Below are 72089 nucleotides of genomic sequence, written 5' to 3' on the forward strand. Positions count from 1 at the left end.
ATCACCGACACGAAAAAAGAAGATTACCAGTGTTTATGGTGAAAAGTGGAAACAACAATATTGAAAGATTAAATGAATTCAACCACATAAACCCTAGCCTACCAACAATAAAGATCCACCATAACATATGAAGATTACCTAAGACAATGCAAATCAAATGAAATCACAAAGATTATACCATCACATGTCCAATAGGGTTTGGATCTCCATTCTTCCTATCTCCATTGATCTTGCTTGATATATTTGCTCTCAGATTTTATGTGTGCACAAGAGCTCAACAAAGAACGGAAATATGGTTGCAAGTAGGATCGCATATGAAAGTTCAAAAACATAGTGTAGTCAAGTAATCATCGAGGTGCATAGATTGATTAGGGTTGATAATGAAGGAAGTATCCTCTTATATAGAAAACACTATATGAAATGGAGGGATAAGATTGAGAGGTGTAAAAGATAAATGGTCGCCTATGATTAGAGGGTAGGTAGAGGAAATAAGAAAATAATAAGAGGGTAGGTAGTTTATGAATTAAGAGATGAATGACATGTGTCATGGGTAGAAAAGGCTAACGAACTAATTAAATTAATAAAGATTTATTTAATTAATAAAAGAAGTGGGATCAATTAAATAAATAAAAGTATTTATTTAATTTAGAAAAGGATAATTTAAATAAATAAAGGTATTTATTTAAATGAGAAATAAGGCTAGAAGAGGATAAATGAATTAATTAAATAAATAGGAATTTATTTAATTCTTAGAAGAATTAAGCTAAGATAATTAAATAAATAAAGATATTTATTTAATTAGACATGACAATTTTAGGTGTCTACATTTTGCCCCTCTTTGAGACAATGCAACTTGTCGCGTTGTTTCAAAGAAGATAAGATGAACTGATACAAAGTTGCCCCAAGATGGGAATGATATGCCCCCTCAAGAGATTGGATGAAAATGTCTGGAAAGATCACAGACAATCTCTCGATAAGAAAGAAAGGCTAAAATGGACTGACCGGATAGAGTGATAGAGTCACGGGATAAAGAAGACTGACTCGGGAGATGAGGGTTAGGGCTAGGGCTAGGGTAGTCTATAAAATAGATCACGAGGGGAACACATCCTCATTGTCATCCACACATCCAAGAGATCAGAGTGTAGAGAGAGAATAGAGTAGCAACAGTCATCAACGATGGCATTGGTGCATAGATTTGATCGTGTTCGCCGATTTCAGAGGCCAGCAGATGCAGGAGAGCCGACAAGTACCACAAAACCTCCTTGTACTTTGTCACGATAAATGTTGTCATTAATGCATGTTAGGTAGTGAAATAAATGCATTAGGTATGTCAAGCGGGGATAAAAATGCTAAGGCACGTCTGTGTTGGTGCCAAGTGCGTCTGGGTTAGCTAGGTGCGTCTGTGTCAAATGCGAGCGCGTTTATGTCATAAAGGCACGTTTGTGTCTTCTAGGTCAAATCGACAGTTATGTGATGAACATACGCTGTCGATTGGATAAGCTGCTGAGAGGATACACTCAAGCAGGTCCTCTAGGGAAGACTATGATAGCTCATAGGGTCAGGATTGACAATTCTGTGATAGAACATACGTTGCCAATTAGGAAACTACTCAAGAGGATACACTCAAGTAGAGGCCCTCGGATAGGATAGATCGAGGCACTTTGTGATGAAAAGTGAGCACCAAGACATAGTACTTTGTGATGAATAAGGAATACTAGTATGAGCAGCACTTTGTGATGAACAAGGAGTGCAAAACACGTAGTACTTTGTGATGAACAAGGAGTACAACTATGATAGAAGAAACACTTTGTGATGAACAGTGAGTGTCACTAGGATAGAGTATCATAAGATAGATATAAGCACTAAGATAAAAAAAAGACACATTTTGTGATTAACAGTGAATGCCACTTTAACTGACATAGTTGATTTGCTTGACTGCAGGAGGCCCTACCTATGCTAGAGTCACGAGAGAGATTCCCTTCAACTCAGTGTTTGCGAGCAGAGATGACAGTTGAGGAGAGAGCAGTGGTTCAGGCTATGGGCCTGCGACATATTTTGTATGTGCCTGAGTTTCAGACAAACATGGGGTTACTAACTGCGTTGGCTGAGAGATGGCACTCAGAGACTTGTAGTTTTCATTTGCTGATGGGTGAGATGACAGTCACCTTAGAGGATGCATATAGGATACTGAGGATACCGATCATTGGGGAGTTAGTTCCTTATGATTGGGACAGAGGCAGGGATGCACTGAGATGAGTGTTTCGGGATTCAGGATTGGAGATGAGGGCTGGACACATGGCATGGGACATGATGACATGGACTGGATTGGCACTACCAGCAGTATTGGCAAGAGTGATTAGTGGGTTCCTATGTCTGGATAGGGCAACACGAGGATTGGAAATGTAGCCATATATATTTTGACATTATTGTATCATGACACTTATGATTTTTGATATATATACAAGATGATTCATCCTTGTGACAGCTATATGCATGTGTACCTATGTTGTACTTCTATATGTTTTATGATGCTTATGATATGGATGCAAATATATACATAATGAAATGCAATATTTTTGTTCTTTTATGTTTTTAAATGTGTTATGCAAAACGCAAATGTGAATGTATGAAATGCAGATGAATATGATAATGCATATGTAACATGTGCTAATATGTGTTGTGTGCAGGATGTGATGCAATTGTGATATCTATATGTATGTATGCTAATATGTGGTAATGCAGGTGCAACTACATGAAATGCAAATATTTTTTGTGTCATTATACTCAGTCATGTCATAGCGGGCTACGGGGACTCAAGAAGGATGATGAAAGTCAATCAAGAAAGGGGGATGGAAGATAGAAGATATGAAAGTGAAAGAGCTTCTTGTGTGTTATCATCATTGAGCTTTATTAAGGCAAGTAGGTTATGACAATTGAGGCATATGTTCGACCTAGAAAGTCATTGTACCTGTTTGCATGGAGATAAGACAGTCACAAACAAAAAATGCCCCAGTTCATACTAGACTCACAGTGTCCTCATATCCTTGGACAAGTCATAGCATTACTAAGAGACAATCCACATACAGCAAAGAAAATAGATGACGATACCCCATCCTTGCCTTTCTAGTCAAAGACATCCTGGAGATAGAATCTCTAGTCAAAAACATCCCGGAAAAGCTAAAAGACATGTCACCAAAAGATAAATCAAAAGAAAACCAAGACTCGACACCAACATCCACTGTAGTCCTCAAGTTTAGTGTCTTTTGTCACTTGTATAAGTCTTATTTGATTGTGGTCACAATGTTTACTTTCACAAAAAGGATAGATAACACTGAACCATATGTTGTTTGAGTCTGTTGAAAGATTTGATTTGTTGAAGCCCATTGTTGCTGTTGTGTCTCATTTGAAATTGACTGAATCCATGAAACTGATACTTTATTATGGAGAAGATGGAACTTTATTGCGGATTGGCGATGCAAATGCTTCTTTATTGTGGATTGTGTGCAGATAGATTGAAGAAAACTGGAATAACCTGTACTTCTCAGAACGTGTAATGTTCTTAGTTCCACACCCATTACTAGACGTAGGATTTGCCTTAGCCACAGATTGGAGCTGATTTATTATGGATGGAAAGGGGTGAAAAGGAATGTTTATTATGAATGGCGAACCAATCTTGGGTAGATCAATAACAAGTCATGATGGGAATGGGTAAGTTTATTATAAATGGATAGGTTGTGAGTGTGTGCAAAGTGAAAGGATGCGATGGAATCCTTAAGGAGGGAGGAGCAATGTCCCTACACATGGCGCTGGTGACCCAGTTTTCACCATGGTACTTGCCCAGAGCGCCACCGAAGTGGTTTTCACCGTTGGACGAAATGTTTTTCTATTTTTCAATTAATTTTTAAAAATTTTTTTTGGTGTCACAGGGCGCCTGTTTGCCAAGTTTTCACCAAGTAATGATTTTTTTTTTTTGTTATTTTTTTGTCTTTTTGATTTTTTTGATTTTTTTTTTTTTTATATTTTCTTTTTTGAATTTTTTTTGTATTTTTAAAATTAAGATACTCTTAAGAGCTATGTGTGAAACTTGCGAAGGTGCATGTTGTTGATAGGATCCTCCAAAGGTTCACCCTCTATGGTTGAGAGATGATATGCACCAGATCCATATGCTGCTATGATGATGTAAGGACCAAGCCAGTTTGGTTCGAATTTGCCCTTCTTCTCTCTATCATGCTGATTTTTAGGATTTTCTCTGAGAACCAAGTCACCTACCTCAAATGTGTGAGGCTTAACCTTATGACTGTAACTGCAATGTTCCTTGACTGAATGATGTGTAGCTTGAGTGACTATCTTCCTTGATAAAGGAACTGAGGTAGAATTACTAATGTGTGGACTACATAGGCCCATATGCGTGTCACCTAAAGAAGTTTGGGCATCCCTGATAACAAAGTCCTTCGAGGAAGCTCCATTAAAGTTCAATGATGTATCGCTAGAAGGAAAAGGATGTGCGGAACAAGTGGATGAGCTATGAAGGCTTATGATTGCGAAAAGAAGTGAAAGTATCATGACATGATGGAGACTTAGGATCAACAAGTATGCTTTTTGACTTGAAATTTTAGAACTTTTGCCCCCAGTTATTTTGATATTAGGGGAGATCATCTCTTTCTCTTTTTCCTTCATAGGATTTTTATCCTTGACTTTGATTTTTTCAGAGTCCAATAGCTTTTGATTTGGATTTGGACTAAAGGACTTTTCTTTATTATTGACTTTTAGATTTTTCTTTTCAAAGCTTGATTTTTCATCCTCAATGAGTAAGGGCTTTTGTAATTTTTGTTGATCCAAGTCTGGAAGCGGAGTGGAAATGGAATGAGTGGATGAAATGGTAAGGCTATGTGAGTTCTCAAGAGGGTTGGTGATATGCTCAATAGATTCTTCACTGGAACCACTCTTAGGACTATTGATATCAAGAGATGCTTGTACCACTAGAGGAGATTTGCATTCAGACTTAGTAGCCACAACACTAGGTGGTTCACACCCAATTCCTTTCAAATTGTATATAGACTGTTCATGTCGATGGAATACCTTAGGAGATAGTGGGAGTTGATCAACATGAAATATATACTCACCACATCCTAGGTCTTTGATCTTGATCTTTTCTTTGATCTCTGCTTGTTTTGATGTAGAAGCTTTCAATGATTCTGGATCCACATATGTTGATGAAGGAATAGATTTTTGATTGACTGGGATTGTTATTTATGATCTAGGTCGCAGATTGTTGCAATATATGAATGGATTTGGGTCAGCTTTGACGGTCACTTCAACTCCATTGTGTGGAAACTTGATGCATCGATGATATGTAGATGAGATTGCACTCATATCACGAATCCATGGACGTCCTAGCAATATGTTGTATGTGAGATCTAGGTCTAGGACTTGACAAACCACATCCTTTGTAACTGGCCCAACTCTTAGAGGCAAGGTGACTGTGCCTTTGGATGAACGCTCTTCATCATCATATGCTTTGATGGTAATTTTGTTTGTAGAATTCACAACTTTATCTGAATATCCCAATTGTTTAATAGTGCTCAAAGTACAAATGTTTAGACCCGCTCCTCTATCTATCAGGACTCGTTTTATTCAATGTTTGTGTATGAAGGCTTCAATGTGTAATGGTGCATTATGTGGCTGACTTATGGGGGCGTCATCGGCTTCTGTGAATGTAAGAGAGTGTGGAACGGAAAGGTATCCCAGCATGGCTTGAAACTGGTCCACGTTCAAATCAGTGGGGATGGAAGTGTCTCTCAAGGTTTTGTCAAGAATGGCTTTATGTGCAGGGGATTTGCGTAAGAGTTCAAGGAGGGAGATAAGCACGGGTGTCTTCCCCAACTGTTCTACAAGGTCATACTTAGGCTTAGTTGGTGAGGAAGTGATGTTTTTAGCGGGAGCACCTTGCAAAGTGAATTTACCTTGATGAGTTGTAACATTACATTCAGGGGTAGGTTTAGAAGAAGATCCAATGCCTTTTGGGACAATTTTAGGTCTTTGGGTAGAATTTTCAGGTGTTCTGTCCTTGATGACAATGGTAGAGACATAATTGTCCATCGAAATGTGATTGATAGTTGAATCATAGTTATAAGATGCTTTGATATAGTTGGTTTGGTCATCTATGGCGTTAGCTTTTACCTTATCATGATTTGGGAATGGTTCCTTAAACATTTCACGTTCTTGGTTGGATGAATTCCCTTCAATCTCAATGTCACCTCTATCAATAAGATCTTGTATGATGTTCTTCAGTCGATGGCAATTTCCTGTTTTATGTCCTTTACTCTTATGAAATTCACAATATTCATCATCATTCCACCAATTTGGTTTGACCTTTGGCTCATATGGAGGAAAATATGGAATTGTGATTATCTTATTTGCCACTAGCTTCTTGAAAACTGACTCAAGTGGTTGTCCCAATGGAGTGTACTTCTTTCGTGACTTTGAAGTTGTTTGAGTATTCACTTGATTGTTTGTAGAGCTTGATCCAGAAAAAACAATTTTGGGTCGTACTGTATTGGCATCCACAACACCATCATTGACTGTGTTCTTTTTTTTATTCCAAAATCTTGGCTTATCTTTTCCTTGAAAGTCCTCTTTGTTTTCCTTGAATATCTTAATGACTCCTTGTTCAATTAGGACCTTCTCTGTTGCTAAGCCTTTTTCAATGACGTCTTTGAAGGTGGACAAACAAGCTTTTCTTGGGTCATAACCAATGTCTTTGTTAACATTTTGGGTGAACATCTCTACCATTTGTTTTTGTGGAATTTCACAAGAGCATCTACTGGCTAAATTCCTCCATCTTTGTAAAAATGATGAAAAAGACTCTCCATCCCTTTGTTTGGTGTTGCACAAAATAGCGACTGATATGTCTGTCTCTATGTTGTATGAGAAATGTTGGATAAATGCCTCTACTAAGTCACCCCATGACTTAATTCCAGGTGGGAGTTGGGAGAACCATTCCATAGCTTGATCACCTAAGCTCTGTGGGAATAATCTCATTAAATATGTCTCTTCTATTGCTACCTCAATGCAAGCTATGAAAAACTGTCTTATGTGTGCCTTAGGATCCCCTTTTCCTCTATACTTATCAAACTTAGGTGTCACGAAATATGTAGGAAAAGGAGGCATTGGAATGCTCTTGTCAAATGGATAAGGACATATGTCTCTCATTGTGTAAGTTGGCTTCGGTGTATTTATGTCCTCCATTTTCTTTTGTAAGTCCTTGATTTGTTGTTCCAAATTGTTCTTAGGTGGAGATCAACTTCCTAGACCATATCCCATGCTTGAGGCACTGTTTGGAGGAGGAGCATGTTGCATATATGGATGATATTGATCATACACATGTTCATGTGGAGGAGGTCTATAATGATGTTGCATATATGGACCACTTGGTATGGATTCATGATGAGGAGTGGAATATCTGCTTTGTCCTTGTATACCATACTCTATAGGCATGTCATGAGTTTGTTCTATTGTGTTGCCCCCAAATTTGACGCGGGGTTTCCTTATGTCCAAATTTTGAACATGCCTTTGGATATCCAATTGCTTTGGTGGTTGGTCCTTAGCATTGGTATGTGATTGAGTATATTTTTCTGCATAAGACTTCCATAATGGTCTGCGAAGGTGAGTATCATATGATTGACCATGTGTGTATGGGACCTTTGGTTTTTGAAACAAAGATGATGGTGATTTAGGCACAAGATGTGGTCCTCTATTGCCTCCACTATTAGGCCTCCTTTGATCCATGTTGAGGTGAGGTTGTTGCAAAGGTCGATTTTCCATTATTTGAGACATGTCAAAATCATGAGGGATCTTGGCTCCACTTTGTGCCATCACTTGCAAGAAATATTGTCTATCTCTCCTCATTATTTCCTCAACCAATCAATTAAAATGGGGATCCATAATGGTGTCTTCCACTTCTGCTGAATGTATGAAAAAGTTGTCCATATTGTCATTGTGTGTGTCATTGTTGTTTGTGTTGTCCATGTTCTCAACATTTGGAATGTTTCTATAAGCATCCATGTCAGGTAATGTGTTATGATCAGAATTAAAAAAGACATCATTGTCATACTCATAGACACTCATGTTTGCGGACTCTTGAGCCTCTTTAGTTTCTCTCCTAGATTTTTGGGAACGGGTTTCAACCATGAACTAGGTCTTGACCAAGATGTGTGAGACTAAATGAAAGATGGAAAGAGTATGGAAGATCAAGAGTTGGATGGAATGTAAATGAATCTGAAGTGTACTTGCAATGTCCAAAGTGTAAGACCAAGTATGTATGTAGTAGAGTAGGTGTGGCTTCCAAAGAGATGATAGTTTCTCTTGATGAGGTAAGTTGACCTTGACTCTAAGTAAGACCAAATGAGACCCAAAGGTGATAGACCTTGATGAGGGACCACTTAGCAAAATGTTGTTATATGTAATGTGTTGACAAAGTATGATGAGGACAAGCAAGTGACCTTTTGACTCAAGTTTAAACAAATGTGAATGTAATGTAAGGTGTAAAGCAATGATGGAATTTGTGAGACCCAAAAATAGGCTGAATGCGAGATGAAAACTCGGAGGAATAACTTAGGAAGCTCAAGAATTTTGAAACTGATTGCTCTTGTTTGCTGGACTGTAAAAGTTTCCAATTTGTGAAGTTGTTTTGTTGTGACCCAATATGAAATTTTGACTGTATTTCCGTGACAAGAGGACACAATGTTGATGAAGACTCAATGTTTGCAAGTGTTTATACTCAAAATGACTTAAAGAAAAATGTGTTGTTTGATGTAAAATTGTTTTGCATACACTTGAAGACACAAAAGACACAATGTTTTGTTGTTTGGTCTTGAATGTTTGATTGTTCAAAATAAGACAAGCACAATTCTTATGGTTGGCCAGGACAATAGTTGTTGAACCCACATGGAGTTTCCCCCAAGGATACGCTATTCAGAGCGGATACTTAGATGCTTGACCCCATTGGCTCCACCCTCGACACTCACTTCTCGGGGTAGCCAAGCATCAGTCCCCACGAAAACTCCTCGTGGCGAACTTTGTATCTCTACTAAGAACCGTATGTGTGTGGGCCGCTACCAGAGGTTCGACCTCCTGCCCCAACAACTAGAAGGATTTTGGCTTCTAAAACAAAAAGGTGCTAGTAAGGGCATCTGCTCGTGTGGCCATACATGTGATACTTTCAACTCTGTAAATACAGAAGGCTCCCAGACAGTAGGGGTTACACCCTACAACTGATCAAATAAATTTGATCAAATGGGTTTATGGGGAGACATAGTGTTGGTAAGAACTAATCAACACACGTTATCCATAGTTTTCACCATGGATACAGTAGTGGTTTGGAAGAGGTGGATTTTCCTCACTACCACTTGGGTCACTCTCTCCTCACTAGTAGTCCTAATGACCACACAGGGAGACAAACCCTCTAAAGATTAAACAAAAAGAGCCTATTGCTCAAGACACAAAAGACACTAGTTCAATTTTAGTGCACCAATTAAAGTGTTTGCTAATATATGAAAACAAGGCACACAATAAAGATCAAAAACCCTTGCCAAAATTCTGCAACAAATGTTTATTAGTAGTTTTGCAATAATACCCCTCCTGCAAGCACACAAGTTAGGTAAATTTTAGATCCAAAAGACTTTGTGAAATAGGGGCCTTCAACAATGCAGTTTTTTTGACCAATTCAAAGATCTGATTCATCATAAAAAATGACCACCTGTTAAATTTCAAGAAATTTCTAAAAATGTAAGAAAATCTGAAAAATTTGCTAATTTGCTCCAAAAATTAATTTTTTATGAAAAATCATAAAAAATTCATATAAAATGTAAAATTGATCCAAAAAATCTAAAATTTTTATTGGACACTCTTGATGGTCTTCCAAACTTGTATAAAAAAATTCTTGCAACAAATCCAAGCAGTTTGTGAGATATGAGCAAAATAATGCAAAACCCTAATTTTCAAAGATCCAATTTTGTAGGAATGATTTTGCATCAAATTTAAAATAACAAAAAATAGAATCTATGTATAAATCAGAGAGATTTCCAAAAATATAAGAAAATCCAAAAAATTTGCTAATTTGCTCTCAAAATTAATTTTTCATGAAAATACATAAAAAATTCATAGAAATTTCAAATATGCTCCAAAAACTCTGAATTTTTTACTTCCAATTTTTGAGAATGTTCTTGACCTGAAAAAACAATTTGATGCCAAAATTCAAAGCCGTTTGTAAGATCTAATCAAAACAATGAAAAACCCTAATTTTTAAAGATCCAATTTTTTAGGAAATACTTTGCATCAAAATTAAAATCACAAAGAACAGATCCTGTGTATAATTATGAGAAATTTCCAAAAATGTAAGAAAATCCAAAAAATTCTCTCATTTGCTCTCAAAATTAATTTTTTATGAAAATTCATAAAAAAGTTCATAGAAAATTAAAAGATGCTCCAATAGATTTGAATTTTTCTTTGAGATATCTTCATACTGTCTTCAACCTGCAAAAAAAATTTGGTACAAAATTTTCTAGCCGTTTGTGAGATATGATCGAATCTCTCCAAGATCTTGATTTTGGGTCCAAAACCCTAGCTGCACAATGTTATTCTCCAAATTGTTTTACAAAACATCAATATATGGTTAAGAAAACCTGCAAAAAACACAGATTTAACAAAAATCCATGTCCCACCGGGCGTGCCAAAATGTTTATGGTGAAAAGTGGAAACAACAATATTGAAAGACTAAATGAATTCAACCACAGAAACCCTAGCCTAACAACAACAAAGATCCACCATAACATATGAAGATTACCTAAGACAATGCAAATCAAATGAAATCACAAAGATTATACCATCACATGTCCAATAGGGTTTGGATCTCCATTCTTCCTATCTCCATTGATCATGCTTGATATATTTGCTCTTAGATTTTATGTGTACACAAGAGCTCAACAAAGAACAAAAATGTGGTTGCAAGTATGATCGTATATGAAAGTTCAAAAATGTAGTGTAGTCGAGTAATCATCGGGGTGCATAGATTCATTAGGGTCGATAATGAAGGAAGTATCCTCTTATATAGAAGACACTATATGAAACGGAAGGATAAGATTGAGAGGTGTAAAAGATAAATGGTCGGCTATGATTAGAGGGTAGGTAGAGAAAATAAGAAAATAATAAGAGGGTAGGTAGTGTATGAATTAAGAGATGAATGACATGTGTCATGGGTAGAAAAGGTTAATGAATTAATTAAATAAATAAGGATTTATTTAATTAATAGAAGAAGTGGGATCAATTAAATAAATAAAAGTATTTATTTAATTTAGAAAAGGACAATTTAAATAAATAAAGGTATTTATTTAAATGAGAAATAAGGCTAGAAGATGATAAATGAATTAATTAAATAAATAGGAATCTATTTAATTAATAGAAGAATTAAGCTAAGATAATTAAATAAATAAAGATATTTATTTAATTAGACATGACAATTTTAGGTGTCTACAACCGACACCATGGGCGACAGGAATTTTGTATAAATATATTTTGTAATTAATTGTAAATTCTTTTGTAAGCCGACATGGTGGATTGTAATATGACTCATATATGTATGAGATCATTGTAGATCATTTTGTAAGCGAAGTATGAAAGGAATGTAGTAGATCTAATGTGCGAACTATTAGGATAAGGGTTTATGTATATTGTAGAGCTTAAACCGGTACTGAATTTGGTATAGTAGATGCTGATCTGAAGCAATACAAGACATTGGATTTGCATAATCTAATTTTGTAAGTCAGTGTGACTTCTTTTGTATCTGAGCAGTGAGCTCTAGGCACTTGACCTTCCTACATGTGCAGGCCCCTATTGTAAACAGTAATATTCCCTTATTGGCCAGTAAGCGAATATTGTGGGTCACAAATCCCATCGAAGTTTTTCCCACACCGGGTTTCCTCGTTAAAATATTGTGTTATGGTGTGCTTTTCATGTTGCGGTTATTGTTCTTATTTGCTGCATTATTATTGGTTTACCGATACATAGTTTTAATATGTTTTTAATGTTATAAGTCAAGAAAATTATCTAACCGGTCAGATACTGATTCACCCCCCCCTCTTAGTATCTTTGAGAATCCTAACAATTGGTATTAGAGTTTGGTCCTTATTTTCAAAAGCCTAACAGCTTGAGGAAGATCTTGACACCGGTAGAGATTGAAAACTTGAGAAAGCAATTGGAAACAACTCTTTCAGACTATGATGCAGAAAAGGTGAAGAATATCAAACTTGAAGATGATCTGAAGGCTGCTTAGTATATCATTCAAGGACTTCAAGAAAATTTCACTATTACAAGAAACAAGAGAAGATAGCTTTGTGAAAAGATGCAGAATGACAATGATGAAAAGGAAACTCTTAATGATTTGGTAAACAAGCTAAGACAAGAAATCAGTACAACGAAGAATGAGATGCAGGATATGACTATGAGGTTATGTAAAGAAATTGAAGATAGAAAGAAAAATGAAGATGACTTGACTAGAAGAATCAATGATGCTACAAATAAAAATCTAAGACTTAGTCAAGAGAATGGTATGCTAAAGATAGATCTAATTCACTTAGAATATGATAAAACTGAACTCATGAGACAGAAGGACTTCTTGGAAAACGAATTGGCTACTGTGATGCTAAATTTTTTGTTAGTATAAGAGGCATACACATATAATGAGACAATAAAAACATAACTGAAAAGCTTAATTAAAAACTAGATTAGAAATGCAAACCGCAAGCCTTCCTTGAAATGTCCCATTTTCCTCTATTCTTGAGGACCTTGAAGGTGTTGGATTGATGGGCTCTCAGCGGAGCAATGACCTCCAAAATGACAACTCAAGAGTTGAGTAGCTATTTGATCATGATTGACTATGGAGATGATATGAAATGCATGATTTGAGAACCTAGATTAACATGCTATGATTAATCCAAAATCTAATTACTAGATAATTGAAATGCAAATTGCCTGTAACAATGATGCCTAAATTGATAAGAGATGGGATCCTTGTTACTCCAAAATGGGGGATATTTATAGGAATTCCAAGGCCAAAGCTGAGGTGGTAGGAATCGACGGTCCAGATTTGATCTGAAGATATCAAGGGCCAAGATTGAGGAAGTTGGAGAAGAGGTTGGAGGAAGGGACACTTGTCATTTCTGTGGTGACAAGTGTCAAGGAGCCTTGCTCATGAGAGGGCAAGTGTCCAAGGGAGGAGATATGTGGAAAAAGTGCCATGTGTTTCAAGGAGAGAATATCCACACCATGGGAGGTTAGGATAAGGAGGTTAGGATGTGCAAGATAGGATAGGGTTAGTTAGACCCAAGATTAGATTGAATGGGTTAAGCTAGGGGATGGTTAGGTTGGGTGGTTAAAGTTAGGAGACATGTGCTCATTTGAATTTAGAAATTCAAATAATTAGAAAATGGTAATTAATCTCAACAAACTTGAGTTTGTTAATCTTAATTAGGAATTAGAAGAATTGATTAATATGGGGAGACATTAATTAATATAGAATTAATTAATCAAAGGGGGATATGAGATGAACTATATAAATAAATCATTAGATTTATTTACTAGTAGATGAATAGAGAAATTAATTAAATTGCTTGTGAATTCAATTAATTGGGAAGGGGAATTAATCAAATAATTGTGTATTTAATTAACTATCTTCAGACCATTTTTAGGTGTATACAGCTACTGCAAATCAACACAAGGAGAAACTCAAGAAAAGTTCAGAAGAACTTGATGACATGCTGAAGAATCAGAAACCTAATGGTGATACAAATGGCCTTGGCTTTGAAGTTGGTGAAAGCTCCAGTACTGCAAACAAACATGATCATAGTAAACCGGTAAGACAACCTACTGCTTACAAATTTAATGAGAAATGCTTTAACTATAACAAGTATGGTCATAGAGAAAATCAGTGTAGATCTAGAAATTATCAGAACACTAATACACCCACCGGTCAATGTTCTAAATGCAACAAAGTTGGTCATAATTCAGAAAATTGCAGAATGAATGTAAGATGTTATGTTTGTGGAAGATTTGGACACCTATCTAATCAATGCAGAACACATACCGACATAGGATATGGGAAAGCTATTCAGAAAAACAATGTGACTTGTTATGCTTGTATGTAACAAGATTGGACATATTGCAAAATTTTGTAGAAGTAAGGCATCACCGGTAAATAACAAAGGTCCTAGCTTGAAAGGTAAAGAAAAGGTTGAAGAGGTAAAGCAAGAATTCTCAAAGCAATGGATCAGAAAGTCAGATCAGAATGTTGATGGAAATGCTCCTCCACCGGCAGAACATAGTAACACTCCACCAGCAGGAGACTCTTCATCTAACTGAAGGAAAATCCTTGAGGTTTTGGAAACTAATTGAAAAACATGCTAATATACCCTTGGTTGATGGTGAGAAGTTGAATTACTTCTTTACCGGCAGATGAGTTAAGTTGTGACTTAACCGACAAGCATTAAATGCTGTAGTTGGAGAAAATAACATTATAAAGCAAGTGTTTTGGCTCTTTTTATTCACCAAGCATTCAAATCTTCACGAGTGCGAAAATTCCCAAGCGAAGGCATCCTTAGCAAAGAAGTGAAGTAGTTTATCCAAGCATTCATCCCTAAGGCAAATTGAGGTATTTATAAACATGACATCCTCCTCTGTTCCTGAATTTATAGCAAACCCTACTGTAATTGAGGTTATCAAGCACCCTAGACCCGTATTCAAGCTTGTTCCAAAATAGCTAAGAAAGATAATAACATAGGTGCATTCTCTCAAATTCCTAAAGGAGTAGTATATGCTAAAGATCCTAGAATATACATACATTGTCATATAGAGGAATTAGGAGATGATGAAATCAAGAACACGTATAGAACTATGATTTGTGATGAAAATGGCAATATCAAACCGGAACACAAGGTAGTAGAAACCCTAGGTTTTGTGGATATTCTTAGCATTCTTGATTTTCTTGAAGATGTGATAAGAATAGTCCTAAGTAGAGTCCATGGTGAATTCTTTTGGTTGGATTCAATTCATAAGATCACCAAAGAAGCTGTTAAAGCAGTAACAGGGTTACCTTCCATTGGTAGTCGACCTGACAGAACTAAAAGGGTCTCAAATGACATAGTGATGGATCTAACTGGTGCAACTTTTGACAAAAGGTCTCTAAGGGTAAATGATGTGAAGGACATCAATGTCATATTTGTTAGTATGATTTTAGGCTACAAAGCTATGCATGCAAATAGGTTGAACTCAGTATCTAGCCTATGTATTAAAAGTGCATATGACATTGTTAATGATAATGCTAGAATAGATGTGTGTGAATGGTTCAAAGATGAATTGATAGACAATCTGAAAAAGATCAAAGGAGATAAGAAAAGAACCTTTAGATTTGGAAATTTGCTTGTATGTTTAATACTGTACATTACTAAGCAAGTACCTGGTATTGGTAGAAAAGATTTTGGATTTGATATACCGGTAGGAAAGCAACTATTGGATCTATTAAACAACATGGGAGAAAACAAAGAGAAAAACATAAATGAACATTTTCAAGCACTGAAGGCTCGAATAAAGACAAGAATAAGACTGTCATAGGCAATTGTAGATAAATATCAGAAGGAAGTTTGCTTTGTAATTAAAAATGATGAAATCTAGATGGAGGCAGTTGTCCCTAGGACTATCTGGGTAACTGAAATGGGACATGAAACAGATGATAACATTATTGAAACTTATGCTAAAGCCCTCCTTGAAGCACCAAAGGAACCCTTTGAGAAAGTCTTTGGCAGTGCAAAAACAATAGAAAGTGGTATTCAGTCTAGGAAAAGAGTTAAGAAAGTTGAACAAACAGTAAGGAAAGGCACTAGACAGGCAAAAACACTTAAGGAAGATGTATTGAAGCAAACTGGTATCAAAGAAAGCGAGTTGGAAGGAATTCAATCGGAAACTCATCTTTCACCGATTGCAACTATCTCTGAGAGTGATATACCGACAATATTCAAAAGGGTAGAAAGGAAAAGAAAACCCTCACCGGTACCCTCACCCACTCCTTGAAAAACAAGACAAAGGCAATAGGTAGTGAGGCCTCCAGTTAAGAAATTAACTCCTAAGAAGAAGAAGAAGAAGGTGAAACAAGATATTGCTCCACTGGACAAACTCCTTAGTGAAATAACAGAAGATGGAAAGTTGAAAAATATTAGCAAACTGTACAACATACTTTCCGCTGATGACAAAGAAAGCATAGAAAATAGTGCAATTTTACACTTGGATATATACAAGAATTTTTTGATGGAAATTGTTGATGAAATACCCAATGATTTGTATAGAAGAATAGAAGCTAGAAGGGTAGCCATTGTTGAGCTAGACAAGAAAATAAAAATTGAAAAACTACTTGCAGTGCATCCAGTAAACTCACCCGATGAGATAGACAAATTAATCAGTGAAGCAAACAGGATAGTATTTTCAACTGCTCACCGACATGTAGCACAGATGGCAGGAAGAGTGAATGAGATAACATAAGAAACTGTAGACCAATGGGACATATTCTTTGTTGAAAAAGAAAAACAAGAAGAGCTACTAAGACCTAAGACCATCAGGGTATAGCAAAAGGACAAGGATAAGGGGAAAGGTAAGGTAGGTGGATCTCCAAGCCTAAAGATTACTGATAACTTACCCCCAGACAATCAACCGACTACAGTGAGTATGGAGACTGCTCAAGAGGATACAAATCCTGAGTCCGAAATTTTGTACATTATGAATATAAACACTCAAGAGGTAAATGTTGTGGTTGACAGAGAAACCATTGAGGATAAAAGGAAAGATGTGGCTATTGAGCCACCGGCTACAGATGTTGAGGTTGAGGCCAATGATATTGTAAACATAAGCACATAAAAACCTACTCAAATAGAGCAATCGACAGAAGACACCACTGGTAAAACACTAGAAGAAGCGGTAGATAAAACTGAAAAACAATCAGGAGAACTGACAATGGATAGTGCAGAGGTACAAACTGAGAAATCAGAAGTGCATACTGAGACTACATCGAAGAAACTAGCAGTTGAGAGCTTAAAGAAACCTTCTGAGACACAGATGGAGAAACCGGAATGGAAACAGGTTGAAACACAGGTTCAGACCGAAACAGTGCCACCAGCTAAAACTGAAAAGCCTAAACCTTTGCTAATAGAAATGCAAACTCAAACTGATCTACCAGAGGTCAAAACAAGCAAGGTTATCACTACAACAGGCAGCACAGATATTGTGAAAATAGTTGGGCAGACATCTGGTACTTCAATAACAGAATTCTGACCTACAAATGTGACAGAGGTCTTACTGGACTCAATAAAGAAAATCATAGAGTGTAATGCACAAGCCTATAAAGCTATCAATGACACAATTCCTATTCTCAAATTGGTAGAACCTAAGTGCATTGTGGATAATAAGGATTCTTTAGGTCAACTAGACACATTGTCTAAATTCATCACCGACAACATTTTGACAGTTGATCAAATAAATGAAGACACATTCAAAGAGACGATGAATAAGGAGAAAGATAAATTCTTTGAGGAAATAGTGAAGAAGAATAAGGAACAAACTGAAACCTTATTACCGGCACTAGGAGAAACAATTTTGGATTTCAAGAAACTGTATAGGGATACTTGCAAAACTGACATCTTGACACAGGACATAGATTCGGAGATTAGAAAAACACAAACTGAGATTAACAATATTGTTGACAATCTAATAGGCACATCAGATTCATTTTTGGAAATAGAAAAGAAAATTGCAGATCTTGAAGAGAAAATTGAGAAGTTAGAAAAGGACAAAGAGAAAATAAAGGATAAGGCAAAGAGCTTAAAATGTAAACTTGGTCCTAAACTAGATTACCTCATTTCTTTGAGAAAAGAAATTTCTGAGGCTCTGGTTCCCAGACTTAAGACACCGGAAGAGAAAATGCACATACTCACCGGTACAGTTCAGAGAACACAAGAGGCATTACAGGATAGCAAAAGATTCAGCGGTAGTTTAAATTTGGTTTTCGCAGATATTATCCAGATTGTAACCCACCGGTTACAAGAATCTAGGCAGGAACCACACTCCACTGACAGTGAATGACAACCTTTTTCATTGATGTCAAAGGGGGAGTAGTGAGATGAGAAAAATGATCAGAATAAGACATTAGCAGCTCAGGGGGAGCATACAGTTTTGGCAAGACAATTTTGGCAGATTCTTTTTTGGACACTTTTTGATTTTTCTCATGAGTGTTGCCATCAATGCCAAAGGGGGAGATTGTTGGCAAATGCACACTTTAATGTGAAATTATAGGTGATTGAAGGTATTGTCATTGATGGTAACTTTACAATCATGTGATACCGATAGGTTGACCCAAGCACCGACACCGGTAGACTCTACATCGACATATAGATCAATGACACTGAAAAAGAAGATTACCGACACCATGGCCGACAATAATTTTGTATAAATATATTTTGTAATTAATTATTAAATCTTTTGTAAGCCGACATGGTGGATTGTAATATGACTCATATATGTATGAGATCATTGTAGATCATTTTGTAAGCGAAGTATGAAAGGAATGTAGAAGACCTAATGTGCAAACTATTAGGATAAGGGTTTATGTATATTGCAGAGCTTAAACTGGTACTGAATCTAGCATAGTAGATGTTGATCTGAAGCAGTACAAGACATTGGATTTGCATAATCCAATTTTGTAAGTCAGTGTGACTTCTTTTGTATCTGAGTAGTGAGCTCTAGGCACTTGGCCTTCCTGCATGTGCAGGCCCCTATTGTAAACAGTAATATTCCCTTATTGGCCAGTAAGCGAATATTGTGGGTCACAAATCCCACCGAGGTTTTTCCCACACCAGGTTTCCTCATTAAAATATTGTGTTATGGTGTGCTTTTCATATTGTGGTTATTGTTCTTATTTGCTGCATTATTTTTGGTTTACCGGTACACAGTTTTAATATGTTTTTTACGTTATAAGTTGAGAATATTATCTAACCAGTCAAATACTGATTCACCCCCCCTCTCAGTATCTTTGGGAATCCTAACACTATGATGATACATTGATGATTCTTGCGATAGATTTGGCCCTGGATAAGATGAGCTTCTGTGATCCCATGCAAAATGAAATGCAATCTAAATGCAAATGCAAAATGAAATGCAATGCGGTGATCGAATCGGTCATGTGGTCATTGCTTTGTTTCATCATTGAGCTTTTAAAATGTGGGAAGTGAGTGGAAACACAATGATATAATTGAACCATGATGACCTGAGCACTACTTTCCTAGGTTTTGATATTGCAAGTTAGCACAAGCATCGAGGTATAATTGAACCAAGATGACCTGAGTGTTGCTTGCGTAAAACATGCAGTGTTAATCATTTCTATATGCAAGTCCGAAATGTCTTCTATGATACTCTGATGATCATGTCCCGAGACAACTTTGCACATATTAACGATTAATGTACAAACAGTAGACAAGGAAATATCATGTTCCTTCCTTGTTCCTCTAGTCAAAGACATCCTGGAGTCACTAAGAAATCATGATAGCGAAAAATGAAGATAAAATAGTTGAACCATTATTGTCAAAGTGTTAAAATCATGAGTCAAGATATATCATTCATTGATATGTGTTTTTCATGTTTAGATTGATATGTGATAGCTGATGGTTGACAATGTGATCTTACGTTCAAGGTTGGATGTGTCTCAGTTTTTTGCTTGACAAGTGTTTTCTAACTGTTTTCCTACTTGTTTGATTAAGCTTGAAATGATGAAAAATTTTACCCCCAGGTAGGCTCAGGATTTTGTCGCCAGTCTAGAAACAAACTTTATTATGATATATATAATGATCCAAACCATGATGAGAAATCACCTGGGATGCCTGCGTATGTACAAAGGTTTTATTATGGATATGAACAACGCTGATGGAAATGAATGCAAATAGAATGATGCATGAACCAATAGATGGAAGAGCTAGCTGATAGATAGCGCTTGTTTGCTAGGTTATCACCATCTGCTTTTATTGCACTTTTCTCATATTTGGATTTTTTTTGTTTGTTTTGTTGTTTTTCCCTGTTTTTGGATTTTCTGCTTTTCCATTGTTTTTGGATTTTCTGCCTTTTCACTATTTTTGGATTTTCTGCTTTTTCATTGTTTTTGGATTTTCTGCTTTTTCACTGTTTTTGGATTTTATGCTTTTTCAGACATAAAACTTCTTCAAATGCATGCTATTAATGGGTTCTTCAAGCTGATCATCGTCCTGTGTTGATAACTGATATGCTCCTGATCCAAATACTGTTGTGACCACAAACAGACCCAACCAGTTTGGTTCAAACTTCCCTTTCTTTTCTTGATCTGACTGGTTTCGTGGATTTTCTTTTAGTACTAGTTCTCCCACTTGAAAGACTCATGGTTTGACTTTGTGATTATAACTTCGACACATTTTTTGCTAATATACCTTTAAATGATCAAAGCCATTTTGTCTTCATTCATGGATCAATTCTAACTCCTGCAATCTAGGTACTCGATGTTCTTCATCTGGGATAAGACCTTTTAATGATACTCGTAGAGAAGGTATCTCTACTTCTATTGGCAGTATTGCTTTTGATCCATAAACAAGAGAGAAAGGTGTGGCACCTATTGGTGTGCAGATACTAGTACAGTAGGCCCATAAAGCAGGGTTCAATTGAATATGCCAATCTCTTCCAACATCATTCACTGTCTTTTTGAGGATTTTCAAAATAGTTTTGTTTGATGCTTCTGCTTGCCCATTCCCTTGTGGATAGTAGGGTGTAGAAAACCTGTGTTGGATCTTGAATTTTTCACATAGCTCTTGTCCATCCCGATTCTTGAACGGTCGCCCATTATCAGTGATAATGGTCATGGGTATTCCATAGAGGCAGATGATGTAGTTCAAGATAAATGCAACAATTTGTTTTCCTATGATATTTGTGAGAGGTACTGCCTCAATCCATTTTGTGAAATATTCTGTAGCTACAAGGATGAATTTGTGACCATTGGATGAAGGAGGTTTTATCTTTCCTACTAGATCAAGACCCCATTGGCAGAAAGGCGAAGATGTTGCCAAAGCATGAAGTTCTTGTGCTGGTGCATGAATCAAATTCCCATGGATTTGACATTGTTTGCATGTTTTAGCTATCTGAAAAGAATCTCATTCCATAGTTGGCCAATAATAGCCCAAGCGTATGAGTTTTTTTGAAATGGTACGACCACTTGAATGAGTGCCACAAATGTCCTTATGGACTTCATTTAAGGCCTTTTCAGATTCTTCTTGTTCGAGACATCTTAAAACAGTACCGTCCAAACCTCGTTTAAAAAGGGTATCTGCGATAAGAGTATAATGGGAGGATTGGCGAATAAAGTTTCTCTTTTAATTTTTTGACAAGTCAAGAGGGAGGATATTATCTTGCAAGTATGTATAAGTTTGGCCATAGTGGGAGGAAGCATTTCCAACAAGGTGACATATAATTTGGGAATCAAGACAATTATGTGCAGGGTAAAACAACTCCTCCACTAGGAATTCATAACGCTCTTGATTTTCCTGTGTCTACAATAGAGAAGCAAGTGTTGCCATGGTGTCTGCTGCTTTGTTGTCATTCCTCAGAATCTGCTGAGAATTTATTTCAACAAAGTATTTCTTGACATCATCAACCATCTTCTTATAAGGCATTAGTTTTTCATCTTTTGTTTGATAATCATCATTGATTTGATTGATGACGAGTTGAGAGTCTCCAAAAACCTGTAGCTGTGTAATGTTCCACTCTATGGCCATTTTGATTGATGTGAGCAAACCTTCATATTCTTCTATATTGTTGGTGCATGGGAAGCTTAATTTGTACACTTTTGGAATTGTATGACCTTGTGATGTGATGAATAGTATGCTTGCTCCTAATCCATGTTGTGTTCTATTATTGATGCTTGCTCCTAGATTGATATTCGGGTGATGTATTATAAGATCTGGATTCAACCCTGGAATGTCTGCATATGACCATCTTTTGATTTGCCTCCTTTTGAAGAGTTCCAAATATTTTTGCCTTGCTAGTTCTGATAGAGAAGTTGCTGGATATAGATCAGTTGTGCCAATGTTAACTGTCTTTGTCGGTTCTATTAGGATAGATGATCTCTCTTGATAAAATTCAGGTAAGTGTCAAATCTCCCATCTTTTAGCACCTCGAGTAGGTTTTCACCGTTAAATGCGTCTTTTCTTTTTACTTTTTCCTGATCTAATGTTGCCAAGAAATGGTTTTTAGCATTAGACCTGCTATGGTTTTCTTTATTTTCCTTTTTGCGACTGGGAGATTTGGCACCCACTTGACTGGAAGATGCGTTGTTAAAATTCCTAGTGAAAGTTGTTGTGGGTTCAATTGCATCAAGATATAAGGATATGGCATGGTCATTAGTAAAAGTATCAATGGTAGTATGTCTTTCATTTTCCCAATCCATAAGTTCAGGATGGATTAAGGGTAAATGATCCTTCTGTTGAATTGTTTCAAAGATATTAGGGGTCATGATAGAGGTGCTAGAGCTTTCAATATGTATTTCCATGTCTAGAATGATACTCTCATCAGAATGACCTCTTGCAAGTAGCTCCTGATCATCCTCGATTAAGTCCAAGACAATCGAATGTGATTCTGATTCAAGTGGGCTAGTTCTTAATGTTTGTCCTGCATACGTGTGAATTATATCGATACCTACATCTTCTTCATCTTTTTCAATTTCAAGTTGCTCTTATTTGTTTTTCCATGATAACAAATATTCTTCGTTCCCTCGATCTCTTAGTTGCATTTGTTTTTCCATGCTTGACAAAATTGATGCAAATGATTGTTCCTTGGATTGTGTGCTTGAAGATGTTGCCTCTCTGTTATGTGGAACAATAACCTCTTGAGCTGGTTTTAGATTACTACAACACTACAATGGATTTGAGTCTGCTGAGATCACAATTTCTTGCCCATTGTATAGAAATTTTAGGCATTGATGACATGTTGATGGAATAGCCTGTATGTCATGCATCCATGGTCTTCCCAAGAGTATGTTGTATGGTAAGTCCAAGTCTATAACTTGGCATAGTGTGTCTTTCTACAAAGGTCTCACTCTGATGGATAATATCACAATTCTTTTAGAGCAACAGTCTTCTTCATCATACGCTTTGATGGTGATCTTTTTCCAGGGATCAATTGCATCTTCTAAATAACCTAGAGCATGGACAAGACTCAATGAGAAAATGTTTAAGCCAACTCCCCCATCTATTAGGACATGTTTAACGAGAGTTCTATGAATGAGGACTTCAATTTGCAAGGGAGCATTATGGGGATGTTGCAAGGAATCAATGCTTAGATATGAAGGAGATGGGCTTTGAATAGGATCCTTTGAAATAGGTTTGATGGCCATTATGAATATCCCTTGAGGAACTTCATCCTTGAGTGTATTGTTTGGTGAGGATGCTATGGAAGGTTCTTGCAAGTTTTTAAGAGATGTAGGAATAGATGCCTTTGGAGAGTCAATTTGCTTATGGGGAGATGAGCCATTGCTAGACATAGGTGCGTGATTGTGATCTTTCTCATCAAAATCTCTTAGGGATCTCTTTAAGAGTTGCATAAAAGAGCCACCTTTCTTTGGAGATGCATTTGAATCCTCTTGAGGTTTTGACATAGTTGGATTTTGATTTTGGACTTATTTGATTGCTTTGACATGTTGACTTGTTATGTCTTCTTCTTGTATTTTGCTTTGGTATGCCACGTTTCTATGATTTTCAGCTATTCCGAATGTTTTTATTTCTATTGCAAGGATTCGATTATCTAAAAGGTGTTTCGATAAGTGACCAATTGTCAAGGTAGGTATGATAGAGTGATATGGCACGAAAATATAATTCAAGTATTTGCTTGTTTGCAAGTTTTTCGATCTTAGTTTTGGAGTGCAAATTTTGTGATTTTTGATATGACCAAGTTTAATAGGAACGATATATCCTATGATAGAGAACGAGGTTAATACGATAAAGCGTTGTAGTTTCGTGATAAAGGATGATAGATCCTGATGAGAAACTATGTTTGAATGATCAGTTTATCAAAGAAAATGTGATGTTGCACTTTAAGATGTTAGATCTTGAACTTGTTGGACATGAATACTTGAGAACCTTAGCGTGTTTATCTTTGAATCTATTTTAACAGAAGATAACCTGATTGAATGACCCAAGAAGATGACCTAGTCTCTATGTTTGGTTGTCTGAGAAATGGGTTGTTTTTGTTTTCTGATTTCGATGCAGTTTACCAAAATCACGAACAAAATGACCAGAAATGTTGCTATATGGACCAGAAATGCTGCTATACTGACCAAAAATGCTGCTATATGGACCTGAAATGTTGACAAACTGACCAGAAACACTAACAAACTAACGGAGAACGCTGCTATACTGACCAAAAACGCTGATAAATTGACTAAGAACGCTGCTATACTGACCAAAAATGGGTTGTTTTTGTTTTCTGATTTTGGTGGAGTTTACTAGAAATGCCAACAAAATGACTAGAAACGCTGCTATATGGACCAAAAACGTTGATATACTGACCAGAAACGCTAATAAAATGACTAGGAATGCTGGCATACTGACCAAAAATGCTGACAAACTGACCAAGAACGTTAACAAACTGACCAAAAACGCTGACAAAATGACCAGGAATGTCGAGGAACATACAAAAAATGCTATTGTGTAGTGCAGTGACTCTAAAGTTTAAAACAATGATGTTTAGACTCAACAAATTGGGTGTTTGAACTTAGGAGATTGTTATTTTGACCTAAATTTTTTATTTTCAGACTCGAATAACTGAAATTTAGACCTAGCAAGTGCAAATTAGGAGATCTAGTGTCGAAACATGAGCAAGTTGACATTCAACCCAAAAGACCTGTTGTTTAGACCAAGAGAGTTGACATTTAGACTAAGAGAGCTGACGTTTAGACCATAAGAGCTGACATTTAGACCAAGAGAGCTGACATTTAGACCAGAAGAGCTGACATTTAGACCAAGAGAGATGATGTTTAGACCAAGAACTCTGAAGTTTAAACTAATGGTGTTAGAACTTAGACAATGGTTATTTTGACTCCAAGAGTTGATGTGTAGACTGACAAAATTGATGCTTATTTTAGACATATAAAAATGACCATATTCCTAAATGAATATTTAATGTTCATTTTATTCCCATTCCTCTATTTAGTTAAATCTAATTTAATTAAATCACCCACATTCTTCTATTTAATTAAATAAATTATTCAATTTGTTTATTTAAATTCACTTAAACCCTTTTTATCATTTAATTGAATAAATCATTTTATTTAATTAAACCCCTTCTCTCTACTTTTTAATTAAATTTACATTTAATTAAATAGTTCACCCCAATTAAATAAATCTAATTTATTTAAATTCCTCCACTTGCTCCCAAATTGAAATAAAGCAATTTATTTTAATCCTATTATCCCTCATCCACTTGCATTTTCCTACATCTCCCACTTGCATCCTAACCCCCCTTCCTAAATTCTTCTAGAACCCATCTAATCCTAATCAATTAGCCTAAACCCATCAATTATCCCCTTTCCCTAAATTTGAGGAGGTCACTTCTCAAATTTGGAGTAAAGCCTTCAAAATACATTAAAGCCTTTATGCCTTCAACAAGCTAACTTGTTGAATACCCCCAAATTTGGAAGGACTCTTACAAATGTGTCCCCGAAGTCTTCAAACCATTAATGGTTAACTAACCCTTAGTGGTATGGTTAGAGACATTTTGACTAACTTAACCCTCTTCTAACCCAGGGGTCTCATCAAGCATTCATTTCTTTGACCATAGTTATCCCTTTAACCCTTGCACAAGAGTTTACCCCTTGGGTAAAAGCTTTATCCATTGGGTAATCCTAATATAACCTTAACCCTTACCCCCTAAGGTAACCATGAGGTCTTCTCAAGCATTTAATGCTTCTTACCTCTCCTCTCAACCAATCTTATGTTGACCATTGTCACTATTTCATTGGTGAGAATTGAAAACATGGATTGATAGCTTTCAATCCTGACCCTTGATTAACTCCTCCAATCCTGACCATCCATTGCCCTGTTTCTTCTATAAATAGATCTCTCATTCCTCCATTTCAAGGACAATCCAAGCTTTTATTATCTCACTTATGCTCAATTTTATCAATACATTTAGCCTCTCTTTGTAATAGGAATTAATCTAATAAGCATTTTAGAGTATTTCTATTATCATTAGCTTAAATCATTAACTAGTATACCATGTTAGGATAGTATTGCTACTAACCTTGTCATCTTATAATCTAGTTTAGCTCATTTTGTAGAATCATGCATAAATAGGATGCATTCATATTAAACTCAATCTAAAGCATCCTTCGTTCTTGCATTCGTCATCCCTAAGTCACTTTGCTAAGTGATCTGAGAGCAAAGACATTGGCTTGAGGGACCTTGTGAGATAGAGAACCATGGAACCTACCTTGGGAAGTTGAGTCATTCCTCATGACTCCATAACTTGCACCAAGAAGTCTTGTGGGTGTGTGGACTAGCCCTTTGAACATAATTTTCACATTTTAAGTTTCATTGACACGCTTTTCCCACATACTTTTCTGGCGCCCACCGTGGGGCTCTACCCCATTAATCAAATCAGTTTTTGAATCTAACCACTTTTGTAGGTACGCGAGAAATAGGAATCAGTGCATGGGGAACATCCCTTAGCGCATCGGGTTAACATTCTAGTGCATCCAATACAATGTTCAGTGCGTGGGACTCATTTCCTAACGCATAGCAACCATCCCCTAGTGCATAGAGTTGTTAACATTTTTCCTATAGGTCTTGGCGCAAGAATTTAATAGAGCAGCGCATTCAGAAAACATTTCAGCGCATTGGGTCTGTCCAACAGCGCATCCTGGTTATCCTGTAGCGCATATAGTGTTTTCTATAGCGCATCATAGACAAAAGGCAAAAATTAAATTGTAACTGAGATAAAATTTAGACTTGTAGAAGTCCTCAAAATCGAAGGTTTTTCTAACTATTTGCTTGATATTTTTTGCTGGATTTCTGACAGTTTCTTGCAAGTTGGAGCTTGATTTTATTTTTAGAGCTGCAATAGTTTAATTTTTTTACTAACTTAGCTAAGTTAGTTAAAAATTTAAAGTCTTTTAATTCTTGTTTCGATAAAATTGAACTCATCTTTATTTTGGACAAATAAAAAGAACAACAAAGAAATCTTTCTTTCTTTCTTAGGAGAAAAATTTTCATTTTGGGCTATAAAAAGAACAAGACAAATCTTTCTATTTTGCAAAAAGATCTTAAAAAGAACCTCACCATCCTTTGGTGCATAAAAGGATCAATTTCAAATTCTTGCAAGGAAAAAGAACCACACTTGTTTAAAATTTTGTTAAAGAGGGAAGTTCTTCCCCTTTTATCGATTTCTTTTGTTGACCAAACATCAAAGTTTTGCTTTGTTGACCAGACTCTTTTCCTAGATTAGATAATCAGTGATTTGAGGAAATAAAAGGAACACCATGTTTTTGTGGAACAACATCTCCATATAGATTTTACCAAATTATTGCAATGAAAAATTAAAAAGAACACTTGTTTTCTTTGCTACGAAAGTGGAAGGAATATGCTCTCCCCTTAACTAGGTGATCAAAAAGCTAGACCACTCTTACGCTTTCAGTATTTATTTCATTAAATCCTTTAGCAGGCCTGCCTTCCCGAGGGGTTGAAATTTTTTTAAAGCCATTATTTGGCCAGTGTGAAGGGAACAACCTAAGTGGGGAATGACTTTGAAGCCAAGAGTTCCAACCCACTATAATCAAAAGTGGAAAGTGACGAAAGTCCTTTTCAACGGTTGTGCACAGCGATTAGCCTTCCCCCAATATCCTTGAGATACGTAAAACCTTTTTTCTTAAGGTTGGGAAGCCTCCTGAGGGAGTTTATCACTGACGACTGAACGAGAAGCCTGATTACAAACTTTAGCATAGAAACTTTGAGCCGAGTCAGTATCCAAACATTTATAATATCATAGTGCAAGGGTGGGGAAGAATCCGCCCCCAAGATCGCTCACCATATATCTCCCAAGATAACTACTCAATTGTGAAGCAATTCACTTTGGGTTAATTTCTGGCAAAAGGCAAAAAAAGGGGCGCCCCCTAGGGGGTGACAAGGCTGTTTGAGCTGATAGAGTATCGAGACTAGTGGGCTATGATATTACTTGTGACCCTTGAATAAAGAGTCTGATTGAATTGCATGTTGTATCTCAACCTGTTAAAACATTGGGGAATTGAACACATCCTCGCATAACACACACTCATTGTTTATAATAAGCAAAATGGTTGCTTTTTTTTGTGTCGTGCTTTCATTTATTATTTCAAAAAATCATCCATCATCATTAACAAAGTTCCAAAAATCATAGAAAACAACCAAGTCAAACTATCAGGGTAGTCTAGCGCATAAGAGAAACCTCTTAGCACTTGGAAACCATCCTTTAGCACACTCGAACTTCATTTTAGTGCAATCAATCTGAATTTTAGCGCATCATCAAATCTAAAATCAGCAGTTCAAACTTAGCGCTTTCTGAAAATAATCTGGTGCATTGAAGCATCAGCTTAGCGCATGGAGACCAAGCATTAGCGTGTAGAGACCAACAGTTAGCGCATTGGAAGCCCATATTAGCGCATAACCTTTCAGACTAAAACAAAATCAAAACAAATAGTTAGCGCGTCGCAGGGGGGTAGCTTAGCGTGTGGATTTCTTTCTCTAGCGCGTTGAGTAAATTTAGTAGCACATTAGGTTTCTGTTTTAGCGCATATCAGAAACTAAGATCACAGGGGGCAAAGTAGAGGCTATTTTTGAAAAATCCGAAAACAATTTAGGCTTTATTTCCTCAGCTTGAACTTCATCAAATAGAAAAACAAAATAGAGTATCGAAACCTATCTCCAAAAGCAAGTTTTCTATAAAACAGAGTTGTCAAAATCTGAAAACTAGTCACAAGATAAAACACATCTCTCCTATCAAAATCAGGAAACATCATCACACGTATCAAAAGGTCCTTCAATCAAATGAATTTCTATCCAAAAACATACTTGTTTTAAACTCCAAGTTGTCAAATCGAGTTTCCATATCGGGAAAGATCTTATTCTACATCATTTGACACGCTTTGTCATGAGGGGGCATCTAAACCTTCATTTGATAAAGTAAAACTTAAGTTTCCAAACAAGATAACTAAATCCAAAACAAATCAAAGGAAACCATTGATCGCTTGTGCATGACTAATCCTCATATTCTGAGAAGAAAGAGTATTTATCATAACACTAAGTTGAGGAAACAACAACTCAGTTCTCTAAAACTTGCCAAATGGAATAAGTTTTTATACATCAATCGCCAACTCTTCAAATCTCATCAAACATTTCTTTGTCATATCCGCTTGTATCTTCAAGACAAAACAAACAAGTTTGACAAGGAACCATTGAAGAGTAGAGCATTCTGTCAAAAATCAGCATTTAGTCAACGCCTAAATCAAGGAGGAAAGATCAATCTAGATTTCTTCCCCGAAGAGTGCATCACTTACGATATACCTTGATTTGAACCACCAACCCCTGAGAAACATTTCGAAGAAGAGTTTGTTCCTTTTGTCACAAAAAGTTTCTACTAGATGACCGTTGTTACTCGCTCTCAATGAAACAAACAACACGAAACACAACCAGAGTCCAGCATGGATCGAAGATTATCAAATCCTTTCGAATGTTCAAATCTAGAAGACACTGAAATTTTTGAGGAACTCCTCCAAGAGTGTCAAGAAAGCACTTCATTTTAAAAACTCATGGAAAGGCTCATGGAGAATGACAAAGAAAAATATCTACTCATGATCACAAGCAAAGGAGTTAAACTTCCTGAAGACTTTGACACTGACATATTTAGAACAAGATCTCGACATTATGACTATCAAGAATGACAAAGAGAAGAGGAAGCACGTGACCCTAAACAAAACATACTAGAGCAAAACATACCTGAACAAAATATACCCGAGCAAAAAATCCTTGAACAAAACATACCCCAACACACGCCATTCCAACTTAGAAATAATGCAAGGGAAGAACTCTTCCCTCGGCAAGAAAATGCGCCTTTAATTGCTCTCACTCAACAAATGCAAATGTTACAAAGACAAATGCAAGACATGCAACAAGGGACAACAGTATGATACTCCTTGACTGAAATTTGTCCTTATCCTTTTGACAGACGGTTAAACATGGTACCTTTTCCCCCAAACTCACATATTCCCAAATTTGACAAATATGATGGGAAAAGCGATCCTCATGATCATGTTCAGGAATTTTGTACCATGAGTCTTGAATTTGCTCATGATGATACCTATTTGATGAGGTTATTCCCAAGAAGCTTGGGAGGACAAACAACGGAATGGTTATCCAAAATCACACCTCTTGTCAGATCATTTGATGAATTAGTCAACAAATTCATAACGCAATATTACTACAACATTCAACATGCTATCACTATGCTAGATATCTGTAATACCAAGAAAAAAAAAAATGAAACATTCATGGTATTCCTTCAACGTTGGCGATGAATGGTTTCGAGATATCCTCGAGATGTTCCCGAAAAGGAAAAGATGGAAATTTTCATCGACAACTTGAATAGTGAGATGAGTTACATACTCAAACTTCATTGCATACTATCTTTTGCCAAATTGATTGAAAATGGCATCCAAGTGGAGGAAGCATGTGTCAAGAAAGGAACATTGAAATTCTTCAAAGAAGGAACAAATTCATCCAACTACAACAATCAAAACAACAACTTAGACAAATCCAGATTCTGGACTAGAAACAAAAGCACTGGAAATGAAGGTGGAAATGAACGAAATGATGTAAAATCCAAACAACCATTGTTGGCTTTATCAGGAAATCCTCAAGCTACAACTAATCCCAAAGGTGCTAACCAAAGTACTAACACTTATGCACCAAATACCAATCAAGATCATCTCAACGCAAACAACGCCAACAGTACCCAAAGAGATAACACCAATCGAGGACCTAATACAAACTCATGAGGTAACACCAATAACTTTCCAAAATGAGTTTACACACCACTAGGGCAATCATTGGAGTCCGCTTTCAGAGAACTCCTAGCAAACAAAATTATCTCCTTACTAGCAATCAATAACTTTGAACCACAAATCAAACCACCCTGGTGGAATGACTCACACTTTTGTGATTTTCATCACAACAAAGGTCATCAGACAAATGATTGCATGAGACTGAAAAACATTGTTCAAGACATGATTGATAGAGGCGATTTAACAGTCGATGGTCTCAAGACAAATGGTGACCATGGAGCCTTTAAGAATCCTCTTCCAAACTACAACAAGGATGGAGCTTCAACCTCAAACGATACACGTGGAACTCGTATCAATCACATATACAATAACACCATCAATCATATATCAGCTGAGGACAATCAAAGACAAGCGTGAACATGAATCTGTCAATGTAACCACCAAAGCTCAAAAATATGTCTTGAAGGGACATACGTCAACAACAAACACCATACCCAAAATTCAATATGATCTAGTCAGTCAACTACACAAAACTCCTGCTCAAATATCTATACTGGAGTTGCTAAAACTTTCGCCAAAACACAAAGACATATTGGAACAAGCATTATTGGAAACAAATGTACCTCAAGATCTGGATGCTGACAAATTCCAAGCCACGGGGGCTCACATGATAGGGCCTCATAACCTTGCCTTTTCTGAGCATGATAATATCTCATTAAGCCATCCACACAATACTCCACTCCACATTGAAGTCTTGGTCTACAAACATCAAGTCAAAAGAGTATTAATAGATGGAGGAGCTGGACTCAATATCTGTACCTTAAAACTTATCCGTGTATTAGGCTTCTATGAGCAATCAATTTATCCACGCAAGAAGATCACTATCAAAACATATGATGATGAAGAAATATCATCCAAAGGAACAATAATGTTGCCGATTCAAGTAGGACCAATACAAAGGGATACTATGTGCCAAGTCTTAGACATAGACCTTACATATAATATCTTATTGGGTCGACCTTGGATACATGAAATGCAAGAAGTACCTTTTACTTACCATCAGTGTGTCAAGCTTCCCTACAATGGAGAGGAGGTTTCTATACCAGCAAATCATAACCCTTTTCAATATTGTAATGCTATGGGGGCAACCCAAGACAGCTTGGTTCCACATAATAGAGAAAACCAAAGTTCCTTAGCACCAGATCTTTAGCAAGAAAAGTCTAAATCACTATCTATGGATTTCAAGTAGAAAATGAAAATCAAAGAGCAAGGCATGGGAGAATACTCTTTAGAACCCTTGTGTTTAGCCAACTTACCAGCATCACCTAAAACTCATGGATTACCTAAAACATCAACACATCAAGCAACACAGCCCATCACCAAGTTTGATGGCAAATTTATCCAACTAGGCACTCTAGCACATGAATCAGAAGAAAAAGACATCCTTAGTTGGCTATACAAGGACGAGGAAGATGGCAGAGCGAGTACTATAGAAGTAGCTATACCAACACAATTGTATGGAAAAGGACTTGATCATGCAATAAATGGGATACAATGGCAAAGGACCTATTGGCAAACGTCGAGAATGCGTCACAAAACCAATAGATCCCCCTTCATAGCTTGCTAAAGACAAAACATGATTGGGATATGAATACACTCTACCACCCAAGAAGACACCAAGCAAATGCCAAAAACCTAAGTGGAAGGCAAAGAAGAAATATAAGGAGGACTCATGGCAGGAAGCATTATTTGAATAAGCCAAGATATATGCAAGAAACGTGAATATCAAGAAAGAAAGCAACATCAAGAGAAACCCATCAATCAACAAAAGGCAACACATACTGCAGAAGTACATCATGTTCAAGAACCAATGTCTGACAAAGAAGAATCACCTCCTGATAACATCATTCCTCCCCGAGGAGAGACATTATATGAGCAAATTCAAAGAGTGGAAGCAGAATTTGACATAGAATTAGAGAAAACTATTAGACTTGTATCAATCATCAAAGACATATTTTCACCCTACAACATACCAGTCCACAACACTGCTAGAATATGGGATAATACCTCTGAGACTGATTCAAATGAATATGGGTAGTTGTTCAAATGTTAATGAAGATGTTGTTGAAACCACTATTCATACACCCCATTCTCAAGAAGGATACGACACAAAACCTAGACTACTTGAATTTGGTCCACAAAATATCTATGACGCCAAGGAAAATGAGCAATAACATTACGAGCAGGTTTACACGGAAGATGATACCATCAAAGACCTCAAAAAAATCATTATTTCAAATCCCAGCCAACCATGATGATACCTCCATCCTAACACTTACAGCAGCTGAACTTGACCCACCCAATGTCTCTTTACCACTTGTCTTTCCTGACCTCATAGACTGGGATGAACCTGAAAATCATGACATACCAATTTTCCCAAACGATGATTCCATTATCCATTACTTGTGTACAGTCAATCCTGAAACAAACTCTACCAGTGAACAAAGTAATGATGTCTACAATCAGTGGAGTGCCAAGTCTCTTAGTCGCAAAAATGAACAAAGTAAAGGATCTACTATTGAAAACTAGTCAATGGTAGCAATAGATCACAAAAATGTAAAAATAAAGGATGCATCTGAGGGTGAAAACCTTTCTAAGGCACCTAAAGATGGGAGACTTGACATTCTTCCTGAGCATTATCACAAGCGATCACCCATATTGATTGAGCCCACTCAATCAATCAACATTGGTACAACAGAAGCAGCCAAAAACATACACCTTGCAGAATCTTTGACAGAGAATGAAAAATCAGAGTTTATCCAATTTTTCAAAGAAAAGCAAATCAACTTTTCTTGGTCATATGTAGATATGCCCGGGATTGATCCACAGTTAAGCATGCATCACTTATCTATTACTCCAGGAGCTAAGCCAGTCAAGCAAAAATTGAGAAAGATGAATCCACATGTAGCACTCATGGTCAAAGTTGAGCTGAAGAAACTGTTAGACGTCGGATTTATTCAACCTATTGACTATGCTGAATGGATTTCCAACATTGTACCCATAGACACCCAAAATTGTCCAGTCTAATTAAATAAATATTTTATTTATTTAATTACTTTAGCTTAATTCATCTATTAATCAAATAAATCCTTATTTATTTAATTAATTCATTTATCCTCTTCTAGCCTTATTTCTCATTTAAATAAATACATTTATTTATTTAAATTATCCTTTTCCTAAATTAAATAAATATCTTATTTATTTAATTGATCCCACTTCTTCTATTAATTAAATAAATATTTATTTATTTAATTAATTCATTAACCTTTTCTACCCATGACACATGTCATTCATCTCTTAATTCATACACTACCTACCCCTTTCATTATTTTATTATTTCTTTTACCTACCTTCTAATCATAGCCGACCTCCTTTTACACCTCTCAATCTTATCCCTCCATTTCATATAGTGTCTTCTATATAAGGAGATGCTTCTTTCATTATCAAATCCTAATCGTTCTATGCATTCTAATCATCTTTTATGCACTTGACTACACTACGATCCTACTAGCAACCACATTCCGTTCTTTGTTGAGCTCTTGTGCACACATAAAATCTGAGAGCAAACATATCAAACAAGATCAATGGAGATAGGAAGAATGGAGATCCAAACCCTATTGGACATGTGATGATATAATCTTTGTGATTTCATTTGATTTGTATTGTCTTAGGTAATCTTCATATGTTATGGTGGATCTTTGTTGTTGTTAGGCTAGGGTTTTGTGGTTGAATTCATTTAGCCTTTCAATATCGTTATTATTGTTATCCATTCTCACCATATACATTTTGGCACGCCCGGTGGAACATGGATTTTTCTTAGATCTATTTTTTTTGCAGATTTTTCTAACCCTATATTGCTATTTTGTAAAACAATTTGGAGAATAACCTTGTGCAGCTAGGGTTTTGGACACAAAATCAAGATCCTGGAGAGATTCAATCATATCTCACAAACAGATAGGAAATTTTGCACCAAATTTTTTTTGTAGGTTGAAAAAAGTATCAGGAGCTCTCAATCTAAAATTCAGAATTTTTGGAGCACATTTTCATTTTCTATGAATTTTTTATGATTTTTCATAAAAAATTAATTTTGAGAGCAAATGAGAGAATTTTTTGGATTTTCTTACATTTTTGGAAATCTCTTATAATTATACATAGGATCTATTCTTTTTGATTTTAATTTTGATGCAAAATATTTCCCTAAAAATTGGATCTTTAAAAATTAGGGTTTTTCCTTATTTTGATCAGATCTCACAAACGGCTTTGAATTTTGACATAAAATTTTTTGTGCAAGTTAGGAAAAGTATCAAAAATATTTCGTAAAAATTTCATATTTTTTGGATCGATTTTGCATTTTATATGAATTTTTTATGATTTTTCATAAAAAAATTAATTTTGAGAGCAAATTAGCGAATTTTTCGGATTTTATTACATTTTTGGATATCTCTCAGAATTATACATAGGATCTGTTCTTTTTTATTTTAAATTTGATGCAAAATTATTCCTCAAAAATTAGATCTTTGAAAATTAGGGTTTTGCATTATTTTACTCATATCTCACAAACTGATTGGATTTGTTGCAGAAATTTTTTTGTGCAAGTTTGGAAGATAATCAGGACTCTCCAATAAAAATTTCAAATTTTTTGGATCGATTTTGCATTTTATATGAATTTTTTATGATTTTTTCATAAAAAATTAATTTTTGGAGCAAATTAGCAATTTTTTGGATTTTCTTACATTTCTGGAAATCTCTTGAAATTTTACAAGTGGTCTTTTTTTATGATGAATCAGATCTTTGAATTGGTCAACAAAACGCATTGTTGAAGGTGCCTATTGCACAAAGTCTTTTGGATCTAAAATTTACCTAACTTGTGTGCTTGTAGGAAGGGGTGATCATTTGAAACAATCCAAACTACTAATAAATCTTTGTTGCAGGTCATTGGCAAGGGTTTTTAGATTTTTGTTGTGTGCCTTGTTTTCATAGACTAGCAAACACTTCAATTGGTGCACTAAAATTAAATCATTGTCTTTTGTGTCTTGAGCAATAGGCTCTTTTTGTTTAATCTTTAGAGGGTCTGTCTTCCCGTGTGGTCATTAGGACTACTAGTGAGAAGAGAATGACCCAAGTGGTAGCGAGGAAAACCCACCTCTTTCGAACCACTATAAACAACTGTATTCATTGTGAAAACTATGGATAACATGTGCTGATTAGTTCATACCGACACTATGTCTCCCCATAAACCCATTTGATCAAATTTATTTGATTAGTTGTAGGGCGTAACCCCTACCGGCTGGGAGCCTTCTGTATTTATAGAGCTGAAAGTGCCGCATGTATGGCCACACGAGCGGATGCCCTTACTAGCACCTTTTTGTTTTAGAAGCCCAAATCCTTCTAGTTGTTGGGGCAGGAGGTCGAACCTCTGGTAGCGACCCACACACATACGGTTCTTAGTAGAGATACAAAGTTTGCCACGGGGAGTTTTCGTGGGGACTAATACTTGGCTGACCTGAGAAGTGAGTGCCGAGGGTGGAGCTAGTGAGGTCAAGCATATAAGTATCCGCTCTGAATAGCGTAGCCTTGGGGGTAAAACCCCATGTGGGATCAACAACTATTGTCTTGGCCAGCCATAAGAATTGTGCTTGACTTATTTTAAACATTCAAAACATTCAAGACCAAACAACAAAACATTGTGTCTTTTGTGTCTTCAAGTGTATGCAAAACATTTTTACATCAAACAACACACTTTCTTGGAGTCATTTTTGAGTCTAAACACTTGCAAACATTGAGTCCTCATCAACATTGTGTCCTCTTGTCACGAAAAATAGTCAAACAGTCAGATTTGGCCATAATAAAACGACTTCACAGATTGAAAAAAATTGCACAAATTTTGTAGAAACGCGTCTGTGTCTGACACAATAGCGTCTGTGTTGTATACCCACGTCTGTGAAGGGCAGAATCGCGTCTGTGTTCCCAAAATAAACATTACACTTTGCAAAAAATCTCAGAAGCGCGTCTGTGTTGAACAGAGCCACGTTTGTGTCGGGAAACCGCGTCTGTGAAGTATATAGGCGCGTCTGTGTTCAGAATTGAAAAACTGTTACAGTCCAGCAAACAAACACAGTCAGTTTCAGAATTCTTGAGCTTCCTAGGTCATTTCTCCAGGGTTTCATTTAGCAGTCAACCTATCCTTGGGTCTCACAAAGTCCATCATTGCTTTACATCTCACTTTACAATTACATTTGTCTAAACTTGAGTCAAAAGGTCACTTGCTTGTCCTCATCATACTTTGTCAACACACTATATACAACAACACTTTGCTAAGTGGTCCCTCATCAAGGTTTCTTACCTTTGGGTCTCATTTGGTCTTACTTAGAGTCAAGGTCAACTTACCTCATCAAGAGAAACTATCCTCTCTTTGGAAGTCACACCTACTCTACTACATACATAATTCGTCTTACACTTTGGACATTGCAAGTACACCTCAGATTCATTTACATTCCATCCAACTCTTGGTCTTCCATACTTTTTCCATTTTTCATCTAGTCTCACACATTTCGGTCAATACCTAGTTCATGGTTGAAACCCATCTTCAAAAATCTAGGAGAGAAACTAAAGAGGCTCAAGAGTCCGCAAACATGAGTTCCTATGAGTATGACAATGATGTCTTTTTCAATACTGATCATAACACATTACCTGACATGGATGCCTATAGAAACATTCCAAATGTTGAGAACATGGACACTACAAACAATAATGCTACACACAATGACAATATGGACAACTTTTCCGTACATTCAACAGATGTGGAAGAATCCATTATGAATCCCCATTTCAATCGATTGGTTGAGGAAATAATGAGGAGGGATAGACAATACTTCTTACAAATGATGGCACAAAGTGGAGCCAAGATACCTCATGATTTTGACATGTCTCAAATAATGGAAAATCGACCTTTGCAACAACCTCACTCCGACATGGATCAAAGAAGGCCTAATAGTGGAGGCAATAGAGGACCACATATGGTACCTGAATCACCATCATCTTTGCTTCAAAAACCAGAGGTCCCACATACACATGGTCAAACATATGATACTTACCTTCGCAGACCATTATGGAAGTCTTATGCAGACAGATATGCTCAATCACATACCAATGCTAAGGATCAACCACCAAAGCAATTGGATATTCAAAGGCATGCTCAAAATTTGGACACAAGGAAACCCCGTGTCAAATTTGGGGGCAACATATTAGAACATGACATGCCTGTAGAGTATGGTATACATGCACAAAATAGATATGGTGTTCCTCAACATGAATCTATACCAAGTGGTCCATATATGCAGCATCATTATAGACCTCCTCCATATGAACATGTGTATGATCAATATCATCCATATATGCAACATGCTCCTCCTCCAATTGGTGCCTCAAGCATGGGGTATGGTCCAAGAAGTCGATCTCCACCTAAGAGCAATTTGGAGCAACAAATCAAGGACTTACAAAAGAAAATGGAGGATATAAATACACCAAAGCCAACATACACAATGAGAGACATATGTCCTTATCCATTTGACAAGAGCATTCCAATGCCTCCATTTCCTACACACTTTGTGATGCCTAAGTTTGATAGGTATAGTGGAAAAGGGGATCCTAAGGCACACATAAGACAGTTTTTCATAGCTTGCATTGAGGTAGCAGCAGAAGAGACATATTTGATGAGATTATTCCCACAGAGCTTAGGTGATCAAGCTATGGAATGGTTTTCCCAACTTCCACCTGGAATTAAGTCATGGGGTGACTTAGCAGAGGCATTTATCCAACATTACTCCTACAACATAGAGACAGACATATCAGTCACTACTTTGTGCAACACCAAGCAAAAAGAGGGAGAATCTTTTGCATCATTCTTACAAAGATGGAGAAATCTGGCCAACAGATGCTCTTGTGAAATTCCACAAAAACAAATGGTAGAAATGTTCACCAAAATGTTAACAAAGACATTGGCTATGATCTAAGGAAAGCTTGTTTGTCCACCTTCAAAGACGTTATTGAAAAAGGCTTAGCGATAGAAAAGGTCCTAATTGAACAAGGAGTCATTAAGATATTCAAGGAAAACAAAGATGACTTTAAGGGAAAAGACAAGCCGAGATTTTGGAACAAAAACAAGAATATAGTCAATGATGGTGTTGTTGATGCCAACACAGTGCGACCCAAATTCATCTTTTCAGGATCAAGTTCTACAAACAATCAAGTGAATACTCAAACAACTTCCAGATCACAAAGGAAGTACACTCCATTGGGAGAACCACTTGAGTCAGTCTTCAAGAAGCTAGTGGCAAACAAGGTAATCACAGTTCCAGATTTTCCTCCATATGAACCAAAGGTCAAACCAAATTGGTGGAATGATGATGAGTATTGTGAATTTCATAAGAGCAAGGGTCATAAAACAGGAAATTGTCATCGACTGAAGAACATCATACAAGATCTTATTGATAGAGGTGACATTGAGATTGAGGGACACTCATCCACTCAAGAACATGAAATGTTTAAGGAACCATTCCCAAAGCATGACAAGGGAAAAGCTAAAGCCACAGAGGATCAAACCAACTATGCAAGAGCATCTTACAACTATGATTCAACAATCAATCACATCTTGATGGACAATTATGTCTCTACCATTATCATCAAGGACAAAACGTCTGAGAATTCTACCCGAAGACCCAAGATTGTCCTAAAAGGCATTGGATCTTCTTCTGAACCTACCTCTGAATGTCATGTTACAACCCGCCGAGGTAAAATCACTTTGCAAGGTGCTCCAACTAAAAACACCGCTTCTTCATCAACCAAACATGAGTATGACCTTGTAGAACAGTTAGGGAAGATGCCCGCGCTCATCTCCATCCTTGAGCTATTACGCATATCTCCCGCACATAAAGCCATTCTTGACAAAATCCTGAGAGATACTGCTATTCCTACTGATCTGAACGTGGACCAGTTTCAAGCCATGGTGGGATACCTTTCCATTCCACACTCCCTTACTTTCATAGAAGCGGATGACGCCTCCGTAAGTCAACCACATAATTCACCACTACACGTTGAAGCCTTCATACACAAACATCGAATAAAATGAGTCCTGATAGATGGAGGAGCTGGTCTAAACATTTGTACATTGAACACTATCACAGAATTGGGATATTCTGATAAAGCTATGAATTCTACAAATCAAATCACCATTAAGGCATATGATGATGAAGAGCGTTCATCCAAGGGCACAATCACCTTACCTCTTAGAGTTGGGCCAGTTACAAAGGATGTGGTTTGTCAAGTCTTGGATCTAGATCTCACTTATAACATATTGCTAGGACGTCCTTGGATTCATGAAATGAGGGCAGTCCCATCCACATATCACCAATGCATTAAGTTTCCTCATAATGGAGTGGAAGTAACAGTTAACGGTGATCCTAATCCATTCATATACTGCAATAACCTGAAATCAAAGACTGAGACCATCATTCCCAGTAATCGTGAGGCTATTCCTTCGTCGGCATACATTGATCCTAAGTCATTAAAACCTTCGACATCAAAACAAGGTGAGCTTAAAGGCAAGTTTCAAGACAAGGGCATGGGGGAATATACTTTGAATCAGACCATGTACTTACGACAAGTCATGAGTTCCCCAAAAGAATATGGAAGACCACATCCTAACAAGCAAGTATCCAACATGATACTCAAATGGGACCCTACTACCTTTCAAAGATGGGGTGAACTAGAAGAGGAAGATTTATACAAAATGGTTTTCAGAGACAATGAAGACGACACACAAGATCACATCAGTCTACCATGTGAGAAATATGGCAAAGGCTTCAAAATTCTACAAAAATTTGGGTATGATGGAAAAAGCCCTCTTGGGTTACGAAAGGAAGGCATCATTGAACCTTTACAACCTGAATTGACTTTCAAGAAGGAACGCTTGAAAGGACTTGGTTTCTTAACTTCCAAGGTCCACACCCAAAGGACAGAAGAAGCCTTACAAATCAAAGCTACCAAAATTCAACAAGAGGATTGCTATTCCACAGATTCCAACGAATGGGAATGGGGTTCTGACAAGTCTTCCAGTGACTACGAGCTCACCGAGATATTCAGAGAGCCAGATGAACCAACAGAAGAAGAGGAATTTTATAACAAGTTCAGAGTTGGTCGAGAAACAACCCATGAAGATTCCACACAATCCTTGTCTCAAGGTTCTAGGTTGAAATCACATAGAATGAGAGCACCTGTCCCAGAATGTGCTACTAGTGATGATAATTTGGATTCGTTTGCAATCAAGACTGATGAGGAGAGTGCCATCGATGACCTCGATAATTACCTTGACATACCCGAATATAATTGCATCTTCACTCTTAGCCCCGTTAACTTCGAAGACATTAACGACCTTCCCCTTGTTCACCACCAACTCATTGACTGGGATCATGAAGGACCTACACAGTTTGACACATTCCAAAACGATGAAGCTTTTATTGACTATCTAGGCATACGAGATGATCTTCCTCCTGGGGACCATAAAGCGGGATACACTATAGAACTCAATAGCATGGCATATTTTGGTGAGGGTGTCGGACCTTCCAGTCGCAAAAATGTGAAAATAAGAACAAATCAAGGGTCTTATGGCGAAAACCACACTGTGGCGCTGTCTGACCCCAAAAAAGTAAAAAGAAAGGACGTATCTGAGGGCGAAAACCTCTCCGAGGCACCCGAAGATGGAAGGCTCGACATTCTCCCAGCATCATATGAGGAAAAGTCATCCATGTTGGTAGAGGAGACTATTAAAACAAACATTGGTACAAAAGAGATTCCACATAACATATTCCTAGCTCAATCATTGACAGAGTCCAAAAGGTCAAAATTCATAAGTTTCTTCAAAGAACGACAAATCAACTTTGCCTGGTCATACGCTGATATGCCTGGATTGGATCCAGATTTGGTAATGCATCATTTGACAGTCAAACCAGGGGCAAAACCAGTAAAACAGAAATTAAGAAAAATGCATCCACAAGTGGCATTACTAGTCAAAGCAGAACTTGAGAAGTTATTGGATGTTGGATTCATACGCTCAATCGATTATCCCGAATGGATCTCCAACTTAGTACCTATCAGTAAACCAGATCGCAGCATCAGAATTTGCACAGATTTCAGAGACATCAACAAAGCTTGTCCAAAGGATGACTTCCCATTACCAAATATTGACTTGATTGTTGATCTCACAGCAGGTCATGAAATGTTATCATTGATGGATGGATTCTCTGGTTATAATCAAATAAGGATCGTGCCCGAAGATCAACACAAAACATCATTTACTTGTCCATGGGGAACTTTCTGCTGGAATGTCATGCCTTTCGGACCAAAGAATGCAGGTGCTACATATCAAAGAGCCATGACTACTATCTTTCATGATCTCATGCACGTAACCATGGAAGATTATGTTGATGACCTCTTGGGCAAATCAATAGACAAAAATACACATTTGGACATACTTTCAGTCGTCTTTGATCGGTTGAAAAAATACAAAGTAAGATTAAACCCCAAGAAATGTGTCTTTGGAGTAACCTCTAGGAAGCTCCTAGGATTCATTGTATCCAAAAAAGGAATTGAAGCTGATCCAGCAAAGGTTAAGGCCATCTTGGAGATGCAACCACCAAGAAATATTAGTCAACTTCGATCCTTACAAGGCAAACTCCAGTCCATCCAAAGATTCATAGCACAACTTGCAGATAAGTGTAATCCTTTTCAGCACATGCTACATAAAAACATCAAATTCAAATGGGATGATAACTGTCAACAGGCTTTCCAGACGCTCAAAGATTATCTTCTAAATCCGCTAGTTCTGATGCCACCAGTTCCAAATCAACCACTATTACTATACATATCAGTTACTCCAACAACACTGGGGGCACTCTTAGCACAACAAATTGCTAAGGGCAAAGAAAAAGCAGTATACTATATCAGTCGCACATTGGTAGGATATGAGCTAAACTACACACCAATTGAGCGTGCATGTCTCGCCGTGGTCTTTGCTTCACAAAAATTATGACATTATATGCTTACTCATAAGACTAAGTTAGTTGCAAGGATAGACCCATTGAAATACCTTCTCAATAAAGCAACACTTACTGGGCGACTGGCCAAATGGGTAATGATCCTGAGTAAATTCGACATCGAGTATGTGGACAGAAAAGCAATAAAAGGACAAGCCATCACAGATCAATTAGCAGATGCTCCCATGATAGATGATGTTCCTCTAAGTTTAGAATTTCCAGATGAATCCATTTTGACAATGTCACATGCAAAGCCATGGCAACTGTACTTCGATGACTCATACACACAGCATGGGGCAGGAGCTAGCATCCTGTTTATAACTCCTCAAGGGGATTATATACCAAAATCACATCGTTTATCATTTCCTTGCACTAACAATATAGCGGAATATGAGACATTAACAACAGGATTACGAATTGCAGTTCAATGGAAGATCCAGGAACTTCGTGTTTTTGGGGACTCCCAACTTGTCATCCGTCAAGCAAATGATGATTACCAAACAAAAGATGAAAAATTAATGCCTTATAAACAAATGGTGGATGACCTGAAACAACACTTCACAAAGATAGACTTTGAGCAGATACCAAGAGAGCAGAAGCGCGCCGCAGATGCCATGGCTACAATTGCTTCACTGATTGATCTACCTCCAAACGAGACCCGCTATGAGTTCTTGGTGGATAACCTTTTGGTTCCTTCATATGAGATCATGCCTACTGAGATGATATGTGTTGTCAGTCCCGAATCCTAGTTATATGGTTCCATTTTCACATACCTACGTGACAATACTCTACCTCCTAATCTATCAAATAACCAACGTCGCACTTTCATTCACCAATCCTCTCGATATGTCATTTTAGCTGATATCCTATACCGACGAGGTCTAGATGGCACTCTTCTTAGATGTTTAGAAAGCGACGAAGCTCAGATTGCGTTACGGGAAGTGCATGAAGGGATATGTGGTCCACATGCTAGTGGTCCTACCTTGGCCAAGAAACTCATCAGGACTGGATATTATTGGCCCAATATGGAGAAAGACTCATATCAGTTTGTCAAGAAATGTAAGGAATGCCAAATTCATGGAGACCTCATACATGCACCAGCACAAGAACTTCAACCACTCGTGTCTCCTTGGCCCTTTTGCTAGTGGGGAGTCGATCTCATAGGCAAGATTCACCCTCCTTCTTCCAATGGACATAAATTCATTATCATTGCCATAGAGTATTTTACAAAATGGATTGAAGCCGTGCCTCTCACACAAGTCATAGGAAAACAGATTGCTACATTCATCCTCAACTATATCATTTGTCGATACGGTATCCCTGTTTCCATTATCACTGATAATGGGCGTCCCTTAAAAAATCAGGATGTTTGTGAACTCTGTGACCGCTTCCATATTTCTCATCGTTTCTCCACACCATATTACCCCCAAGGTAATGGCCAAGCTGAGGCATCTAATAAAACAATCCTTAAAATCCTAAAGAAGACAGTCGACGATGCTGGTCGTAATTGGCATATCCAACTTAATCCTGCACTTTGGGCCTACTACACAAGTGTCCGCACACCTACAGGAGCTACACCCTATTCACTTGTCTATGGCACTGAAGCTATCTTGCCTATTGAGGTCGAGCTACCCTCTTTATAGGTTTCTTTGCAAAAAATCATCAGTGATGAAGACTATAGGGTTTCTCGCTTACAAGAGCTGGAACTATTGGATGAATGAAGACAAACTACTTTTGATCATCTCAAAGCTTACCAACAACGAATGAGTCGCAGCTACAATCACAAGGTCAAACCTTGCACATTTGAGGTAGGGGACTTAGTCCTCAGAGAAAATCCTAAAAATCAGCAAGATAGAGAGAAGAAGGGCAAGTTCGAACCAAATTGGCTTGGTCCTTACATCATTACAGCAGAATATGGATCTGGGGCATATCAGCTCTCAACTACAGAAGGTGAACCTTTGGAGGATCCTATCAACAGCATGCACCTTCGCAAGTTTTACACATAGCTCTTCGGAAAATCCTAATTTCAAAAATACAAAAAAATCAAAAAATTTCAAAAATACAAAAAAATTATAAAACAAACAAAAATTGTTACTTGGTGAAAACTTGGCAAACAGGTGCCTTGTGACACAGAAAAAAATCAAAAAATCAAAAAAATGTAAAGAGAAAAACATTTCGTCCAATGGTGAAAACCACTTCGGTGGGGCCCTTGGTAAGTACCATGGTGAAAACTGGGTCACCAGCGCCATGCGTAGAGACATTGCTCCTCCCTCCTTTAGGATTCTCTTTCATCACTTCACTTTGCACACACTCACAACCTATCCATCCATAATAAACTTACCCATTCCCATCATGGCTTGTTATTGATCTACCCAAGATTGGTTAGCCATTCATAATAAACCTCCCTTTTCATCCCTTTCTATCCATAATAAACCAACTCCTATCTGTGGCTAAGGTAAATCCTATGTCTAGTGATGGGTGTGGAACTACAAACATCACATGTTTCGAGGAGTATAGTTTCTTCTAGCTTCCTTCAGTCTGTCTGCGCACAATCTGCAATAAAGCAACATTTGCATCACAAATCCACAATAAAGTTTCATCTTCTCCGCAATAAAGTATCAGTTTCATGGATTCAGTCAGTTTCAGATGAGACACAGCAACAACAATGGGCTTCAACAAATCAAATCTTTCAACAGACTCAGACAACATTATGGTTCAGTGCTATCTATCCTTTCTGTGAAAGTAAACATTGTGACCACAATCAAATAAGACTTATACAAGTGACAAGAGACACTAAACTTGAAGACTATAGTGGATGTTGGTGTCGAGTCTTGGTTTTCTTTTGATTTTATCTTTCTGGTGACATGTCTTTTAGCTTTTCCAGGATGTCTCTGACTAGAGATTCTATCTCCAGGATGTCTTTGACTAGAAAGGTGAGGATGGGGTATCGTCACCTATTTTTCTTTGCTGGTTGTGGATTGTCTTTTAGTAATGCTACGACTTGTCCAAGGATATGAGGACACTGTGAGTCTAGTATGAACTGGGGCATTCCTTATTTGTGACTGTCTTATCTCCATGCAAACATGTATAATGACTTTCTGGGTCAAACATATGCGTCGATTGTCATAACCTACTTGCCATAATAAAGCTCAATGATGATAATGCACAAGAAGCTCTTTCACTTTCATATCTTCTATCTTCCATCCCCTTTCTTGATTGACTTCCATCGTTCTTCTTGAGTCCGCGTAGCCTGTTATCACATGACTGAGTATAATGACATGCCAAAAACATTTGCATTTCATGTAGTTGCACCTGCATTACCACATATAGGCTTTTCATACATACATATAGATATCACAACTGCATCACATCCTACACACAACACATGTTAGCACAATTTACATTTGCATTATCATATTCATCTGCATTACATACATTCACATTTGCATCATGCATACACATATAAAACATAAAAGAACAAAAAATATATATATTGCATTGCATCATATACATATTTGCATCCATATCATAAGCATCACATAAGAACATCTCATCACATAGGTACACATGCATATAGTTGCCGCAAAGATGAATCATCTCATATATATAATCATAAAAGTGTCATGATACAATGATGTCAAAATCATATGGCTATAAAAGCACTCGCAGGTGTCTACATCATCATATAAAAATGGTACAATACTGATACATAGGGAGCCCTCTATGGCTATGATGAACTCCCTCCTTTGGAGCCGCCTGGCTTCGATGGAATCTGAGCCCCTGAAGGACCCGCCCCAGAAACATCCCTCCTATCTCCTCTATCTGGTGGTGGTGGAGGACCCATAACCCCACCACTCAATGCCTGTCTCCTCCGGCTCCCTCCCATAGTTGTCGCTGTACGCGATGGTCTATGGAAGCTCCTTGCCCGCTAATCCGCTGGCACTGCACCATAATAGAGATCCTGCCAGTAGGCGATCTCCTCCCCTACCCACAGGACATAAGCATATCCTGCCCCTGTGTCCTCCGCTGCCTGTCTCCCCGCCCTCAATGTTGTCTCAGCCTCTGTATAATGCTGAATAGCCTGATCTCGCTCCCGCTCAGTATCTCTGAGCCTCCTCCTGAGCCGATCCCTCTCCCTCTCCAACTCCTGGATCTCATTTTCCTATCCCTGGCAGATCTCCCTCAGCTCTATCAGCTCATCCTCCTCTGCGTCAGCCCCCTCCGCCTCTGCCTGTGGCTCCCCCTATACGGGTGCCTGCCCCTGTGCCTGTACCTGTATTGGTACCTATCCCTGTATCTGTCCCTGTCCCTATACCTGTACCTGTACTTGTCTGGGACCCTGTGCTGCTGGCACTTGTAGCGGCAATCCACCGCGACCCCTCACCACCCGAGCCTGCCTCTCCTCACCACCCTCCCTCCAAGGTGCAACTTTCCTCTCTCCAACTGCTCCCCTCCTCCTCCATTGGCCTTTGCCCCCATCACCTCCACCATCATCATCATCCCCACCCCCATCTCCATCCAATGGCTCTCCTAGATCCGTCAAGCGTGGGAAGGGATGCTCCGCCCAGTATGCTGTATACTCGACATCCATGCCGGCATCCTCAATCTCTGGCCACATGTCCCAGGGTAGTGGCATCATCTCTACCAGCTGTGTAACAGCCTGATCATATGATAATAGGGGCCCAAACTGCGCCTGATCTCTCACAGTCTGTGCATACATGCCTGAGCCCCGTGGCATCCTCTGGATCCTGCCAAACTACCGGCCAACCCTATTCACTAGCTGCCTCTCCAGCACATAGGGCATCCGCCCAATCAGACACTTGCTCCGAAAGGTGTAAGGAAGCTCAACTGCATCGTCCTCCCACTGCTTGCATCCCAGATATGGCCTCCATATGACCACATCAATATCATCTATCACCCGCCGCCAGTGCTCCAACCTGCCAATCCGCGGCTATGACGTGATCATATCATACAAGTGCACAAAACTGCGTCCATGTCCTCTGCCTCTGAAGTGTATCGGCCTCGTCACTGGCAGATGCTCATAAGCCCACACCTGCAGCAATGTCACCCCGCAGCCCAATCCCACTGATCCATGGTATACGAACTGATGCAGCTCATAGTAGAGGTGTGCCAGCACACACGGTCCCCAAGCATATCTGGTGTGCTGTGTCACCAGTGTCTCCAGTGCTCCTCCCCAACCCATAGCCAACCCCTGTGTCACCCTATTTGGACACAGGAACCCACTGATCGCTCCTCCTACCACTGCTGGCAGCGCTAGCCCTGTGGCTGTCATAGTGTCCCACGCCACATGTCCTGCCCTCATCTCCAGTCCTGGGTCCTGGAATACTCGTCTCAGGGCCTCCCTATCTCCATCTCGATCGTATGGGATCAACTCCCCATCGATCGGTATCCTCAGTATCCTATATACATCCTCAAGGGTGACTGTCATCTCACCCATCGGCAAATGAAATGTACATGTCTCGAAGTGCCATCTCTCCGCCAGCGTAGTCAACAATCCCATGTTCGCCCGAAACTCAGGCACATATAGAACATGTCTCAATCCCATCTCCTCAATAGCCGCTCGATCCTCGACGGTCAGCTCAGTTCAAAATCTCTGCGTCAACGGGAATCTCTCCCGTGACTCCAGCATAGGCAAATACTCTTGCAGTCAAGCAAATCAATCATGTCAGTCATAGTGGCATTCACTGTTCATCACAAAATGCTACTTTTTATCTAAATGCATATGACATTCTACCCTAGTGACACTCACTGTTCATCACAAAGTGTTGCTTCTATCCTAGTGGTACTCCCTGTTCATCACAAAGTACTACGTGTGTGACACTCACTGTTCATCACAAAGTGTTACTCACATTTGCACTCACTGTTCATCACAAAGTGCTGCTCATATTCTAGTACTCCCTGTTCATCACAAAGTACTCTATCTTGGTACTCACTGTTCATCACAAAGTGCCTTGATCTATTCTAGTCTTCCCTATAGGACCTGCTTGAGTGTATCCTCTCAGCAGCTTATCCAATCGACAGCGTATGTTCATCACAGAACTACCGATTTGACCTAGAAGACACAAATTCACATTTTTGGACACAAACACGCTTACCTGACATAAACGCGCTCAAAGACTGCACAGACACGCCTGCAAAACACAGACGTGCCTATGCTCTGCATAGACGCGCCTGGGCAACACAGACGTGCCGTCTTGGCACAGACGTGCCGTCTTGGCACAAACGTGCCTTAACATCACAAACGCGGCCGCATTTGACACAGACGCGGTTTCAAATGCAGACGCGCCTGACACAAACATAGACGCGCCTCACGAGCACAGACGCGCCTGGCACCAACGCAGACGCGCCTAGATGTTTTTGGACATTTTTTGGACCCTAGTCTAAGCGCATTTATTGCTCTACCTACCATGCATTAATGACAATATTAAATGCGTCAAAGTACGAGGAGGTTTGGTGGTACTTACAAGCTCTCCTGCCTCTGTTGGCCTCTGAAATCAGTGAACGCGGTCGAATCTATGAATGAAGGCCATCGCTGCTGACTGCTACTGCTGAATTTTCGCTCTGCACGCTGCTCTCGTGGATGTGTAGATGATAGTGAGGATGTATTTACCCCGTGGTCTATCTTATAGCCTAGCCTAGCCCTAGCCCTCGTCTCTCGAGTCAGTCTTCATTATCCCGTGACTCTGTCACTTTATCTGGTCAGTCCATTCTAGCCTTTCTTTCTTATCGAGAAATTGTCTGTGATCTTTTCACATTTTTTTTCATCCAATCTCTCGAGGGGGCATATCATTCCCATCTTGGGGCAATTCTGTATCAGTTCATCTTATCTTCTTTGAAACAACGCGACAAGCCGCATTGTCTCAAAGAGGGGCAAAATGTAGAAACCCAAAATTGTCCAGTCTAATTAAATAAATATTTTATTTATTTAATTACTTTAGCCTAATTCATCTATTAATTAAATAAATCCTTATTTATTTAATTAATTCATTTATCCTCTTCTAGCCTTATTTCTCATTTAAATAAATACATTTATTTATTTAAATTATCCTTTTCCTAAATTAAATAAATATCTTATTTATTTAATTGATCCCACTTCTTCTATTAATTAAATAAATCTTTATTTATTTAATTAATTCATTAACCTTTTCTACCCATGACACATGTCATTCATCTCTTAATTCATACACTACCTACCCCTTTCATTATTTTATTATTTCTTTTACCTACCTTCTAATCATAGCCGACCTCCTTTTACACCTCTCAATCTTATCCCTCCATTTCATATAGTGTCTTCTATATAAGGAGATGCTTCCTTCATTATCAAACCCTAATCGTTCTATGCATTCTAATCATCTTTTATGCACTTGACTACACTACGATCCTACTAGCAACCACATTCCGTTCTTTGTTGAGCTCTTGTGCACACATAAAATCTGAGAGCAAATATATCAAGCAAGATCAATGGAGATAGGAAGAATGGAGATCCAAACCCTATTGGACATGTGATGGTATAATCTTTGTGATTTGATTTGCATTGTCTTAGGTAATCTTCATATGTTATGGTGGATCTTTGTTGTTGTTAGGCTAGGGTTTTGTGGTTGAATTCATTTAGCCTTTCAATATCGTTATTATTGTTATCCATTTTCACCATATACAGTACCAGTTTCCAAACCAGATGGCAATATCAAAATGCACTGATTTTAGAGATGTTAACCAAGCATGTCCAAAGGATGACTTTCCTTTGCCCAGTATCGACATAATTGTAGACCTCACAATAGGTCATGCAAGGCTATCACTAATGGACGGTTTTTCGAGCTATAATCAAATCAAGATAGCCCTAGAAGATCAAGATGGAACAATGTTTACTTGTCCTTGGGGAACGTATTGTTGGAAGGTCATGCCATCTGGCTTAAAGAATGTTGGGGTAACTTATCAACGAGCAATGAAAACAATCTTTCATGACATGATGCATACATTCATGGAGGACTATGTGGATGATTTACTAGCTAAATCATTTACCCGAGCCGAACATCTAAGCATCTTAGAAAATATTTTTGACAGATTGGAGAAATTCCAAGTCAGGCTCAACCCTAAGAAGTGTGTCTTCGGGGTTACATCAGGCAAATTATTAGGCTACATAGTCTCAGAAAAGGGTATTGAAGTGGATCCAACAAAGGTACAAGCCATTATGGAGATACCACCACCAAAGAATATCAACCCTCTCAGATCTCTACAAGGATGACTCTAGTCAATCAGGCGATTCATTGCTCAGCTAGCAGATAAAAGTCTACCATTCAACCATCTGCTACACAAAAATGTACCATTCAGATGGGAAGCCAAATGTGCAGAATCATTCTATCAAATCAAGCGATATCTAATGAACCCACCAGTTCTAGTACCACCAATAGCAGGGAAGCCACTTATTCTCTACATATCAACAACAAACATATCACTGGGGGCATTATTAGCACAAGAAAATCAACAAGGCAAGGAACCCGCTATATATTACATCACTAGGACATTAAATGGCTATGAACTCAACTATACATTCATTGAGAAGGCTCGTCTGACAGTGGTATTTGCCTCTCAAAAGTTCTAGCATTACATGCTAGCTCACACAGTTAAGCTAGTTGCAAAAATTGATCCTCTCAAATATTTTCTTAACAAAGTAGCTCTTACAGGCAGATTAGCTAAATGGGTCATTATTCTCAGTGAATTTGATATCCACTACATAGAGTGACGAGCTATCAAAGGACAAGCAATCGCAGATCAACTAGCTGAAGCACCGCTACCTAGAAAACAACCCATGGCGATCAAATTTCCAGACATGAATGTTCTTACTATTTCCACCCAACAATGGACCCTATACTTTGATGGATCCTATACCCAACATGGCTCAGGTGCTCGCATTCTGTTCATCACTCCTGACGGACACACCATACCAAGATCTTATAGGCTCATGTTACCATGCACAAACAACATTGTTGAATATGAGGCACTGGTTATAGGCATCAAAATGGCCGTGGAATGGAGAATCACAAATTTAAAAGTCTATGGAGATTCACAACTAGTCATCAATCAGATCAACAATGACTATCAGACGAAGGACGACAAGCTCCTACCATACAAACAAATGGTGGATGATTTCAAACAATATTTTGTACACATCACCTTTGAGCAAATACCAAGGTTGGACAATAGAGAAGCCGATGCAATGGTTACTATCGCTTCACTACTACAAATTCCAGAACAACAGAGTCATTACGAGTTTCTGGTAGAGCAATTGTTCTTCCCAGCCTATGACCATTATGAATCCCATGTTGTCTATGCCCTTACCAGTTCTGACTCTCCATTATACAGACCGATATACGACTATCTTAAAAACAAAATCCTACCCATTGACCTATCTTAGAACCAAAAACGCAACTTTATCCGGCAAGCCACCTGTTATACTCTCACTACTGATACTCTGTACCGTCGAGGTCTAGATGGTACTCTTCTTCGTTGCCTTGATCATAATGAATCTAACTCCGCTTTACAAGAGCTTCATGAAGGTATCTGTGGCACATATTCCAGTGGTCCTACTCTTGCTAAAAAACTTCTAAGAATGGGATATTACTGGCCGACTATGGAAAAAGATTCTTATCATTTTGCAAAAAAGTATCCTAAATGCCAAATCCATGGCAATCTTATACATGCACCAGCACAGGAACTACAACCATTCACAACATCCTGGCCCTTTTCCCAGTGGGGACTGGACTTAGTTGGCAAAATTCACCCTTCATCTTCAAATGGACACAAGTTCATTATAACCGCAACATAATATTTTACCAAATGGATTGAAGTGGTCCCCATGACCATAGTGATCGGGAAACAAATTGCCTCTTTTATTCTTAATTATCTAATTTGCAGATATGGCATTCCAAGTTCCATCATCATAGATAATGGACGACCTTTCAAGAACCAAGATGTGTGAGAACTATGTGAATGATTCAAAATCCAACATCATTTCTCCACACCTTACTACCCACAGGGGAATGGTCAGGTAGAAGCATCCAACAAAACAATATTGAAAATCCTAAACAAAACAGTGAATGATGCAGGCAAAGATTGGCATGTGTAATTCAATCCAGCACTTTGGGCATACAAAACTAGCATCTGCACACCTACGGGAGCTACACCACATTCATTGGTGTATGGATCAGGAGCAATTTTACCCCTAGAGGTAGAAATTCCATCTCTCAGAGTCTCTTTGAAAGGCCTAATTCTAGATGAAGAGTATCGAGTCAACTGACTGCAAGAGCTAGAACTTCTAGATGAAAAATGCCAACATTCCTATACTCACCTCAAAGCATATTAACAACGCATGTGCAGAAGCTATAATCACAAGGTCATTCCCATAATTTTTAAAATTGGCTATCTAGTACTCAAGGAAAATCCTAGAAATCAGCAAGGTCGGGAAAAGAGGGGGAAATTTGAACCTAACTGGTTAGGTCCCTATGTCATCATATCAGCCTATGGATCAGGCGCCTATTAGCTAACAACTTCAGAAGGATATGTGCTCGACGAACCAACTAACAACATCCATTTGAAGAAATACTATACTTGAACAGTCTAGTGCACATAAAAGTCAAAAATATAAAAAACAATCAAAAAATCAGAAAAAGCAAATGAAAAGGTACAATAAAAACAATTGGTGAAAACCTGGCAACAGATGCTATTGTGAGAGGACAACTCTTCTATCTATCTTTACTCTCAAGCCATTATATCTATAGTCAATCTCTATTGGCCATCGCCCGACATTTTATCGCACTATCCGGGACATACTTAGCATAGTCACCATCCTAGTTTATCCACATATCCTTTCATCACATCCCACCATGGATTGGTAATCATTGTACATATCCACATTAAGAGAAAACTCAGCCAGGGGCAACATTGATCAAAAGTTCATCTTCAATCAAAACTTGCAGCAAACTCAAACCATCATATCCAACAAACAAATCATCAAACACAAAAACAAACATTGATCACTTAAAAAGATTCACAACACACGAGGGATGATTTTCTGAAGTATCAATCTTGCATGAAGTTTTGACTATTTTGCCTTTGAACTTTTTGAACTATTGGATCCTCTACATTTTCTCAACGATGCATCGAGCTAGAGAAAGTTATGGGAAGTCCAATATTTTTTAGTTTTATGTCTGTGAGGCGATCACTTGTACTGTGCAAATACTTGTCTCGAGACATGATTCAAAACATATCACTAAAGACATGCTTACACTTTGCGCATGCAAATGGTTTAATCTTGTCTGTTTATACGCAAGCCGCACTCAGGTCATCCTGGTTCAATTATACCTTGACGCTTGTGCTATCTTGCAAAATAAAAAATCATGTAAATTTTTCTTAGATCATTATGGTTCAGTTATACCATTATGCTTGTATAAATTTTCAACATATCCCAACCAATCAATTCTCAATGATGATAACTACAAAGAAAGCAAAAACACGTGACTATACAGGAATGACAAAATGCAGAATGAGGATGCTCCAATTAGTTGCATATAATTTTACAATTAGTTGCATATCATTTTACAATTAGTTGCATATCATATCATACATCTCATTTTCAAGATACATCTCACAACATATCATATCATACATCTCATTTTCAAGATACATCTCACAACATATCATATCATACATCTCATTTTCAAGATACATCTCACACATCATGAATCATACATTCACATCATAATCAAAATCAAGAGCATTAATCTAAGCATAAAATCATCCTCATCAAATCTCATATCAAAACATAATGCATATCATTCATCATTGCATCCATCGCATGCATATCTATCATATCATCATGGAATCTTTCTTCACTTTCATATCTTCATCATTCTTCCAAACTATCTTCTATCATGTCTTATACAAGATGTATCTTTCTTGAAACTAGATGTTTTGATCAACTCTTATACATGATATATCATTCCTAAAATCAGATGTTTTGATAAGCTCTTATACAGGATATATCGTTCCTAAAACCAGGTGTTTTGACCAGCTCTTATACAAGATATATCATTCCTGAAACTAGATGCTCGATCATCCATGTCTTATACAGGCGGTATCATTCCTCAAACCAGACGCTCGATCATCCATATCTTATACAGGAGGTGTCATACCTGAAACCAGACTTGATCTCAATCCAATCAATCCAATCAATCTTATCAAACCCATGCATGTCATCACTATCCACTTTTTATCTTTCAAATAGAATTCTTCTTCTTTCAAGAGATCATTCATGCCTTTTGTGCATGAATGATCTCCTAAGGGGGCATTTTCAACATCATTTATCAAATATGGGGCATCGTTTATCAAATATGGGGCACGACATGAACATCTTGACACAACATCACACTGATCATAACCAAATCATGACGACGCATCATTTTCTTTGAATCAACATGTGCACACACGTCACTTCAAAGAGGGGCAAAATGTAGACGTATAAAAATGACCACATTCCTAAATGAATATTTAATGTTCATTTTATTCCCATTCCTCTATTTAGTTAAATCTAATTTAATTAAATCACCCACATTCTTCAATTTAATTTAATAAATTATTCTATTTATTTATTTAAATTCACTTAAATCTTTTTTATCATTTTATTGAATAAATCATTTTATTTAATTAAATCCCTTCTCTCTACTTTTTAATTAAATTTACATTTAATTAAATAGTTCACCCCAATTAAATAAATCTAATTTATTTAAATTCCTCCACTTGCAACCAAATTGAAATAAAGCAATTTATTTTAATCCTATTATCCCTCATCCACTTGCATTTTCCTACATCTCCCACTTGCATCCTAACCCCCTTCCTAAATTCTTCTAGAACCCATTTAATCCTTATCAATTAGCCTAAACCCATCAATTATCCCCTTTCCCTAAATTTGAGGAGGTCACTTCTCAAATTTGAAGTAAAGCCTTCAAAATGCATTAAAGCCTTTATGCCTTCAACAAGCTAACTTGTTGAATACCCCCAAATTTGGAAGGACTCTTACAAATTTGTCCCCAAAGTCTTCAAACCATTAATGGTTAACTAACCCTTAGTGGTATGGTTAGAGACATTTTGACTAACTTAACCCTCTTCTAACCCAGGGGTCTCATCAAACATTCATTGCTTTGACCATGGTTATCCCTTTAACCCTTGCACAAGAGTTTACGCCTTGGGTAAAAGCTTTATCCATTGGGTAATCCTAACCTAACCTCAACCCTTACCCCCAAAGGTAACCATGAGGTCTTCTCAAGCATTTAATGCTTCTTACCTCTCCTCTCAACCAATCTTATGTTGACAATTGTCACCATTTCATTGGTGAGAATTGAAAACATGGATTGATAGCTTTCAATCCCGACCCTTGATTAACTCCTCCAATTCTGACCATCCATTGCCCTGTTTCTTCTATAAATAGAGCTCTCATTCCTCCATTTCAAGGACAATCCAAGCTTTTAGTATCTCACTTATGCTCAATTTTATCAATACATTTAGCCTCTCTTTGTAATAGGAATCTAAGCATTTTAGAATATTTCTATCATCATTAGCTTAAATCATTAACTAGTATATCATGTTAGGATTGTATTGCTACTAACCTTGTCATCTTATAATCTAGTTTAGCTCATTTTGCAGAATCATGCATAAATAGGATGCATTCATGTTAAAATCAATCTAAAGCATCCCTCGTTCTTGCATTCGTCATCCCTAAGTCACTTTACTCAGTGATATGAGAGCAAAGACATTGGCTTGAGGGACCTTGTGAGATAGAGAACCATGGAACCTACCTTGGGAAGTTGAGTCATTCCTCATGACTCCATAACTTTCACCAAGAAGTCCTGTGGGTGTGTGGACTAGCCCTTTGATCATAATTTTCACATTTTAAGTTTCATTGACCCGCTTTTCCCGCATACACTTATACCTAGCAAGCTCAACCATGGAGAGTTAATGTTGAAATATGAGAAAGTTAACATTCATACCAAGAGAGCTGACGTTTAGACCGAAAGTGCGACTGTTTGGACTGAAAGTGCGACTGTTTGGACTGTAGGTGCGACTCTTTGGACCGTATGTGCGAGTGTTTGGACTGAAAGAGCTAATCTGCTATGAAACTTGTAAATTTGACAATTTGAGGTTTGATTTTGCAATTTTTGTTGGATTTCAATGGATGATATCTTGACTGGACTGAAAGTGCAACCGTTTGGACTGTAGATGTGACTGTTTGGACTGTATGTGTGATTGTTTGGACCGTATGTGCGACTGTTTGGATCGAAAGAGCTAATCTGCTATGAAACTTATAAATTTGACAATTTGAGGTTGAGTTTGCAATTTTTATTGTATTTCAATGGATGATATCTTGACTTAACTTACAAACACATAATTCAGATTGTATTTTTGTCCCAAAGGACACATAAAGTGTATGTTCAAGAGGCTTTAAATAAAGCCCAAGTTTTCACGGGTTTTGAACAATTGAAAACACATCATTCAGTCTATCCTAAGGAGATTGGCTTCATTATTAGTTCTTAGCCCACACTTGGTACCCTGTCAGCTCACACAACCTTGTCACTCCCTAAAGGGTGCCCATGTTTTTGTCTTTGCGAGAGTTAGTGGAGTCCCATTATGAGCCTAACAATAAGGTCTCAAAAGGGGAGTTCACACATACACTCAAGAGGGACATATGGTAAGTGTCTTAAGGAGAGATTCTTCCCCCTCCATGCACTAAGAATTTAATAATGTTTGGAGGTAAATCGAGTAGCTTCTAATTTTAATTGGAACTAGTGAGGGATTTGTTCGACGCGTCGGGGTATAAACTCAATTTAGAGGTCTCCCAGCCTTGAAAACCAAGGTTTGATATACCCGAAGGTACGAAGGAGAGCTATTATTGAGCACTATCGTTGACTTTATTTTCATCAAATCACATTTATTTTATAGTGGGTTGGAGTACTTGGTGTTAGCTGTTCCCACTTGGGTCATTCCCCTCTCACCGACCTTGATGGCTTTGGCCTTATAGGCTCCTCGGGAGGTCAGGCCCGCTAAAGATATGCACTATTGAAAGGAAAATATGAGTCTATATTTTTAATAACCTAAGAATAGTGAGAGCATACTCGCCTATCATCAAAACACATAAGACATGTTTGTTCATTTCCATTGTAATTAGTCTATGTGCCTAATTTAACAAAAAAAAGTGCAAAATCCTGCGACTGCAAACAAAGTTAATAGTTTATATTGCATTCTTTGATGGCGAAATGGTTTATGCCTCTGGTCTCTCACAGGGAAATGAGTACCTGCAAAATCAACAATCTGCTAATTAGGTTCAGGAAAATGACAGTCTAGAAGAAGAAATAAGGAATGCAAAATACAACATTTGCAAAATCAATAAAAAACTAAAAACACCATCAAATCGACCAAGAATGCCATCATATGTGCCAAGAACGGTGCCAAATAGACCCAAAATGCTACTCTGCACCCCAGAAATGCTATTCTGCACACCAAAAATGTTGTTAAATTGACTGAAAACACTGTCAAATATACCAGAAACGCTACAAAATATACCAAAAATGCTGAGGTACAGACTGAAAATGCTAAAACAGAGAAAAACATAAAAACAGAGTTGAGAAGTCTCCCATAAATGCCATTTGAGATGCCGGGACGCTACAATAGAGACCAAGAATGCAATTCAAGAGCCCAAGAGAGCTAATCTGCCCACCGAAAGAGCTAATCAACCTGTCAATGAAATTTCTTGCAAGCAAACTTGTTAAAGATCAAAGGGGCTAAGCCCCACGGTGGGCACCAATTAATGTGATGCTAAAAATGTGGTATATAAGAAATGCATTCACATATAATGAGACAATAAAAACATAAATGGAAAGCTTAATTGAAAACTAAATTAAAGATGTAAACCATACGACTTCCTTGAAATTTCCCATTTTCCTCTATTCTTGAGGACCTTGAAGGTGTTGGATTAATTGGCTCTCAGCGGAACAATTACCTCCAAAGTGGCAACTAAAGAGTTGAGTAGCTACTTGATCATGATTGATTATGCAAATGATATGAAATGGAATGCTATGATTAATCCAAAAGTCTAATTACTAGATAATTGAAATGAAAAATCCTATAGTAATGATGCTAAAACTATGAATGCAAGGGATCCTTATTGCTCCAAAATGGGGGATATTTATAGGAATTTCAAGGACAAAGCTGGGGTGGCAGGAATCGACAGTCCAGATTTGATCTGAAGATATCAAGGGCCAAGATTGAGGAAGTTGGAGAAGAGGTTGGAGGAAGGGACACTTGTCCTCTCTGTGGTGACAAGTGTCAAGGAGCCTTGCTCATGAGAAGGCAAGCATCCAAGGGAGGAGACATGTTGCAAAAGTGCCACGTGTCTCAAGGGGAGAATATCCACACCATGGGAGGTTAGGATAAGGATGTTAGAATGTGCAAGATAGGGTTAGTTAAACCCATGGTTAGGTGGAATGGGTTAGGTTAGAGGGTGGTTAGGTTAGGTGCTTATAAGTTAGGAGCCATGTGCTTAATTTGGAAAATGATAATTAATCTCAACAAACTTGAGTTTGTTAATCTTAATTAGGAATTAGAAGAATTGATTTATATGGAGGGAAATTATTTAATCAAAAGGGGGATATGAAATTAACTATATAAATAAATCATGTAGATTTATTTACTAGTAGATGAATAGAGAAATTAATCAAATTGCTCGTGAATTCAATTAATTGGGAAGGGGGATTAATCAAATAATTGCATATTTAATTATCTTCAGACCATTTTTAGGTGTATACAATAGGCACATCCTTATATTATTTAAGAAGTCACATGTCATACACCTATACGAGGAGAATTTGAATAAACTTCATTCCAGACCAAATAAGATCAATACAATCTTGCAATTACCAAAAATCTAAATCCTATAGTTTCAAGAAAAACATGATTTATAGTATTCAAATTACTTAGTCTCTACCACACTTCCGCTACGCTACTCTGATACATACATTCACACATCTTTCATGCAATCAAATTATTCAAGGAACTTAATACATTAATTATGCATGATATATATATACATATAAGCACTCCTTGAAGGTATGAAATCAACAGTTCTTTTACATTAAACTATTTCATATATTACAAACTTCTCAAATCCAAATGGACTTCTATCTAATATCCATAAATCTTGAAAGTTACTGCTACATTTCATCTCATTAACATATTTAATGTATTCAATTGATATTGACTTTGTCTAATTATTCCTTAAGTCTAGTGCACTTCTTTGTGGTGTTCTCCCTTGCACACACTATCAGAGGTTCAAAATGAACAAGATAGAAACAACACTTGACTCATGATGAGGGCCCATAATACTTCAACATTCAAAATAACCACTATGGTCAAGAAAAGAAAGAAAGTGTGACAAGTGCAATCCTAAAGTAAAGAAATCAAAAAATCAAATTAACTCCAACGATACTTCACACAATTCACAAAATAACTCAAAATAAAATAACTAACTCATCCAAACCTACATCACAAGGTGACCAATATCGGTCATACCAAAGGGAGCAACCACTACACAACACCTTGAATGTATTAGAGAGTGTGTGCCAAACATTTAAAACAATAAGTTTATTTATCTATATTCATTTTAATGCAATACAATCCTTTACGATATTCTAGACAAATATCCTTCATGAAACATAACATATGCAAGGAGGAAATAAGGTGTCTCATACACTCACAAGGAATACAGTCATACATGATTAATATGCAAGATATCCTATCTATATATTGATCACTTTTACCAAGTTACAATAGAAACAAATGTTAGAACTTCAATTAATCACTTGATGATATACTATAACATACACCATTTCAAGATCAATGCTCATAAAATAGCATGTAGACGATTAGAATGTTCTACATGATGTCATTAAACAATTTAGTCAAACATATACTTACACAAGTAAATTACTCATAAAAAATAAATCTTATTATTTTAGGAAAAAATTTAATATCGGATTTCAATCACTCCCACTCCAACCACCTATGATCATTTACCAACATACCCTTAGCTAATCAATTGTCTATTTTAAGCATAAAACTATATATCATAACCTTACTTGTCACCACTTAATTTTTCTTATTTTCATTTAATAATTCAAATACATACATGCATTACCCTTATTCAAACTTATCTCCTACCATCCCTTAATTATAATCATTTGAAAACTAAATATTCCTAGTGATTGAAGAAACACAGTCATCTAGATACGTAATACAACCTTATTAAATTCAATTTCAATCCATCCTACTAGAATTCATCGAGCAAGTACTTTCTTAAAATTCAATAGGGTAAGGAGATAGCAATTTTTTGTAATCCATCCATTCAATCAAGTAGAACATTTCATCAAAACCACACAACTCCTATGTGAATCAATTTTTTTTATCTTACCCAACCAAGTGAAGACATAATGACATACATGCAATGCATCAATTTTCCTTCATTCATCGCATATGCTTTAACATGATCTTTTAACATAGTAGTTCATAAAAATTCCTACATTATTTACTAAACATGAATCATGGATGCAATACATAAATTTTGATCTTCAATGCAAATTTATTCCATACAAACTTTCCTTTTAATATATGAAAATATTATATTCATCAACGATTTTTTCAATGCTTCTATTTGATATCAATAATCTCCTAAGTACTTGAATCTTATACCCAAATAGAGAGAAGAGGAAGGAAGAGCATTGCCAAACAATCAATATATGCACACAAGAATTTATGTATGAACAAATTGAATTTCCCAGGCATGCCACATTTATCGTACCATGAAATCATTTACATCATTTTCTAAGATATGCAAATTCAATGTCCCATGAGGTCTCTTGACATTACAATTGCAACTAAAAATCTCAAGTCCTTATTGAAAGATATGATTTACTCAACCAATATTTTCTTAAATGCAAAATCACACACATATATAAACACCCGATAGTTCTATTTGGTACCCATACTTCACTAGTTAACTTCCTTACATTTTTTATTGGAGAATAAATGGAAGAGAAGGGCATCATTAATATATTATTTATTTATATATAGGTGCATTCTATGAGTTTTTAATTAGGGTGAAGAGCGGATTCCAATTGCCTAAGGCAACAATGGAATCTGCCCTTTAGGGTTGGGCCCTTTTCCTCACACGCCACCCTCTAGGGTTGGGCCCTTTCTCACACCATCCTCCAATAGGGTTGGGCCCACTTCTCACATGCTACCCTCCAAATAGGGCAAACCCTATACCTCACGCCACTTGATGTGGCTTTCATGAAATGTGTTAAGGAAATAATTAATAAATAAATTATAATTATGCTAGCCGACTTAGAGGTTTACCATCAAGAGGAAGATATATATGTGGGTCCTTCAAGATGAAGTAAATTAATTCATATCTCATACAATGCGATCTTCTCTGCTCCTAAAAAGGTTCTGTCGTCCTACACTTGGCGAATCTGCTCCTTGGTGAATTGCAAGAACATTTAGTTATATGCTGCTTCAGCCTATTGAAGTTATCTTCTACTGAATGGTGTCTTGGTCATCTACAACTAGGGCATCATTCTACATCACCTTGGCAACTTGCTGTTTGGACAACAATCAGAGATAAATGTTGTAATCAGAACATTGTGTTTAAATCATAATCAGATCTGAGGATCTTTCTTGCTGGGTTTTTCCTCCTAGGAGGTTTTCCCAGGGTACTTGTGTGTTGTGTGTTCATTCTGTTCATTTCTCTACTTTTGCTTAATTCTGGAAATTTCTAACACTAACAACAATTAATATTAATCTGGAAATTAAGAAATTTCTATTTTCTGAGTATTGTATTAATCTAAAAGACTAAAATCAACATGGTATTAGAGCTATAGGCTAGATCAACTTTCAGATTTCAGAATTTAGTACTCTTTTATTTCCAGATTATTGTGTCATTCACAGGTTAGGTCAATGGGGCTAAAAGTTGAAGATAGGCTTGATGGAAATCTCAACTTTGCTACATGGAGAGATCTTCTTCACTTTATAAAAGAGAAAGAGCTAACTGAACCTATAGATGCAACTGAGCTAAAACAATTCAAAAGGAATGTTGTCAAGTCCAGAAAGCTCCTTATTGATTCAGTTAAAGACCACCTAGTCACCTCCATTGCCTCATTCACTACTACAAGAGAAATACTTAGTCACCTACAAGGTACTTATGAAATTAACAATCTTAGTAGGGAAATTACTTTAAGGCAGCAATTACTTAATATCAAGATGTCAAAAGAAGATTCTATTATGTCTTACTTTATGAGGATTTTAGAACTAAAGAATCGGTTAGGTACAATTGGACATAACATTAAAGACAAGGATCTTGTTATGATTGCCCTAAATGGTCTACCACACTCATGGGAGTCCTTTATTCAAACCATAAGTGGAAGAACTAAGTTACCTACCCTTGATCGCCTTAAGAATGATTGCATTCAAGAAGAGTCACGTCTTATCACAAGGGGGCATCTCAAAAGTCCTCAAGTACATGATCAACACATGCTTGCAGCCCAATGCAAGAAAGGTGGTAATTGGAAGAAGTATTATCCCAAGAGGAATAGAGATTTCAGACCACCTAGTTCTCAACATTCTTGGAAGAAGCCAAGAGATATCTCTCGTGTTTGATGTTTTAGATGTGACAAATTTGATCACTATGCTAAAGAATGTTAGAATGATCCCACGCAAAGAGAAGCCAACCTAAATGAAGTCTCTGAACAAAATGATGACTTCTTATTCATCTCTGCCTTGTCAAGCAGCATACCCATAGATAGTAACACATGGCTGATTTACAGTGGTGCTTCCAGACACATCACAGGCTACCGTGATCACCTTTCAGACTTAGTAGAAAAGGATACTAGTCTTCATGTAGTAATTGGTGATGATGCTAGATATTCGGTAAGAGGTTCTGACACTACTTCCTTAAATTTAGACTTTGGTATTTCACTTCACCTTAGTGATATGTTATTTGTTCCTGGAATTAAAATAAACTTAATTTCCATTTCTGCTCTAGAAGATAAAGGTTATCAAATTGCATTTTCTGAGGGTGAATACTTGCTTGGCCTAAGAAATCTAGTTTTAAATATGCTCATGTAATTGGAAATTGATATGATAGTTTATATAAGCTCTCTGCTAACCCTGTTCAAGCCCTCATTAATGAGGCTCCCGAATCCTGTGAGCTATGGCATAGAAGACTTGGACACTTGCACTATCAAGCACTTCCCTCCTTTGGAAAGTTGGTCAAAGGTATGCCTAAACTCAGTTAAATTCATGATGATACATGCAAAGGTTGTGCTATAGGTAAAAATGTTAAAAGCCCTTTTCATGAAAGTGAAAGTAGAGCTAAAGATAAACTAGAACTTGTTCACTCTGATTTATGTGGTCCTATGTCTATAGCATCTCCTAGTGGATTTATTTATTGTGTAATCTTCATAGATGATTTCTCTAGGAAAACTTGGATCTACTTCTTGAAATCTAAAGAATCCGATGAAGTTTTAAATAGATTTAAAGTGTTTAAGGCATTGGCTAAAAACACCTATGGTAAAAGAATTAAATGTTTAAGATCTGACAATGGAGGTGAGTATACCTCTGGTAGCTTTCATGATTTTTGTGTTGAGATAGGAATTAAGAGGGAATTTTGTGTTCCATACAATCATCAACAAAATGGAGTTTCTAAAAGGAAGAATAGAACAATTGTTGAGGCTGCAAAGTCTATGATTCAAGATCAAGATTTGTAGACCTTTCTATGGGTTGAGGCTTCTAGAACAACAATATATATTCAGAATAGATGTCCTCACCATGTTCTAAAGAATATGACTCCTGAAGAAGCCTTCACAGGATCCATACCTGACATCAGTCACTTTAGAATTTTTGGAAGTCTTGTATATGTTCATGTGCCTAAGGAAAAGTGAACCAAGTTGGAGCCCTCCGGGAAGAAAGGCATGCTAGTTGGATACAGTGAATCCTCCAAGGCCTTCAGGAGTTATATTCCAGGTTAAAGGCATGTTGAGGTAAGTAGGGATGTTACTTTTGAAGAAGATATTGCCTTTAAGAAATCAAAAGGTTATCTTGTTATTGATGAAGTTAATGACAATCAAGATATGAATGTTGATGCTAACCCTGAGATTTAGAGGGAGCCTGTTGAACCGCCACCTCAAGAAGAGCATAGTGATTCACCTGAGCCTATTAATCCCACTGATATACCTAGTGACATTGTTGTTAGCAAAAAGAGGCCACTTTGGGTGAGAAACACCATTCAAGAAGCTGAAAGATTTGCAGCTCCTAGTGACACTTTCCGAGAAACAAAGAGACCGCAAGTATTCTCCAACTATGTTACATTGATGTGCAATCTCATTGAGTCTGAGCCATGCAATGTTGAAGAAGCCTTGAACCATCATGCCTGAAAGCTAGCTATGGATGAAGAGTATCAGTCAATCATCAAGAATGATGTTTGGGACATTGTGTCTAGACCCAAAGGTAAATCTGTTGTTTCCTCTAAATGGTTATTTAAAATTAAACATAATGCTGATGGTAGTATTGAAAAATATAAAGCTAGATTTGTAGCTCGTGGTTTTTCTCAAAAGGAAGGCATAGACTATGAAGAAACATTTGCTCATGTTGCTAGATATACCTCTATTAGAACTATAATAGCTATTGTTGCAGCTAGAGGTTGGAAGCTACATCAAATGGATGTTAAGACTGCCTTCCTTAATGGTGTCATTGAGGAAGAAGTCTATATTGAACAACCCGAGGGTTATGAAATTCAGGATAGAGAAACTCATATGTGTAGATTGAAGAAAGCTTTATATGGCCTCAAACAGGCCCCTCGTGCTTGGTATGAAAGAATTGATAAGTACTTGTTAAGTTTAAGGTTTTATAAAAATGATGCTGACTCTAACATTTACTTTAAGATATCTAATGATGAAATGCTAATTCTAGTTCTATATGTGGATGATTTGTTTCTTACTGGTAAAGATAAACTTATCATTAGATGTAAGAAAGAATTAGCTTCACAATTTGAAATGAAGGACTTAGGTCTAATGCATTATTTTCTAGGTCTAGAAGTATGGCAAAGATCTAACGAGATTTATACTATTGATATTTTGAAAAGATTTAGAATGATGGATTGTAAACCTATGTCTACTCCTATGGAATCTAACTTAAAGAAGTTGAGTGTTTCTGCGTCTAACTCTGATTTTACAGATCCATCGGAGTTCAGGCAGTTGATTGGATCATTGATGTATCTAGTTAACACTAGACCATACATATGCTATGCAGTGAATGCTCTTGACCAGTTCATGAGCATGCCTAGACATGTTCATCCTATTGTAGCCAAGCACATCCTAAGATACTTGCGAGGCACAGTTGGTTATGGGCTGAAGTATCCACTTAACACTTCAATAACCTTGGAAGATTATTCAGATACAGATTGGGCTGGAAGTGTCAAAGGTAGGAAAAACACTTTTGGTATTTGTTTCAGCTTAGGACCCGTAGTGATCTCTTGGGCTTGCAGAAAACAATCCTCTGTTGCACTAAGTACTGCTGAAGCTGAGTATATTGCAGCAAGTGTTGCTTCTAGAGAAGCAGTGTGGCTTCGTAAGCTTCTTGCTGGGTTGTTTGGACAACCTTGTGTACCTATAGTTATTCATTGTGATAATCAGAGTTGCATCAATATGTCTGTCAATCCAATGTTTCATGACAGGTCAAAACATGTGGAAACTCATTATCACTTCATTCGATATATGGTTCAAAGAGGTGCTATTCAGCTGAAGTATGTCAGCACTAATGATCAGATTGCAGATATCCTCACCAAGTCTCTATCCAAGGTGAAGTTTGTGTACTTTAGAGAAAGGCTTGGGATTTCAGAAAATGAGACCTTGGTTGAGAGGGAGTCTCATACCCAGTGATGCATTGTGTTGCATCAACCACCCTCTGTGGGCAATGTAAGGTGGTAGTCTTCTCAGGGAGAAGAATAATTGTTACCATCCTCTGTGGGCAATGTAAGATGGTAGAAAAGATCCTCACCACCCTCTACGGGTAATGTAAGGTGGCTTGAATCTTTGCTTGTGTGCAAGATGAAAAGATCTTTTGTTATGTAATTCCAATGTTTCTTGTGTGCAAGATGGAAGACCTTTGATTATGTAATTCCATTCTATGCTTGTGTGCAAGATAGAAGTCTACTATGTTCTGATTATGTAATCCATTCTTTGCTTGTGTGCAAGATGGAAGATATCGATATTCTAATTATATTCTCTTCTCCCTAATTAAGAGGGAGTGTTATTTTTATATTAGGGTGAAGAGAAAATTCAAATTGCCTAAGGCAACATTGGAATCCGCCCTTTAGGGCTGGGCCCTTTTCCTCACACGCCACCCTCTAGGGTTGGGCCCTTTCTCACGTCATCCTCCAATAGGGTTGAGCCCTCTTCTCACACACCACCCTCCAAATAGGGTAGATCCTATACCTCATGCCACTTGATGTGGCTTTCATGAAACATGTTAAGGAAATAAATAATAAATAAATTATAATTATGCTAGCCGACTTAGAGGTTTACCATCAAGAGGAAGATATATATGTGGGTGCTTCAAGATGAAGTAAAGTAATTCATATCTCATACAATGCGATTTGCTCTGCTCCTAAATGTGATCTGCCCTCCTACACTTGGTGAATCTTCTCCTTGGTGAACTGCAAGAACATTTAGTTATATGCTGCTTCATCCTATTGAAGTTATCTTTTTCTGATTGGTGTCTTGGTCATCTACAACTAGGACATCATTCTACATCACCTTGGCAACTTGTTGTTTGGACAACAATCAGAGATAAGTGTTGTAATCAGAACATTGTGTTTAAATCATAATCAGATATGTGGATCTTTCTTGCTAGGTTTTTCCTCCTAGGAGGTTTTCCCAGGGTACTTGTGTGTTGTGTGTTCATTCTATTCATTTCTCTACTTTTGCTTAATTATGGAAATTCCTAACACAAACTGCAATTAATATTAATCTGGAAATTAAGATAAATTTCTATTTTCTGAGTATTGTATTAATCTAAAAGACTAAAATCAACACATCCCATACAAGTTTTACAATTTCACATTATAATCTACACTAAATAATTCTTATATGCATAATACAAACACTTCATCTTACTATCCATAAGAAAAATTAACGTAACAAGCTAATTAGTTAAGAGAACACACAGTTTTTTCTCATTCTATAGCATAATAATTTATATAGGGAAAACAATCTCTACTATTTAGGTAAGCACTATAAATTACAAAGCAAGCAAGACCACATAGAATCATATAGACATCACTCACATCTAGGAGGCATCCATAAGAAATGAATACACAAAGCATGTGCATATAAGATCTCCAAGGTTCCAATGACATTTTGCAACACAAATCTCAAATAATCAACTCAAGTCAAATAGAACATTATAGCACACCTCACAAGACTAGGAGTAACAACCTTCACCAGAGATCCTAGTGTTTGCAACATGGGCTCTGAGACCAGATGTAATGCCTGCCAAAATACCCTAGATAAATAAACCAAAATATACTAACAAAAGAGATAAATTTTTTTTAAACATCTATTAATGCAACATATACAACTAACTATTAATATGCATTTAACATCCATTAACATAACATACACTTACTCCTCATAATCATATAGCATAAACACATAAACTAATTACACAAGCAAAATAGACACAACATAACATCACTACCATCTCCCTAGGGTATCTCAACGTCATTACTTATGGCATCACCACAAGCAATTATTATCATGATCACTACTACTATCTAATGCAACCTAGTACCATAATCACCTACTCCTTTTATGCATATATGTATGATCATTTACTAATCCAAAACATAACATATCCATTTACAATTTATTCTTTCCATGCAACATAAGCAAGATCATCTACTAACTACCTATAATGAAATGCAATCCATTACAATGTTAACTAATCCATTACAATTAGGTTCATTTTAGAGCACCAATACCAAATACTCCTAATTCCCTTTTTACATTCAAATTCCAACATGATCATATACTTCCCCCATCATGATTTACTTAATAGCAATATGCTCTATTCACATTTATAATTTCTTAATAACATACACATAATACCAAATGCACAACCATAATTCCAATAACATTATTTTCCATTTCAAAATTCTATTACAAAATACACTAAGATACATCCATACTTATCCTCCTACTAGAGTCATAACTACATCCCACATCAACTAATGCAATCTAGTTCATTTCCTTAACATTAACCATTTATCCTAACAACTACCCATTCACATTCATATTCTAGAGATATCCACTTACCAGGAATAATAAATTTTATATTAAAAACATTCATTTAATGCCATAATAAATACTACATACATATCGAATATTCATTTACAACAAAAGCATTACAATGACTTCAATCCACTACTAGTCCACAAGCTACGAGATACATTACAATACATCTCAATGTTTTCTTTCACCAATCATAATCAAGTCCTAAGATAACATCTACCATTACTTACATATATCTAATATATCAAGAGCATTACTCTTCTACAACATTTACATGATATATACATAACAAGTGCCATAAGATCAAATACTTCTATATGCTACAATATTCATCCATAAGCTGTCATGATAGAATAATTCGCATCCACGCATAAAGAATCCAATGAAGACATCCCAATGGAAGAAGGCATCAACCACCCCACCATGTGGAATCAAAGGAACCACCCCCTGTGCTAGGAGATGACACAGGGTCCCAACACATACTATAGACCTAGGCTGACACCTATCAACCAAAGAGACTCAACAACCCAAACACTACAACAGTATATAATCATAAATCAATCACAAATATAAACTCCCAGAGGCATACCAACCAATCAAGATATAAGCATAAATCAAACAAAGGACACATGTAGGGGTGGAGTGTCATCAAATGCTATCCTCCAAAACATAAAAGCGTTGCCCTAAAAGGCATAATCCTGATAGACATGTGGAGCCATCTCAACCTATGAGAGAAACAAGGGATATTTACTTGCCATTGCAATGGCCTTCCCAAGATTATCCTAAAACATCCTCCCTAGGATCAAGTCTTGGGGCTTATAACTATTAATTATCTTGATTAGATGAATCCTAATTACCCATCCCATCTAATTAATTATTAATGTTATCACTTAATTACAATAAGAAAAAACTTACAATGTGCCCTAGCGGTCTAGACTCTAAGCATCCTTACAAGGAAGCTCTTAGTAGCCTATCTCTCATGACCCTAGTCATCACATGAAAGCCCACTCCCCCTAACATGTTCCCAAAACAACAATAGCAACAAGGAGGCTCAAAGCAACATCCAGAAGAATCGATAACAATACATAAGAATACATAGCCATCAATATCAATCAAGATCCTCAATGCAAGATGATGAATCAAAAACCATCTCATGGGCAATCATAATCTGCCATAAACATGAATCAATCCTCAACAACAAGACTTATCAACTTGCTAGAGAAAAAGCAATAAAATAAACCTCACAACACGACTTATCAACATGTTGGAGAACCATAAAAAACCTCTACGTCAAGGCTTATCAACTTGTTGGAGCATAAAAAAGAAGAAAGGTAAAGGAATGAGAAAACAAACCCAGAGGAAGAAGAACACCAGTAGGGGAGTTAACAAAGATAAAAAACAGATTTTGATAGCTTCTGATGAGGATGCAGAGGAGGAAAAAAATGACAATGTGCAGGGTAACGAGGGGGATGAGATCCTAGATGTGGGTCGTGATAAGAATTTGAATACTCAAGGATTGCAGAATGATGGCCATGAGAATAAAAGGGGTAATCCTAGTGATTGTCTTGGGGATATTGATAGTATAAAGGGATTTAGTGATACTATCAGCAGAATTGTGAAATATATCGACAACCTGAAGAATGATATGAATGTTATAAAAAATGCCATGATAGGCGACAAACCTCTTTCTGAAAAATATTAAAGAATTGGCGGTGGCAATCAACAATGCTGAAGCTATTGAAAACATGGTTGGTAAAATTCTTGAAACGGAAAAGAAGGTTAAGGAAATGGAAGGGAATAGAGAGGTGAATGGGCTAGAAAATACCATGAATAATCTGGGCAATAGAGTGGACAAGATGGAATTAACTATGAAGAGGATAGCTGAACAAAATTTTTAGATTCTTAAAGCCTCTGTGGACAATATGAACATTTTGATTAACAAAATTGATAACATTAAAGATAAAGAGGGCGACAAGGACCAGTTGGAGAAAAAAGGTCATGAGAAGAGGACTAGAGCCAACACCAGGAATAAGGGTGACATCAAGGGATGAGAGCTGCGTGATTTGAAGACCTCTGCGAATAACATGAAGTAGATGGTGGTTCACGAAGAAGATATTATGAAAAATATCTAGCTGTCTTAGTCTCTGTCTTTGTCTTTGTGCTGTCCTTTTGCTATCTTTTTTGTTGTCTTTGCGCGGCTCTATGTGTTTTGTGATCCCTTTTTGGTTTGGGTGGGATCGGTTTTTATGTTGGGGTGATCAGGCACAGATCTTTTATGCTCTTATGCGTTTT

Source organism: Cryptomeria japonica, chromosome 3, assembly GCF_030272615.1.
Source record: "Cryptomeria japonica chromosome 3, Sugi_1.0, whole genome shotgun sequence".
In the NCBI taxonomy this organism is placed as follows: Eukaryota; Viridiplantae; Streptophyta; class Pinopsida; order Cupressales; family Cupressaceae; genus Cryptomeria; species Cryptomeria japonica.